A 72,089-nucleotide genomic window follows, 5' to 3' on the forward strand; every position below is an offset into this window, starting at 1 on the left:
CCTTTATATTTGATGTATTTTCTGCCTTAAAGTACTAGCTGAATTGGTTATAGCTGTAATCAAATCAGTTTTGGGTTAATTGCTAGTTAAACAAATTTCAGAATTAAGATTTTAATACAGTTGAATAGTTGTATTAAGCGACAGTAATATTAAGGGGCTTTCAGGGCTGGTTTAGGAATGAAACAGTTAGGTTTATATTTTAGTGTTAGTGCTTTATTAGTGGGGTATTAATTAATACACTAATGGGGAACAAAAGGGAATGGAGGCTGAAATTAAGGAAAAGTTTGCCTTAGTGGAATTTAAAGTGAAAAAACCAGATTTTTAGTGGCTTTATTCTGATTTGAATAAGAAAAGGGGTCGGGCACTAAGTTGGAAATGAGGGCAGATTTGTATAAAAGGGTGTTGGGGACTGATTTTAAAAGGAGGGGAGAGTGAGAATTGCAGGGAGAGAACTAAGAAGAAGAGTGAATGAAAGCTGAACTTTGAAGAAAAAGAAAACATTCATAGTTCAAGTTAAAAACTTGCTGGATTTTATCATCAAAATTCAGTAATTTTAGAGTTGAATAGGCTGAATTTTAAACACCTAAAAGTTCAGTAATTGGAGAAAGTTAAAAGAGAGGGTTGAGAGATAAAACAAAACTGAAAAGTGAGGTTTTTCTTCCACTGTTAAAAATCAGTGCCAGTTTGCTACTGTGTCATTGAAGCTTCAAGCTTCTTTTCTTTGAGTGTTTGAAAACCAGAAAATCTACTGTTCTACCGCATTGCTGAATACATTTTGTTTCTGCATGTGATTGCTGGTGGTATTTCTGGTTTTATTCCTGGGTTTCTGGTGTATCTGTGTTGTTGTTTGGTACTTCTAAAATTACAACTTGTGGTCCTGAATTTGCTGTTGGTTAAAATTGTTCCATTGGTTTTATACCTGGATTTATGTTGGTTCTAATCTGTTTCTGGGTTGTTGTTGCTGTTGCTGTATCTATTACTGCCCTGCTGATCTCTCACCCTCCTCTTCTTTTATTTCAATACCAGGTACACTTTCGAATCAATATTGATGTGGTTGTGAGATGTGAAATTGAAATGAAATGCTAGGGTGTTTCGATGAATTAGTGTTGTATCTATAGTTTAATAAGACACGTGACAAGTATTTATATAGTTTAGTTTTATAACTCAACTGGACTGTATGACGTAGTCTTGTATTTAACTGGAACTGTTTGGTTTTCAAACTATAGTTTGTATTTGTCAATTACAAATTCCATGTAGTTAAATATGTAATTTGTAGAATGAGCAAATAAATCAATGGATTAGTTGCCATATTTTATCGCTAGCTTTCTTTTGTATTTGAGACAGATTTTAAATTGGCAGCATTTGATCCCGTTAGGCAGCATATAGGCCAATATTCGAATCCATTTCCTAGCCGATAATTCCAATAGTTTAAATCAATGTTAGGAATGTTAGTTTAAATCAATTTGGAGAATGGTTAGTTTGTTTTGAATATCTTAATAATCTTGTATGCATTTTTTGTAATTTCAGCTTTAGTAGTTCATTTATAGAATAAAGGCATGAAACATTTCTCCATTTTTACGAGTTCGAGTGTAAATTACCATTATCATCTACTGTAATCCAATAACTACTTGTCAAGCATGTAATTAATTAAGACTTTTCTCGTTTATTTTAGAGTCAAACTTAATAGAAATGTAGTCACTTTAGGATTGCCCTTTTAAAAAAAAATATATAAAAGAGACGAGCCTCGCCAAACAAAACGCAAGCTGCGGGGCCCACAATAAAGGGCTAATAATTAATTAGACTTCGGATGGGCCGTTTTTAGCAAGATTTCACGGCCTTCTCAAAAAATAATAATGCGCTAGTCGCTTTAGGCGCGCCTTTAATAATTTACTTTCTTAAACACGGGTGTACATTGATGTGACCCAAATCCAAATCTCAACAGAGTCGAAATATGTCGATAACCACGGGTACATTGATGTGACGTGGTTCGAGATATATTTTCATGATGTTGCAATTCTCGATAAAAATAATAATAATGATAAAAGCATTAAAGAATTAAAATTTGCACGTAGGTTCATAACTATATAAAATTAGATAATTAAGCCGAACATGACAGTTGAGCGACCGTGCTGGAACCACGGAACTCGGGAATGCCTAACACCTTCTCCCGGGTTAACAGAATTCCTTATCCGGATTTCTGGTTCGCGGACTGTAATACAGAGTCATTCTTTTCCTCGATTCGGGATTAAATTGGTGACTTGGGACACCCTAAATCTCCCAAGTGGCGACTCTGAAATAAATAAACAAATCCCGTTTCGATTGTCCTTTAATTGAAAAAACTCCCTCCGCGCCCATTTTGCGGGTGGCGCGGGTGAAAAAGGAGGTGTGACAACAGGTAGTAAGTAAAATAGGTATGAAGGTCTAATTGGGACTGATGAGCCATACTTTGGTTCTTCAGATGCTGAAATCTTTGCATCAGATGTAGAAGGTGAAGATGGTGAAGAACATAAAAAGAAAATGGAGGAAAAAAAGAAAAAGAAGAGATTGATCTTTGATCCTACTTCCAAGAAAATCAATTGCTAGCATGCATTTCAAGGACATGGAACCTATTCACCACATTGCACATTGGTATCGTAAGTCCACTTACTTGAAGGCTTATTCAACCTTTATCCAGCCTGTGCCATGTATGAAACAATGGCCATCTTCAGGCCACCCCCCGATTGAACCTCCCCCTATTAGAAACATGCCTGGCGTACCAAAAAAAAATAGGAAAAGAGAAGAAACTGAACATCCAAAATCTAGGAAGCTTTCAAGGAGAGGTATAGAGATGACTTGTTCCCTTTGTGGTGTGTGTGGACACAACAAGAGGGGATGCCCCAGTAAAAAATCTGTTGCTGCTAGAAATGCTACTGCTGGAAATGCCACTACTGGAAATGCTACTGCTGGAAATGGTAGAGGAAGAGGAAGAGCAAGAGGAACTAGTACTACTACAGCATCTAGTTCACAATCAGCAAAAGGCAGAGGTGTTTCTGCAACAGGTAGAAGGGTTGGAAGAGGTAGAGGCAGTGGTTTTGGGTTGTTTCAAGCAAGGAATGAGTTCACTTCTTTTACTGTAAGCAAACTAACTAAAGGTATAATTAGTGTATCTTCTTTCTATTAAATGTAATGTTGTAACTAAGTATACTTTACTTTGGCAGAGTGGAGGACAAAATCCAAGGGTCATTAGCATCAGAACTAAGACTAAGAGATCTACAGCTTCAACAGAGGAATGTTCTTACCAACCAAGAAGTGCAGCTTGAGGTGGATGGGCAAAAAAGCCATAAGCCAAAGACAACTTCAAAGAAATGCAGCATCACAACACAATCTTAGTCAAGCTAGTTCATCATCTCAACCAACGAAGAAGTAGAAAAAGAAATGAAGACTTTGGTTGTTGCTTAAGCTTTATGTTTTGTTAAATATTGCTATGGATAATAATGTGTTATGTTTTGTAAAGTGTTGCTATGGACAACCAAGTAAAGTGCTATGTTTTGTAAAGTGTTGCTATGGTCAACCAAGTGCTATATTTTGTAAAGTGTTGCTAATCAGTTTTGGTGTCTACTAACGAGCACCTATTTTGTGGAATGAAGTATATTTAGGTCTTTTTTATACTGCTTTCCTTTGGTTACACAAAGTTTGCATTAGTCATGTTTGGTTACCAAAGCTAAATAAGAACATAACACAAGACAAGACTAACAATCTTCAATTACCTAAATAGGCATATAACACAAGAGCTTGAATACATCTCTAATAAAATAGGGAGTGACCCTCATAGACAACAACTTCAATGAGCTAAATACATGAAGACCCAATGCATGGGAATATCATTATACTATATAGCAGTGCTGAGAACTACCAAATACAATGGCCTTAATGAAAATTAATCCTAAAATCAGGAAAAAAAAAAATCTCCTCCAGTTCCTCTGTTTTCTGGATTCCTGCAAATGCCCTTCAAGCTGATTCTTCTTCTTAAGCAGACCCAAAATCACCGACTTCAAGTGTTCATGAGTCGGGGGGTCAAACCATGCGAAATACTTACAACCAGTTTTCTTATCTTTCTGCAAATCCATAAACAATTTGAGATGAAGCTTATAAAATCTTAAAATAACGATTATAACAATCTAAGGTTACCTTGTAATTTTTACAGCCGTAGAATCGACGACCAGGATTGTCTGTGCTCCATGAAATTACTAGTTCAACATCATCTCCACATCGACAAAATGGACCCGAATTCTCTATTCAATATGAACTCTAATACGAGAATTGACAGAAGAATAATAATGTATTGCACTTTAATTGAACAAATATAACCAGCTTCAAAATATTAGATGTGGAAGGGGAAGGTGGGGGTTGGATTTTTCTGAAATTGTTTGCCTCCTTTTAATATGAAGAAGATGAAAATGATTGCTCTTAATAAGAAGGAGATGAAGAATTGGGCGTTAGGGTTAAGAAAAATGGGCCCAATTCCAGTAATTAGCCGTTGTAAGTTGTCAGGTGAGGCAGAAAATAACTTTTCATGCGCCGCATTGGTCGTGTTTCACACGTCCCAGAGGCTGGTCAAAAGCAGTGTGTAACTGACACACATTTGAAAGGTTTGGTGTGTAAAGTTATACCCGTTGTCAACAGGTGTGTAACAGGGATTTGAGTGTAAGTTGGATAAGTAAACTATGTATTTCGCCAAATATATAATCTTGAAAATTAGGTTGATTCCTTATTAAGTGTGAGCTGATAATGTATAAATTTTTAAGTGAACTATTAAAAGGCAGCCTAGTGCACTAAATTTAGCTCCTATTATACGTGGGGCTATACGCAGTATCCGTGGAAGGACTAACCACAAGGGTGTATTTCATAGTACAAGTTTAGCTTAGTCAGCCCGTTGACTTCAAGGGACTAGACTCCGCTGGCTCTGATGCCAAACATAAAAATCTTTTCATAGAAAAATCAATTTATTAGACAAAAATTCTAAACTAAGCTAGGTTTGGATATAGATTTGGTTGAAACTTAAAAAAAAAAAAGAATCTTGTTTGAAAAATAATTTTTGAAAGTTGAAGTTATATTTGGACATGCATTTTACTTGGAAAAAATTAAAGTTTTATAAGTGAAAGAGAATTTTCATCCAAAAACTAGCCCAAGCCATTTTTGAAATTTGAAAAAAATAATCAAAAATTTTTTTCTTCAAAAACTAATTAAGTTCCATGAACAAATAATATTTTTTTTTTCGAAAAAAAAAAAGTTAAAATAAAATATCTATGTTCAAACTTCAAACGGAGCTTATTAAAGGAACACAAAGGGGACTTGTGCTTTTGAAAATTAATTGCTGCTCCCAGAGAAACTCTTATTTCCTGTTTGTGATTAATAAATGTTAAAGTAACGAATTATTTACGCATATTCACTTTGTTTTTTGTTTTTAAATCATAGTAAAGTTTCTCCCAAGCTGCTATTGGTCTTAACCTTTTCTCATTCAAACTTGTGTAACTACAAGGCCATCTTACTTCTCTAAGTTTCCTCTCCTTTTAATCCTTGTGCTTGCTACAATAATCAAAATTTCTTTCTATAGTTACTGTTTTCAATCTCCACAAGAGAGGAAAACCCACGAGCAAAAGGTGAAATAGCTTATATCCCATGTATTACCCCGGGGCGAATGTAGCATTTTGCTACGGGTTCAACTAAACTTATAATTTTTTACACGAACTATGATTTTGTATGTAAAAACCTACTAAAATTTCAACAAATATTAAATTTGAACTCATAATTTTAACAGTACAATGAGTGCAATGCTTAAAATCTTAAAAGTTGAACCCATTAAATTTAAATCGTGGATCCGCCTAAGGTACTACAAATTATTTTCAATGAAAATATATCCCGATGAAATTTTAATGATTTTATTCATCAGTGGCACAATGCCATTCCCAATTATGCTGGAAAGGAAAACAAAATCCGTCCTACGATATTGCTCAAAAAATTGTTAACCTTAGCCGTAGTTGCATGTATTACAACAATTGAGCTACATAAGATTGCTCTAAGTTAACTTAGAAAGAGCTTCGTCTTGTACACGACTAAGTGAGCACTATAACCCATACTATGAACAAATGTCAGTATCCTATGTGCAATTGCTTCAGTTCTCTCGTTACCTTCAACTACAGTATGACTGCCAATGGGGGACCGAAGATCTCTCAGAATCAACAGAAAACAAAACTTGAAAACCGCTTCTGTGTTGTATCTTTCAGCAATCCGTAACCTGGCTCTTCTTAGCTCCTTTACACGAAGAGTAGAGCTACTTTACAAGGTAAAGCTAGACTTGCACAGCTCCCCCATGCTCCTCTGGCAATTAAACACTTCAACGACTGTCCCAGGATGTTTCAGAAACATTCATTTTGATGCTGCCGCCCCAGGTACGTTATCAAATCCTGTCCGGAAACGAAGGCCAGAACCAATATGTCTTGTGGAGGGGAATGGCCAGCAAAGGACATTTGGACCTAGAACCTGAATTGCCGAGGAAAACAAATTTGATAGAAGTTAAATATCAAGGCAATAAAGTACGTATACCTCAACTGATATTCTATAGCAAAACAAGAAAGATTGATATTAACGATAAAAAGGGAAAGTTGAAGGTTATCATGAGAGAAGAGAGAAGAACCGTGCGGAAAGAAACAAAGAAAGAGGAATGATCTCTTACTGATATCAAATTCTCATATGCACCAAGATCATACGGATGTGAATAGACATAACCTCCCTTTTCAGCAACACACATAGCTCTCACGCCTTCTTGGTACTGCAGAGTGTGAATAACCTTATTAATACATGTAAATATAACAGGCCACTGTTAAGAATTGACTAATCTATGTAGTTAACATACCTCAATTGTTGTCTTATTTTGCAAAATCAGGTAAAAATGCCAACCCAGAAAAAAGCTCAGTGCCAAACTTAGAGGGACTAGTATAAGCCCCGAAATGATCTATTAACAGGGATAAAACTTGATCAAATTGAGGAAACGAAGATCACTAAAGAAATAAAAATCATTCATGGGAAATTACATATACAACTCTGTAAGAGCCTTCACTTTCCTCGTCATCCTTTGGAGACTCTAAAGTTATGCTACCAACAAGCAAAACCTGAAGAAATGACAATAAGCTTGTTAAAGGTTGGGGGAGAAAACAAAGGTGTCTAGATCTTCAATTTATGCCTGATCAGCCATATGTACATAATAACAAGCAATGAATTAATAGATGTCAGCAACAACAGAAGATAGAATGTATGTAAGAAACAAAAGACAACCATAGCATCCCAAGATCATATACCGTATAAAGAGCGCCAAAATGCCAACTTACCAGGGAATATATGCAAGCAACAGCAGCATACATAACAAAGATGAAGAAGATCTTGTAGTTCGCGTGGCCCACACAATTATTCATCCACACGCAGTGATGATCCTTATATTCAACATGAAACACTTTTAACTCAATAGCCAGTACATCTCAAGAAAAGACATAAATGAAACATAGACTACGCATACCATTCGTAGTACACATCTATTACATATACGACAATGATGAGCACGTGGAGGCTTATGAAGGGAACACTTTTGGCAGTATCTCAAATCGCCACCCTGCAGATTAGTTCACAGAGAGAAATTACATCCACAAAGTTCGAAATCAAACTTGATATTATCAAGTAAAGAATATTACTTCAGAGCCACAAATGAGAGCTTCATTCCAACCTTTTGTTTTAAAGCAAAATTTTCAAGCAGAATATCAATCTCAGTTAACAAAATATGTAATTTAGCAATACTATTTTTGGTTATGCAAATAGTTTAATATTCTGATAACATTATTGTAGGGATCTTGTAAAAGATTAATTGATTACCAGATGTTAGAAATGTTGAATAACTATCAGGTCCTTAAAATTTCACTGAAAATGGAACAATTAACAAAACTATCATTTGTTAGAGCATCAATCAACTACTTTTCTTGCTAATCATGATTAAAATATGATTAGTTATTAGCATATCCAAAACACAAGCACTACTTGAAGTATGCACAGGCCACACCCATAGAGCATTGTTCGGTCTTAGACTAATAGACTATGCTCTGTGTTTTAAAATGCAGTCAGCCAGCTAGATATTCAGCATCGACAGAGATGGAACACAAACTTGCAATGGTTAATCCGAAATGGAAGAACTAGAATAGTCCTTGAAATTATCGGAAGTTCATTCTTTGCTAATATTTGGAGCAAAGAAGATATTGTTTGTAATTTTGTTCACGTCTCAGTGCATATAAAGAACTTTGAAAATCAACCAGAAAGGACAACAACACAAAACTACGGTCAATTGTGGGATGTTTAAAGTGTACGTCACATCTTTGCAATTAATAATCAACTACATACCACTTGGATAGATCAAGATTAGCCTCGTTAGGGGAATTCCCTTCGGCGAAACTATATCCACAAACTGATTTAGATACTGTATATTCTATTATAGTAGATATAGAATGTAAGTAAAACTAAGACTTCAATCTACACATCAGACAACATATATTTGTTTCAGTTTTCATACTTCACCAGAAAGATCCTACTTGCTTTTAGGTAGCCCCTGAATATGAGATGTTTTGAGGAGGATTAACTCAGTCAAGAAGATAAAATAGTATAGTTTTGCTAGTTCTTTGGTGTAACAAGAAACTGTATTAAGGCAGAATCTATCTTAGACTTCATCCAAAAAGATCTTTCCTACTAGTGTGTGCTGCTTCTCGTAGTAACCTCTAACTCTGTGTATTTGCCAGTTATATTTCCGTCCCAGGCTCAATAACTAAGCTCCTTAATACATGGGGAATTAATCTCCCCAACCTTAAATTTTGGCAACAAGCACAGCGAAGACCCAAACTAGCACACCAAAGATCTCTCCTTTACTTAGCATATGCTACAGAAATCATACGTTATCCACTATAGCAAGATTTTTGGACAATGCTAGTTTTTCCCCAAGTTTTCCAATTATTGAAAGGAGACTTCCATGCAGATAAGGCCTGTGCATTTTTAATATAGGTAAGGAAGGAAGTACCACATCAGATTTACGACTCAAAGAAGTAGTAGTCACTAAATCCAAAAAAGGCTCTAGTAGTCACTAGTCAGTAGTCTGGCATGTAAATTATCATCCTGTAGTCATTTTCATTTCATAAATCAGTAAAAATGACTTCAACACTAAACATTTCTTTAATAATTGAAAATACCACTACACAATAAGTATTAGTATGTTTTTTTTGGAATGGGCATCACTAAACTATAGTATCTTATAGCCAATACTAACTTTTTTTATTAAGTTCTTTACTTTGATGGTGTAAAAATATTTGCATAATCAGGTCATTAACATGTAATTGCAGGTAACATCATATAATAAGTATTGATTGGTAACCTAGAATAAATCATAACCTACTATAATCCGATAAATTAACACTGTCTGTATATATAACTTAGATCCTTACCAGAACTATCCTACTCTTTTTCCCTAATCCAACCAAACACTACAAAATAATTTCTTAAGGTTTCATTTTTCACTGAACAGAGATACAAATTGATGTTATTAATACAAGTATATATAGAATGAGATGAGAATTAAGAAAGTGGCAGGACTGGAAAATAAAAGCTAATAAGTCTAAACAGAAAATAAAAATAAAACTGAAAGAAATGAAAAAAACCTTGCGCTTGATCTCATGAACGATGTGCTCAGGGTCTTCAATGTCGGGTACAAATGAGCTGGGAACGTGACCCGGATCCGTGTAAATAGCAAGGGCATAATTGGAAATGCACATAGCAGCTACAACGGTGAAGAAGACGGCGTTAAGCATACCGGGGGAGGACCAAAGCCCAAACCACTGATCAATGAAGACGAACACCGTTGAGAAGTAGATGAATGCAATGGCGGCTATCACGACGATGACGTGGAAGGAGAATTTGCTGCCACGTTTCATTTCCCGACGTTAGAACGATCACCGCCGGGCGATAATTTAACGGCGGGTTGGATCTGGTTGATACAGTGGGAGCGAGGCTTGTTTGGTGTTTGGGTCGAACTTTCTTTAATTTGATGTCCGGTTGGTCCAACTTCTTAACACTTTCGTCCACCAAATACTATGCGAAATTGTGAAGTATTTTACTACTACCAACCAATTCCATAGTTTTTATTTTTTAAATAAATTCTTCAAACCCAAGTTTCATAAGCTATATTTTATCTATTTTTATTATTGTATAATATGTGCACTTTACGTGTAATCAATTACTAATTTATATTGCAATAATATTTTTCAATCTCCCCCCTCCCCCTAACACACATATATAAACATAATTTCAATGACATGTGGGAGTTATAAATTTTTTTGTTGAGCTTTGTTTTATTAGGCTTTTAGTTGAGTTTAACTTCAACATTTTTCTCTCACCAAACTATAATACTATGTACTTTACTATCGACCAATTTCGTAGTCAATTTTCATAAATTCTTCTAAACAAAGTCCATTGTCGTTTTATTTAAGAATAAACGTGTACTTCTATTTGATATAACTACTTAAATAAGTTTTATTCGTTAAAGTGTAAAAAATAATTATACATGCTAGATGAATTAATTAATTTAAGAAATTAAGTTTTATTCATTAATGATGAAGATGTTAAGTATAATTTGACTGATTTTGCTAAGTAGCTAGAGTTAGTTTTTAAGTGACATATTTATGTGAATAATTTTCTCTGGTTAAATTTTTCGGACAAAAATTATGATTAACGTCAAATAGGTTACTGCTAAAACTAAACTCACCTAAATGAACATGTCTTGAACATCTGATATCAGTTGTCGGGTTAAAACGACTCAAACGTACTCTCGACATAGTGTGATATTGTCCACTTAGGGCCAAACTCTCACGGTTTTTCCCAAAAAGCCTCACACCACCAAGAGTATCCAACTCATTATAAGTAACTTATATTTCTTTTTCACTTTTTACGTGGGGCTTTGTTCACACATACCTAATAATATTTAGGGCCATTTTGTCCATATATTTTTTTCCTTTTTTCGATACTTATCTTCAAAATATTGTTTAATTTTACATTTGACTGAATTTTTAAGATGAGTTTCAAATCTGAAAAAGTGATTACCTCTTTTTCAAGTAAACAATATTTTTCTCGTACAAAACTGTAATATTTTTTTAAATGAAATATATATTCAGATACAATTTCAATTTTCAAGTATCAATTTTTTCAACTTAACTTCCATAAAAAAATTTTGGGGTCAAATCTCACATCTTTTATGTCCAAAAGCTTACTAATTTCTGTGCTCCTAAGCTATTAATTAATTGTACCAATTGAGTCGGTGTCGTTTCGAATTCGTTGAGCTAGTTAGGTTGGTTGGAGGACGTCGTTTTTTGTTCAGTATTACGTCGTTGTTTTGTATTTGATTTTCAACGTCAATTATTTAATTTGTTTGTGCAATTCTGCTTGCTGGATTGTACGTACGCTCCACCCATCTGAATTTGAGGACTTGAGCAGGAGCCAGGAAATAACAAATTTTGCATTAATTTAATAAATTCATTTTCATTTCACTTTATCCGATCTCTCTCTCAGCTCTCGTGATATTGTGACACTTTTCACAGGAGATGATTTGTGAGCTAAGAAGAAGGCTTTTGTTATATATATATATATCTAATATATCTATATCTATGCTATATTATTATTATTATTTTATTTATTTATTTTTTATTATATAGAAAAGAGAAGTTAGTCGACCAAGGGTATATTTGTAATTTCAGCTGACCTAAATTAAATTTTTATTGCTCATAACACGTAACCTTTCTGACATTCTTCATCTAGAATCCTCCACAGCTAAGTCTTCCAACTTCCTCACCCCTTTACTTTGTCTAATCGTCTTTCATTTTTACTTCTATTTGTTTTCTAATTATTTCACTGTGGTATTCTAATGGTAAACATCTTCTTACCCATAGTTGAAGACATAAGTGAATTGATGAGGTATCTGCCAATATTTTTATGGTTACTTGTAATTTTATTTCTTTTCAGTTCTTTCCACTCTTTATACTTAGACTGATGCAAAGGGATTTGTTCAAGCATTTTGGACTAACTTTTCTTATTAAGTAAGTAAAATAAGATCGAAGTTTGACTAAGTGGGCGTTTGGACATAAAGAATTGTAAAATTCAAAAAAAAAAAGTGAAAAATTCTTTAAAGTGAAAATAGTATTTGAAAATTAGTGGGTGTTTGGACATAAGAATTATAAAATTCCAAAAAAAAGTAAAAAAAAAAAATCAAGTGAAAATGATATTTGAAAATTAGTTGTGTTTGGAAAGAATATAATTTTGGATTGTTTTTGAATCTTTGTGAGTGATATGACTGAAAATTTTGGAAAATAATTTTTTGGAGTTTTTCAAATTTTCGAAAAATTTCAAAATTCATTTTCAAGTGAAAATTGAAAATTTTATGGCCAAACATTGATTTCTAAAAAAGTAAAAAAAATTCTTATATCCAAATGGGCTCTTAGAGTTGTGTTTGGACATAAATATAATTTTGGGTTGTTTTTGAAGTTTTGTGAGCGATCTAAGTGAAAATTTTGAAAAACAACTTTTTGGAGTTTTTCAAATTCTTAAAAAATTTCAAAATTCATGTTGAAGTGAAAATTGAAAATTTTATGGCAAACACTGATTTCGAAAAAAAGTGAAAACTTTTCTAAAAAAATTGAACTTTTTTTTATGTCCAAACGGGCTCTAAAGGTGGTGAAATCGATCACAGATTGTGCTCTTGACATCGGTAGTTTAATGAATTAAGAAGAAATAGATTTCGAATGCAACTGTGTTTCACAATAATGATAAAGTTGTGTGCTACTGCTTTCTAAATACTGTGTTTTTTGAAGTGCCTCTGTGTTTTTATTTCTTTTCTTTATTTATTATATTAATAAGATGAAGGTCGATTCTTTACTAATATTGAGGTGTAGCTCTTTTAAATTTTTTATTTCTTTTGAGTGAAGATTGCTGATTGAAAATTTTAGTATATAACCCCCTTTTAGATATTGTATATTGCCCGCCTGTTTTGCGCATTGATTTCTCACCTCTCTTATAGTCATGTTCTTTCCCGGACCAAATTTTATCTTTTCTGTTGTTTCTCTTTTAATTTTTCTTCCTAACCTCCTTTGAATGAGGTTTCAGGTTGATCCATTGATTCGAAATGACAACTTTTATTTTTTACTTCCTTTATTTTGTTATTAAAATATTTTCAGGAGTTGCATATATAATATGCTTAATTCGTTGTTGTAATTGATGTGAAGTATGTGATTTTAAGATCATATAGGTGATAAATTGATAATTAGTTTTTGAATTATTTTATAGTTTAATCGAGAATAATTAATAAGAAAGGGTATTTTCAACTTGCACATTTAATGTATTAACATACATTAACTCTTGTCGATTAAGGCAATATGAAGAAACTATGTAGAAGGTTGTCAGCTTATAAAACACTCACGATATGATATTTTTAAAACTAAATATAGTGGTTCGGTCACAGCACGAGTCGCATCAGGGATGCCTTTAAGGAAGGATTCTATTATGTCATGTCCGCATTCAAATTGCATATGCATAAAATTCTTTACTTGCTAGAAAAGAACCTGCTGCCTCAAGCAAATCTACATGAATAGAATTAACCTGTTAATTTCGAGCAACTATTTTATAATAAAACTTGTTTAATTTATTTCAGATGTAGTTGAAAGAACAAGTATTGACATACTTTACTTTTTCATTTTTTTTTGGCACGTAATATAATTCTAATTCGCAGTCTGAATCACAAAAAAGGGATAACTTACCAGTTAAAATATATAGAGTAGCTATGGACAGTTAAAGAGGAGAATGATAAGTGGGGAATTAGAAAATATGTTCTTAATATATTGAATAAGGATCTTAGATTCAAATAATATGTCAAACGTATGTGCTCAAAACATAAGACATATCAACTTGAAAATATCTTACTAAATAAGATATCTACTAGGATATTTTTCTGTCATTTTTTTCATTCAATTGAAATATATTTCCAAATATTTTAAGGAAAATACTGTAAAGGGCATAGAATTTGGCGAAGTGAATAGTTGACAGTTACAATGGTGACAATTATAAGAATGTAGTTGAAAGTTCATGCAGCGAAAGTGTTAATGAACAGGAAGAGGCAAACCCGAAAATAAAGAAGATAAAGAACACCAAATTTTAACGTGAAAAATTCTTCAAATCGAAGGTAAAAATCACGGGATCACAAAGATCCAAAAAGCTCCACTATAACAATAAGAGGGTTACAAAAGTACTCCAAATTGGCTACACAACAAGTGCCAAACACGGAGCAACAATAGCAATAAGAGCAACAACTAATCAATTGAAGAAAGAGTATAATCCACAAAACGAAGCTGCTATTCGAGGCTCGAAATCAGATGCTACCACCCACCAAATCTGATATCCACCGTTCAAATCCAAGACCAAGATGTAAAATCCATAATCATCCAGCTTACTGTGCCCATGTTGAAGAAGAAGCAGACGGAAAGCCTTGGTTTTATGATATCAAGGAATATTTGGCAAAAGGAGAGTACCCAGAGATTGCAAATCCTACTCCGAACGCACACTTCGGAGATTGTCCAACAACTTCTTTTACAGCGGAGGAATTCTGTATAGAAGGACTCTTGATTTGGGATTATTAAGATGTGTCAACGCAAAGGAAGCATCCAAGCTGCTAGAGGAAATTCATGATGGGACCTGCGGTCCACATATGAATGGTTTTATCTTAGCAAAGAAGATACTCTGGGATGGTTACTTTTGGATGACTATGGAAACAGACTGCATCCAGTATGTCCAAAAATGCCACCGCTGTTAGATACATGCAGACATGATAAAGGTACCTCCGAGTGAGCTCAACACAGCAAGCTCACCGTGGCCATTTCCTCGCCTGGGGGATGGATGTTATTGGACCAATTGAGTATGCTGCTTCCAACGGACACAAGTTTATCCTGGTAGCCATAGACTATTTCACCAAATGGGTCGAAGCAGCATCTTACAGAGCAGTGACTAAGAAAGTCGTGGCAGACTATGTCCGCGACCACATCATTTGTAGATTCGGGATTCCAGAGTCAATCATTACTGATTATGCCTCCAACCTCAACAACGACTTGATGAAATCTATGTGTGAAACTTCCAAGATCAAACAAAAGAATTCCACAACCTACAGGCCTCAGATGAATGGAGCTGTAGAAGCCGCCAACAAGAATATCAAGAAGATATTAAGGAAAATGATAGAGAAGCATAAGTAGTGGCACGAGAAGTTATCATTTGCTTTACTGGGGTATCGCACCACAGTCCACACATCTACCGGGGCAAACCCTATATGCTGGTTTATGGTACAGAGGCTTTCATTCCCGCTGAGGTAGAAATTCCTTTCCTAAGGATCATACAAGAAGCTGAGCTCGACGACACAGAGTGGGTAAAAAGTCGTTATGAGCAACTAGCCCTTATAGACAGAAAGAGAATGAATGTAGTTTGCCATGTTCAACTCTACCAGAACAGAATGTCCAGAGCCTTCAACAAGAGAGTCAAGCCAAGACAGTTCACACCGGGGCAGCTGGTGTTAAAGAAAATTTTTCTGCATCAAGATGAAGCCAAAGGAAAGTTCTCTCCCAACTGGCAGGGTCCACACAGGGTTCACCGGGTTTGGACAGGGGGAGCCCTCATACTTGCAAAAATTGATGGAGAAGTCTGGCCTAAGCCGATCAATTCAGATGCAGTCAAGCGTTACTATGTGTAATCTTTATGCTTTCCTTATATGATGTAAATTGAACTACGCCTGACCTGATTCCCATTTCAGAGGGGATATGTAGGCAGCCCTATGGGTTCAGTCACAATTCAATAAAAATTTCTTTTTCCCCTGCAATTGGAAACTGGGGCAGAATTTTGAGGAGGACCCTCAAAATTCCGAAGTAATTTCAGTCGACCGTCTCAAGAAACAGCCAGAAGTATCAACCCATTAACTGTGGCAGAATTTTGAGGAGGACCCTCAAAATTCCGTAGCAAGAGGGGTTGCAATGTTTTGAACCACGCCACAGTCGTTGGTTCGTCTAAAAGTTGTTTCTTAACTATATACTTATGTCATATTTTAGCCATTAGGTGAAATCATTAGACATACTGTACGCCCACGGGACAAACATTATCCAAAATACGATTCTCAGAACTGTTGCACTTACCAACATTTGCTATCAGTACACACCAGTGATATCCCGTATGTCACAATGCTCTCAGTAATCACAATGTCGTAATCTGCTATTAGCTAAGAAATCTCTACTGTCAGTTGTTATCTTATATCTTGCATAAGGCTACCATTCTACCTTCCGAGGTTAAGCTCTACCTCTATCTGCATCTGCATTCTTGCATAAGGCTACCATTCTGCCTTCCGAGACTAAATGTTGTCTCCATCTGCATCCGCATTGCATAAGACTACTATTCTGCCTTCCAATCTACATAAGGCTACCATTATGCCTTCCGAGACTAAACACTATCTCGATCTGTATCCGCATTGCATAAGGCTACTATTCTGCCTTCCAACTTGCATTAGGCTACCATTCTACCTTCCGTGACTAAATGCTGTCTCCATTTGCATCTACATTGCATAAGGCTACCATTCTGCTTTCCGAGGTTATGCTTTACCTCCATCTTCATTTGCATCTTTGCATAAGGCTATCATTCTGACTTTCGAGGCTAAGCTCTGCCTCCATTTTTCTTCGAAACTAAGCGCTATCCCAAACACTATTTATGTCGCTTCTCTTACGGGCTAAGCTCTGCCTTTCAATTCGTAATACTAAGCTCTGTCTTGCCTGCATCATACTACTGCATCCTTTATGGGCTGAAATATCGCCAACTCATCCAAAGGCGTCATCGTTCGGAGGCACCATCTTCATAGCCCGAGAATACCATGTCATGGCCTGAGGATCTCTTTCAATCTCATGCATATCATTATTCAAAGGCGTCATGGTTCAGAGGCACCATCCTCATAGTCCTAGAACATCATTGCATGGCCTACGAATCCTTCATCATACGCTTCATGGCCTAGAACATCATTGTCTAAGGATGTCATCCTCATCATCCGAAGACAATACTCATGGTCCAACGAGAATTTGCATCATGTTTAAATTTATGCACAGTATACGCTTGTATTGCTTCTATTTGCAGGTAAGACGGTAAGAAACGGCTACCCCAGTAGGAGCGATCCCGCTCTAGTTCCCTCAGCCATATCAAACCTAACCATTCCCGTAAACTATCCACTCACCTAGCCCAAGATGTTGCGTCCGTTCTTGAAATTGCTTCATCGGTATACTCCGCCGGTGGATCCTGAACTACATACGGCCTGATTCCTGTAAAACCAGGGATATGTAGGCAACTCAAAAGCCAGGGTGCGACATAAACCGCTTCAAACCGTTTCGCTCGATCAAAATTGGCCATCATATCTTTACCCGACAACTCTTTCATCCTTCCCAAGTAAAGAAGGGCAGCTGTTGATACCCAATTTTTCCTTATATATTTTCAATATGCAAAATACCTTCAAAATAACATATATATGCATATATAAGCATGTCCAAGGTTTTTATTATTTTTTCCATAATTTTAAGGTTTTAAATTGATTTATTTTCTCCCTTTTTATCCATAAAATCCCCAATAATTATTTCCAAAATTATTGTTTTGATAATTCATCTATTGGATTTCTATATTTATTCCAAAATATGGCTAAGGTAAATTTTGTATATATTTTTACTTACATTTAGTATTTTTAAAGCTAAATTGCACATAATTGCAATATTAGACCTTTTTAAGATTTAATTACGTTTTATATGCACAAAATTTGATCCTGTATTTTTAAATTGCTAATTATGTATTATAAATTATTTTAGACTTTTAAAATTATTTTTTAGAAATTATCTACTATTTTAAATAAATTAAAAAGTGGAAAAACTGGCTATTTAAATAATAGCCCCATTTGTATTTCAATTATAACCAAATACACCCCTAGACCAATTAAAACCCCGACTCAATTAACCTAACCCACTTTTATAACCCACCCAGCTCGGAACCAATCTTGGCCGTTGATCTCAAGAGATCAACGGTCCAAAACAAACCTTTCTTTTTTATCTAACCTAACCCCCGAAACCCTAAGCCATTTTTCACCAAACAGCGGTCCAAAACAAACCTTCCTTTTATCTAACCTAACCCCCGAAACCCTAAGCCATTTTCACCGAACAGCCGCCCTGAAACCCCTTTCCTCTCCAATTCTTTCTGAGACCTAAACTGAACCCTAGCATCCTCCCACCTAAAACTAGCCCGAATCACTTCGATCCTCACTCGATCCATGGATTCACATGGCTGTTTGAGACGTATACTTGTCTCCTACGTCTCCTGGTTTCTTGTTTTTTGTGATTTCATGGAAGGATATCGAAGAGATCTAGACCAGATCTTGTTCAAAACTCTCTGAGAGCTTATCCATGGTCTTTCATCCATTTTTCGGCCATCCATGGCTGTTCGAGTAAGATCCATGACTTTTCCGGCTAAAACCGGTAATGTTCTAAGGTTTTCTCATCTTCTCTGGGTTCGCTGAAACCCTAACTCTTGAGAGTTTTCACTTTTCTTTAGATCTGTCTTAGATCTAGGTATATCCATGAGTTTTTAACCGATTTTTCCTCATCTTTGCTATCTTCCGAAACCCTAGTTTGCTACTGCTCGATTCTTCTCAGATCTTTATAGATTTGAGATGATTCAAGTATTATTAAGCATTTTCCTCTAAAAATCTCCTGTTTTAACTAACTATTTCGATTTTAGTCATTCTTTTCTAAAACTGGGGTTTCTCGGAGTTGTTTTATGCATGTTCTAACTGATTTCGTTATGATTAAACCCTTTCCCTTGTTTGTTTTGACCGATTTTGTACTCTTATTGTTTTTAACTTGAATCTGTTAAAAGTCCTTTTTTAAAAGATTTTATTTACTTTGTTTCTATAATTTTCCTTACTTTGCTTTTCTGAGTGTTAACATGCTTTCTTTACATCGCGTCTGTGTGTTAGCCTGCTTACGTGAGTCCTGTGATTACTCTGCTTCGAATATGTTTTCCTGAATCCCTAGCCTACTTATGTCGCTTTTGTATGACTATACTCACTTTGTTTGTTCATCTTTTGCTTCTTTTTGTGACTATGCTTCAAATATATTTTTCTTGCTACATCTGTGGACCTCCTCTATTAATATGATGAAAGTGTAGAGTCATGACTCCCTTTGATTAAGTCTGGTTTCCTTAATCGATGGCGATTGAAAATTTTCTTTCAAAAACCTTAAAAGCTTTGCCCCGTCTGTTAGGCTGACTTATTTCCTTACCCTATTTTTCTATGATACTTATTTTTTCTACTAAGTTGTGTCCTTAATTAGGGCTTTATGAATTTGGTCCTACTCTATGCTACTGAATCTCGACCCCTAATTTGATTAGTTGCTTACCTTAATTAATCCTCCTTGCCTTGTCTGCATTACTACTGATTGTCTCCTTAGTTTGAAAACTTTCTGAACCTAGCCTTAATTACATGTTCTATACTGGTAGTATTTTTGAAATCTTTCCTTATTTGCTATACTCCAGCCGTGTATGATTTCTTTCCTTATTTGTCACCTACCTTTTACCATTCACACCGACTCCCTTAATCAAATGGAGATTCGAACCAATTTTCTATGTTGAGTTCTATAATTACTAAAGAATTGATTCTTGCCTTATTTTAACCAGTTTTCAAACTACTATATAAATGATCACTTCTATAGTCTTAACATACAAACACAATTTAGAATACACACACACACACACACACACTCTCAAGTCTCTCTTCTCTCTCTGCTGCTTGTGCTAACTACTTATCTAGCCGGCTACAAGCGAAGGCTAGACTGTGGAACCCCTCTTGCTTTTTCTGCACTTTGCTTCCTTAACTGGTATGTTCCTAGTTCAACTTTGAAACTCAACTCTATGTGCTCCATGGTTGTTAGTCCATGTCTCCTTCTGCATTGACTTAATGGCTCATGTGTTTAATTGCCCTTCATATTTACTGCTTTATTCAGCATGCTTGAGTTTTGCCATCTCTTGTTCAAGTGTAATCGACATGTCTACTTAAGTTCTTGTTTATCTCCCTCAACTAGTATGCCATGTTAGTATCATAATCCTCTAATGTACTTGATTAGTACTAAGTGGCATGATCAATTATGTATAATAAACCCCTGTCCTGTCTCTATGTCTGATTGCCTATTATTATCCTAATTTCGAGCATGATTCCCTTGTTAACCATTTGAAGTAGTAGTTTGTAGGCCAGTCAGTTCCTACTTGTGCTTTGTGCTTGCTGATCTATATGCTTCTCTTCTCATCCATGTCTATGTATTTCTGATTTGAGCTCTCTATGTCCCCAACCCCTTACTTCCCTACTTGTGAATGTTGAAATGATACTACACTTTGAGTTTGTTATGTGTGTGCTGGCTTGTTCCAAGTTATTATTACTTCTATTCCCTTCTCCTTTTCAGAACCGTTCTGTTGTTTTTGCAAACTTATTTCAAACATGTTGTTTCAAAACTGTTTTCCAATTCAACCCTTTTTTTTGAAACCATGACAATCACTCCCACATATACTCTTAGACCACTAGGTTCTGCCCTTTTGTGTGAGCCTTGCCTTGGGACCCTTGAGCTCCCTATGAACTTGGACACATAAAAGCTGGCCTTTTCCACACTGCACTTACTCTGTCTTGGCTATGAAATCTGGGTGTGAGCACTGCCCGGGATCCCTTAAGGTCCTCAAGGAACTCTGACACACCTAGATGTGAGAAAGACTATGAAACAATCTTGGCACCTGAGGTAGTTTATTACATAACTCAGGGAGGAAGTCCAAATTAGGTGTTGACAAGTCTGGACCTATTTCAGACTCTGTATAGTATAATTTTTACTTTTCTCATGTAATGCATTCACATGGTCTGTAATAATTTGTAAACGAACGTTGGGGTTTGGATAGTGAAATGTGGGGGGGTAGCTATGCATGTTATAGATATCAAAAGGGGTAGAAGCCATGCTTTAGGTATATATTTCCTGTATGTGCAGTAGAAATTATGCTCTTAGGTCTCATGTATGCTATTTTAGCATCTCATTTTTGACATTCTTATCACTCAAAAATCCTACTTTAGGATAAAGGGGTCATTAAAACAAAGATTGCTACTCTTCCACACTTGAGGCATGCTTTATAATGTCGTAACCTTTTTCTGCATTTAGATATCCTGTCGTGCATTTAGAAACCTTGCTTTAGAAATTCTGCATATAAACCATCATGAGCTTTATACATGCATCTTAGATACCATGTTTTAGGATCTCATTCGCACTTGCATTCACACTTAGTGTAAACTACTGATTATAAAAGAGGTAAAAATAGCTTCACATTTGATTATCCTATTTACAATAAACTGGTAATAATCCGCATTTTATAACACCTAAAACAACATTCTCTTAGGAAAAAATGACTTCTAAACTTTTGATAGTTCTGATAAATGCATAAGCAATCCTTAGGTATCCAATCTCTTATAAAACTGGAAACTGCTCTTTGTGTGTACTGCTTAATGATTAACAAGATTAAAAACAGTAGGCAAGCTTGATTCAGACTTCTTTCTGAGTCGTATAATAGATCTAGCTATGCTATTATCACTTAGATACCATGTTTAAGATATGAATTCGTACATTAATTGTGTATGAGTCATGTTGTCTATGTGCATTACTTGTGGAGGTGTATCTGAGCTTTCTATCTGTTTCTGTGTTTTTCCCCCTAAATGCAGTCTTATGTGTTCTTATTTGACGCCTATTATTTTGCCTTTAAACCTGAGGGTCCACCTAGAACCTTTCGCTTTTTAGGATAGGAGTCCTAAATTCCTCCAGGACCGATAGGAAGGGACGGGTAACAACATGCAATAGGGGTCGAGACCAACCCTCACTTTAATTACCTTCACGGGGCAGGAATTGGTAGATATGGATATGATGACCGGTGCGTTAATACCACGTGTAGCCCCTCTTTGAGGAGTGTCATACCGGGTAATGCATTGATGTGATCCATATTACAAACAAACCTAGGACACCCCCTTTTACATTCATAAGCATGCTTAGATTGTAACTCTTTCAAACTTTCGCCTTTCACTAGTTGTTTTTCAAACACTTGTGTATTTAAACTTAAATCCCCTACTGTTTGAGTCATACTTGTTTATTTGCTAATTGTACAATTCACAAAAACTGTTTGGCCGGGAACCACACTAGTGGATCCAGAGGGGTGCCTAACACTTTCCCCTTAGGATGATTTCAAGCCCTTACCCTGTCTCTCGTTACCAAACGTAGTTATGAATGAACCCTATAGGTGCCCTAACACACCTTAAAATTGTTAGGTGGTGACTCTCCAAAATGCAACCCCCTTTCCAAAAGGAAAAAGTTGTCCCAACCAAATGTCATGAACCCGATTCTGTGAAGGAAAAAAGGGGCACGACAAGTCCAACTACAAAATCCATGGTGATCCGCTCCCACTTCCACTCTGGAATATCAATCTGCTGAAGCAAGCCTCTCGGTCTCTGATGCTCATATTTCACCTGCTGACAATTGAGATACCAAGATACAAATCCCACTATATCTTTCTTCATTCTCATCCACCAATAGTGGTGTCTCAAATCTTGGTACATCTTCGCAACACCCGAATGGATGGAATACCGCGAGCTATGGGCCTCATCAAGAATCAACTTCCGATACCCATCTATATTGGGCACACATATCTAGCCATACATCCTCAATACCCGATCATCACCAATCGTCACATCCCTAGAATCGCCGTGCTGAACTCTATCCTTGAGGGCAAGCAAATGAGGATCATCATACTGGCACTCTCGGATACGATCAAGCAAGGAAGACCAAGAAACCACACAAGCCAAGATTAGACTGGGATCCGAAATATCGAACCTCATAAACCGATTGGTCAAGGCCTGAACATCAACTGCAAGAGGCCTCTCCCCAACAGGAATATATGCCAAACTGCCCATACTTACTGCCTTCCTACTCAAGGCATCGACCACTACATTGGCCTTCCTCGGATGGTACAAGATAGTAATATCATAGTCCTTTAACAGCTCCAACCACCTCCACTGCCTCAAATTGAGGTCCTTCTTCTTGAACAAGTGATGGAGCCAATGGTTATCAGTAAATACCTCACAACACATACCATAAAGATAATGCCTCCAAATATTCAATGCGTGAACAATGGTAGCCAACTCCAAATCATGAACAAGGTAGTTCTTCTCATGGGGCTTCAATTGACTATAAGCATAAGCAATCACTCTACCCTCCTACATCAACACACAACCAATTCCAACTCTAAAAGTATCACAATATACCATATAACAACCTGAAGCTGATGGAAAAACTAACACTAGAGTTGTGGTTAAGGCAGTCTTGAGATTCTAAAAGCTCGCCTCACACTCATCCGACCACCTGAAAGGAGCACCCTTTTGAGACAACTTGGTCAAGGGTGATTCTATATATGAAAATACCTGAATGAACCGACAGTAATAACCCCCAAAACCAAGAAACCTGCGAATCTCTATGGTTGAGGATGATCTTGGCCAACTTTGAACCGCTCTATCTTTTTTGGATCAATCTGAATACCCTCACTAGACACCACATTCCCAAAGAATGCCACTGAACTGAGCCAAAAATCACACTTAGAGAACTTTGCATAAAGCTTCCCCTCCCTCATCCGATGCAATAAAACTCTCAAATGCTCAACGTGCTCACTACGCTAGTATATTATTCATCAAATGCATGAATGCTGCTGGGGCATTGGTCAGCCCAAAAGACATCACAAGGAACTCATAATGACCATATTAGGTCCAGAAAGTTGTCTTATGAATGTCCGAGTCTCTAATCTTCAACTAGTGATACCCTAACTGGAGATCAATCTTGGAGAACACTCTCGCTCCCTGAAGCTGATCAAATAAATCATCAATATAAGGCAAAATATACTTCTTCTTGATCGTTACTTTGTTCAACTGCCTGTAATCAATGCACATCCTCATAGTGCCATCCTTCTTCACAAATAGAATATGTGCACCCCACGGTGACACCCTAGGCCGAATAAACCCTTTATCAAGGAGTTCCTGAAGTTGCTTCTTCAATTCCTTCAACTCTGCCGATTCCATATGATACAGTGGATTAGAAATGGGATGAGTGCCCGACACCAAATTAATACCAAATTCAATATCCCCATCCGATGGCATGCCAGGCAGGTCTGCAGGAAACACATCCAGGAAGTCCTTCACTATTGGGACTGAATCAATACTAGGAGTATCTGCACCGACATCCCTCACAAAGGCCAAATAAGAAAGACAACCCTTCCCAACTATCCGCTGGGCCTTCAAGTATGAAATCACCCTACTGGAAACATAATCCGTCAAACCTCACCACTCAATTTGTTACAACCCATATTCACGTATGTTAGTTCATGCCAAAAGGTAGTCGACGTAAATCCATGAAGAGATTATCTTTAAGATGATAAGAAGTTAATCCTATTGGTCTTGTATGATACAAGGGTGTATAAGGATGGTTAACAAGTATTAGAAGTTAAACGAATCAAGCATGTTGTAAACCGTATTTTTGAGTAAACCTAGAGATGCTTAATATACTCAAGAGGTCATGTTTTAAGGTATTTGAATCATATAATATCCATATCATAAGTCTTGAAGTCAAACGAGTTATAAAATAAAAGTCGACAAAAGTTGTCGCAACTTAGGTTCATAATTTTACTTAAACATTAGGTCAAATATAACTAAGATTTTCTCCTAATTTACTTGGAATTACGGGGTGATGTACCCACTAAATTGAATATATATGAGTCTAGTTTCCAACACATTAAATCGTTTGTCGATACGATCTCAGAGTAGAGAGATACTCGCGTTTTCAGGAGACTGCGCCAAGCACCTCTCTATAGGGCCCACTTAGGCAGTTTAAGACATTTGGATATATATATATATATACTACAACCCGTTTTAAGTCATTTTTTTAGTATATTCAGACCTTAGAACCCTAAAAACATCCTTTCAAGTTTCTCTCATGATCCAAGACCCAAACAAAGGGCAAACAACACAAATCAAGTGTCGGGAATCCCGTGGTGCTAGTAAGTTTCTTGTTATTCTTGTTGTTGCTCATTTTTTTGTTGTTCCAGCTCACGTGGGAGGTTATTTAAAGGGGTTTATGTTCTATAAATACTCCATCAAGTTTTTAATATAAACCCTAGGTGATTTCACGTCTTCTAAAGTGATTCTAGTGCCGAAAAACCCTAATTGATTGCTAGTTTCGCTTCTTTGTTCTTGCGGCAGCATTGGAGGGATATTTCGTGCAGAGTTAATATCAAATTGGAGTTGTTCTTTCTGTTTAAAGGTAAGGAACCTATTACTCTATATTTATTTAAGATTATCCAAGTTGCGGCTAAGTTGTTGAAGTTAGAACTTGTGAAATATATATCGAAAGGCTTGGTAGTAGTATTGTTGGTTGGTGGATTGTTTTGGGAGGCTCAATATAATTATTATTGATGTTATTGGATGTTTGGTGATTGTTTTGACTTGTGGGAAGTCATATAAATAGGGGAGATGTTGTCTATTTCCTTGTAAAATAGGTTGTGTTCGATACATAATAGTTACGACTCCTAAACGATAACGATAATGTCATTTCTCTTATTGTAGACTAAGAAGTTGTGAAATTGCATAACTTGAGGTTGGGAAGTATATACAAGGTATGCGAGGCTATCCCTTTCCTTCTTTTGCACGACTCCGATTGTACATAATGTAATGAACGAGCTTCCAAAGATACTCCACTCTTAGAAGCTAGCAATACTTACATTGTTTCCCTTCTTATGGAATGATTGATATTGATTTTGCTTCTCTTATTCTTATGTTATCAATGTTGTTGATACTTCCTAATTCTTACAAGATTAATGATGAAGAGTTAGTCCTAAAACGAGTACGGAGGATACCGACCTTACGTCACTCCGAATGGTTTAGAAAGTGATTCTATGAGTCGAGCATGCATTATATATATGTATCTATTTTACTCTACTGAGCTACGCTATAGTCGGCCAGGTACGACACCTATTGTGCAACCACTGATTAGTTGGGTTTTATCGAGCTCCACATGACCGGGTACGATTCTACCGAGCCTTATGATGGTCGGGTACATTTTTACCTAGCCTATTACGGCCGGGTATGATATAATGATGATGATGTCCATAGATGCATATGTTTTAAAAGTTTATGTATACATATGTATGTATCATGCATTTCATGTCAGTAGCCCTCAGAGGTACCCAGATGTTATAGGTTGTATATTTTCTATCCCTATTAACATTATTGTTCATACTTATGCTTTCCTGCCTTTCATACTCAGTACTTTATTCGTACCGACGTCCTTTTTATTTGTGGACGCTACATGTCGTGCTCCAGGTCCTAATAGATAGGTAGACATAGTTCCCCCACCACAGTAGGCTACCCAGTTCAGCGGTTATTGGCGAGATCCCTTCTCCGGACTTGCCATGGTCTTAGTATACATTTTTGTTATAGACATTATGGGTATGTCGGGGCCCTGTTCCGGCAATATTGCAGCACTTATGTTCCTTTATATGCTCATAGATAGGTGTCGACTCATGTATAGTTTGGTATGCTCGGCTGATTTTTGTTGTATAGTCTTTCATGGTAGCGTGGTAGCTCGTACCTTATATGTAGTCTCTTGATTGTTTAGTCATCCCATGTTATGTATGTTCATGCTATCATCTTTCATTATTGGTTGTCCATGATTCATGTCTACTATTTATATTAATCTCGTCGACCATAAAAGATAATAAAGAAGGTTAGATAAAATGTATGTTGGTGCTCGACAAGTATGGTCGGGTGCTAGTCATAGCCCTCCTGTTTGGGTCATGACAAACTTGGTATTAGAGCAAGTCTGTCCTAGGAGTTATTTATGAGCCGTGTCTAGTAGAGTCTTGATTATGGATGTGTAGCGCGTCACATTTATAATCAGGAGGCTACATGACATCTAGGGTTACCTTCTTCCTGAATCTAGATCGTTCGTAGAGTTGAGTCATAAGTGTTCGTCTTTAATATTCACCTTGTTTTATTTCAAAGATGCCTTCGACTAAGAAGCAAGCGATTTGTATAAAGCTTGATACAACTGCGGGAAAGGGTACCAGTCAGGTGCCTCAAGCCAGAGCAGGCCAAAATGAGGCTCAAAGTGAGATGTCGTCTCATACCTAATCTACTTTGTCTCCTCCAGAGGATATTAGGAGGCACCCAACACCACCAGTTCTGCCGGCTGGCACTACAGACCAGGATAAGCGGAGTGCAATACGGTTGTTGACTAGCTTGGTAGCCGCTCAGGCTCAGACGACGAATACTGGTGTTGTTGATAAACCGGCTAGTATGAGAGTTCTTGATTTTATTAATCTAGACCCTTCGGTGTTTATCGGATTAGACCCTAAGGAGGACGCGCATAATTTTATTGATTAGGTTCATCATACACTGCAGGTTATGCATGCTAGTGATACAGAGGCAGTAGAGTTGGCTTCTTATTGGTTATGGGATTTAGCGGTTTTCTAGTATGATAGTTGGGAGAGATATAGGGGTCCGAACGCTACTCCAACTATGTGGAAGTAATTTTTTGAAGCCTTTCTTCGTCACTATTTGCTAGTTAAGATACGACGAGCTAGAGCTAATATGTTCTTCAACCTTCGACAAGGTAATATGAGTGTGCGCGAGTATAATATACAGTTTGATTCTTTAGCAAGTTATGCTCCACATACGGTGGCCGAGATGAGTGATAGGGTGCATCTATTCGTGAACGGGTTGGGACCACATCTGATAAATGAGTGCACGATAGCCTCCTTGGTAGAGGGCATGGATATTTCCTGTATTCAAGCTTATGCCCAGACCCTAGAGGATCGTAAGCGCTAGCAGAGGGCAGATAGGGAGAAGCATAGGGGCCAACATAAGAGGGCGATATTTGCAGGGTATTCTGATGACTTCAAAGGCAGCATCAGGCCCCAGTCTTTGAGGAGTTTAGCGCGACCTGTAGCTAGTGCTCCTCCACAGTTTTAGAGGCCTCGATATGATCGATTTACCTATTCTTGTCCAGGTCAGAGTTTGCGGGCATCAGGCTTGCAACATCATAGGGATACTAGTCAGATGAGACCCCCAACACCACATTGTGATCAGTGCGGCAAGGCCTATTTTGGACTGTGCCATCGAGGTTCTTATGCGTGCTATTCTTGCGGACATCCTGGTCATATGATGCGGGATTGTCCTAACAGAGGAGGTGGTGGTATGGCTCAGCCAACTGGATCTGTGTTTGGTTCTTCCTTATTAGTTCGACCTCCAGCACAGGGTTTTCAGCATTCGACATGTCATGGTAGAGGTAGAGGTGCAGTGCTAAGTTCGAGTGGTGCTCAAAATTGAGCGTATGCTCTAGTAGGTTGACAAGATCTCAAGTCATCTCCAGATGTTGTTACAGGTATATTGTCTATGTTTTCTTATGATGTATATGCTCGATTGGTCCGGAATCTACATTATCATATGTTACACCCTTTGTGGCCAATAAGTTTGGCGTTGAACCTGAATTGATAAGTAAACCCCTTGCAGTATCTACTCCGATAGGAGATTCTGTGATTACTAGAAGGGTATATAGAGGTTGCACTGTGATGATTTTTAGTCGTCAAACCTCAGCAAAATTATTTAAGTTAGAAATGGTTGATTTCGATGCGATAATGAGAATGGATTAGTTGCCCTCATGCTATGCAAATGTTGAATGTCGTATGAAGATGGTTAGGTTTCAGTTTCATAGTGAACCCATCAATGAATGGATGGGGAACATTGCTACACCGAAAGGTAGGTTTATTTCCTATCTTAAGGCAAGGAAAATGATCTCAAAAGGTTACATTTATCATCTTTTTCGCGTTAGGGATGCGGAGGAGAAACCACCTACTCTACAATCAATCCCATGGTCAATGAATTTCCAGATGTTTTCCCAGATGAACTCCCAGGCCTTCCTCCTGAAAGGGAGATTGAGTTTAGCATTGATGTGTTTCCTGACACTCAACCGATCTCTATCCCTCCATACAGAATGGCCCAGGTAGAGTTGCGAGAGTTGAAGGCGCAGTTGAAGGACTTGCTGGATAAGGGCTTCATAAGGCCTAGCACTTTACCTTGAGGTGTTCCGGTTTTGTTCATGTGGAAGAAAGACGGGTCCTTAAGGATGTGTATCGATTATCGAAAGTTGAATAAGTTTACTATAAAGAATAAGTATACACTTCTAAGGATTGACGACCTGTTTGACCAACTCCAGGGTGCCAAGTATTTCTCCAAGATTGACTTACATTCAGGGTATCATCAGGTGAGGGTTAAGGAGAAGGATATTCCAAAGACGGCCTTCCAGACAAGATATGGGCACTTTGAGTTCTTGGTGATGTCGTTCGGGCTAACAAATTCCCCAGCAGCTTTTATGGATCTCATGAATACTTTATTCAGGCCCTATCTTGATGTGTTCGTGATTGTATTCATTGATGACATTCTGGTGTATTCTCGTTTGGAGGCGGAACATGCCGGCCACTTGCGGATAGTATTACAGATGCTTCAGGATCGTAAGTTATATGCTAAGCTCTCCAAATGTGAATGTTGGATGAACTAAGTAGCATTCCTTGGCCATGTGATATCTGACAAGGTATTAGTGTCGACACTCAGAAGATCGATGCAGTAAAGAATTGACCGAGACCTATAACACCATCAGAAGTCCACAGCTTCCTGGGGTAGCAGGATATTATAGGCGATTAATAGAAGGATTTTCCTCTATATCAGCACCATTGACTAAGTTAACATAGAAAGCTACCAAGTTCTAGTGTTCTGACGCTTGTGAACGTAGTTTTCAGGAGCTGAAGAATCGATTGACATCCGCACCAGTGCTCACTATCCCTGAAAGAATAGAAGGTTATGTGGTATATTGTGATGCCTTAGGTATAGGTTTGGGGTGCGTATTGATGCAACGTGGGAAAGTGATTGCTTATGCATCAAAACAATTGAAGAAGCATGAAAAGAATTACCCGACCCATGATTTGGAATTGGCTGCAGTAATATATGTTTTAAAGATATGGCGACACTACTTATACGTCGTCCATGTTGACATCTACACAGATCACAAGAGTTTACAATACATCTTCAAGCACAAGGAGTTGAATTTGAGGCATCGTAGATGGCTTGAATTATTGAAAGATTACGATGCCAAGATATTGTACCATCCTAGTAAAGCCAATGTTGTGGTAGACACTCTCAGTCGTAAGTCAATGGGAAGGTTAGTACATATTGAGGCAGGTAGATAAGGGTTGACAAAAGAGCTTCATCAGCTAGGCAATATGAGAATGAGATTGTTAGACTCTGATGATAGAGGTGTTGCTGTACAGAATACATCAGAATCATCTTTGGTAGCCGAGGTAAAAGCACGGCAATATGAAGATCCTATGTTAGTACGATTGAGCGAGAGCATTCAGCAGTGTAAAATTACGGTTTTTGAGATCGGAGGAAATGGGGAATTTAGATACCAGGGCCGATTATGTGTGCCTAATGTGGCAAGGTTGCGAGAGAAGATTATGAATGAGATTCATCAATCCCGATATTCCATCCATCCCGACTCGACAAAGATGTATCATGATGTTAAAGAGTAGTATGTGTGGGATAACATGAAGAAGTTTATTGCAAAATTTGTAGCCAGTGTCCTAATTGTCAACAAGTAAAGATCGAACATCAGAAACCCAGTGGATTGCTTCATAATATAGAGATTCCGACCAGGAAATGGGAGGTGATTAATATGGACTTCATTATTGGATTACCTCGCTCTTATCATAAGTTTGACTCCATCAGGGTGATAATTGATCGACTTACAAAATGTGCCCATTTTCTGTCAGTTAAGACAACTTACACGACTGAAGATTATACGATGAAGAATTCAAATTCAGTAAACTATTCCGTATTTTTATTGTTTTATTTTACTTCTCAATCATTGTTTTAACATGTGTTCTTCACTATAAGTCGATTAGTAAATTCATGCAGGTTACCAATGCATTTATTTCACAGCTACTCGTTTGAGATTCTGGTGTGTTGATTGTGGCTTAATGCTTGCTTTTTATTTGTGCAAATGCATTACTTTTAATTTGATATGGATGCTAATTCATTTACCTTTAGTACTTTTGGACCAAGAGAAATTGAACATTAGCAAAACACTAAGGAATCACTCTCCTACAAGAGGGTAACACAATAACAGCTTTTTATGAAGGCTATTGTTCTAATAATATATCCTATGGCTCTAGAAATAAGGGAAGTATTAGTTTTTCTGCTTAAAAGAACTTTTTTCAGCAATGAAAGCAAAACTGCGCTGCTTCGCGAATAGGAAGAGACTCAGGGGCGGAGCCACCTTAGCTTAAGCGGTGTCATCCGACACTGCTTCGGCGGAAATTTTTTCTAAATATAGATTATTTGATTAGTAGCAAAAATAACATAACTAATAAATAAATTGAAATGACGCTGCTCTTCACACACGAAGGCTTAGCTCAGACAGTCAATTGCCTGAAATAAATACTAGTGAGACGTTGCGGGTTCGAACCAAGTGGCTACGTCTGTTTTGTTTTTGAACGTTTGAGCATTGTTGGCTGTTGGGTCTAGGGTCTAAGTGTCAAACAAAAGCAAAGAATTATTGATTTCAATGTCTTTTGGAATGTAATTATTTCATCAAATTTAAGACCCCAACAAAAAAATCACCGCAATTTGCAATTTTGGGGATTTTGGGTGTTGCTTGCAACTATTTCTATGGTAAGTTATCTTGCTATCCTTTTTTTTCTTTTTTTTGGCAATGAAATTGATATAAAAACAAATGAATAGTCTTTTAGTGATTATGTTTGGTTCTTACCTACAAAAAGAAGTACTGTTTTCAATTGGAATATTATAAGTCCATTCCAAAAGAGTAAATAAACACTCACTGAGGAGAGTTATAGTAATGTACTTTATTAATATGATTTGAACTGTATTTTTTTAGTATATGATAGCATTATATTGGATTTTTCATCTATTTCTTTAAATATCGACACCGCTTACGAGAAATACTGCGTACGCCCCTGGGAAGAGTGGCGTGTGGACTTCAATAGTCGGAGAATGAGAAGAAGCAAAGTGAAGACGTGAATTCCACCTTGAGGAGCCTGAGCTTAGGCTAACCACTAAGATCCTTTAGCACCAACGATCCAGAAAATCTTAGAAAATGACCTATAATTCTTTGCCTATTGAATTGGAAAGCTGATCATGTAGGTCTGCTTCTGTATCCTCCAAACAGTAGTAAGTCAATGATAATCTACTACTTACTACCACTTTCTGCAGCTAGAGATTATGAATGATTTGAAATTTATTTGTATGAGAATGATGTTTAAATGAAGGAAAAAGTCAAACTCTATGATAGTTTTAAACCTTTAACTGCATTAGATAGGTATAATGCCACTCTGTCAATGCTATATTTAAAGGGACTATATGGTAGTATAAGAAAAACAAGTTTACATCTCGAGAAACAGAAATGACTTTTAGAATGAATTAGAAAGCAGGACAAGTATCTCGGGATTTAGGCAGCGTTTAGCTTTTCTAAATAATTTGACGTAGAGAGTTGAAATGATAGAAATATAGTAATGAGACTAATGTAAGATGCATTGTGTAGTTTTTTTGGGGAGAAGTTCATTAACTAGTTTATTTGAATAAATTTTGTTTGAAACAAATTAACCATTATCAAGACATCAAAAATTTCAAGAACTCCTAACATCAATACTTAACACAATTGAGAATTAGACATGAATATGATTGCAAAAAATATTACGCTAAAAATTGACTTAAACAGGCATACTTGTGTTTTGTTTTTTTGGCGCATGTGTCCTGTGTCAACTATTATTGGTGTTAAAAGTAACTCCTTACAATATAGTTCCTTTTATTTCAAATAAGTAAATTAATGTAATTTTTTTACTTGATACTAGCTTAAACATGATTTGTGTACAATATTGGTCAATCATTACTATGAGGATATCCAAGGTTTCTGTGGTTGATAACTAAAATGTGAGTCATTAGTTAGGCCAACAGTTTTATCTTAAAACTGTGTTAAAAAAGTGGTAAATAAGAATTATGGCCAAAAGCAAGAACACAATTGGCCAAAGGCCTTGTACCTTTTTGATGTGAACTCTCCAATTCAGCTCATGCCTGTTTTGGTGCAATTCTCGTCATTTATAAAGTAAATTTTCATGCTGTTAAGAATAATCAAAACTGATGTAGTTATACATTAGAAGAGTGCTGTGAGAACTTATAAGTAACCCGAACGTCAATTCATTATGCAACCCTACAATTGGTTGTTTTGGGTCTAGGCGGGATTAGATTATCCCTTTTCTTTCCCTTTCCTCTCCTCACTATGTAATGTATTCACATAACAAGAACAATGCTAGCCAGCCTTAAAAGTTTTTTCTTTGTCTACAACATCTGTTTCTTCTCTCTTTATCTCTCTTTCTCTCTGATTCCAAATATTTTCTATCAAACTATCTTTTCTCTATCTGGTTATCGTATTTTTATGACATTTTCAATTAATATAATACTGAGCTAGATTGAACAATAAGATTGTTGATGACTGGATTGGCTCTTAATCAACCCGAGAGATTTTGGTGAAGTTGTCTGAATGCAATAATATTAAGTCAGAATTTTGAAATAAGATCTGTTGATCATTGGATTATATTTGAATCTCCGACTTGAGAGATCTTTGTGAAGTTGTCTGAACGTCGATCCTTTCTTGTGTTGGTCTTCGGTGCTGGCTTCAGTGTGAATATCTCAAGTTGGAAGAAGCCAACTTCATAAAAAAATGTTTCTCATGGAGTAGAGATAAAAGAGAAAAGAGATATTTGACTTGAGAATCCCAGGGATCCTGGGAGTCAACTCTTCTCTTCTTTTTCTTTCCGATAACGAGAAAACCCTAAGGGCTAATGCCGCAAGGTTTGAAACTCGGTGTATAGAACCACTTAAAAGCCAAGCTTTTGTCTGTGGTTGGGTTTTCAACACGCATCATGTGTTGCATTCTCACCACTAGACCAAAGCCTTGGGGAATCCTGGGAGTCAAATTGTAACGCTCAAATCAGTAGTGTTCTCATAGAATAAAACACAAGCGAAAACTGGAAAAGAACAGATAATAATGAGGACTAGTTTTCTCGAAAGTCGAAACATTATTTGTGTTTCTGATATTCTCCCACCCTTCTTTGTTACCGTTATTGGTTTTTTTTTCTGTTGATGAAGTGTTGTTATTGGGTTCTTTTTCTATTGAATGTGTTGGGGTTGTTTTTATATTCGGAAGCAACATAAATGCCGGTGTTTCTAATCGATCATTATGAACGGTTGATTATGGTGGACAATGATAGTGGTTTGTTGCTGTTGACCGTGAAGCCTTGCAAATACCCCCCCCCCAAACAGCCAAATGACTCAGTTCGACTCATAATGCTGTGAAGTCAGGGTTAGCATGCTTGCTGGGTAGTGATCATGGGAGAGTTCCTTGGGTGTTGACTAGTGTTGATCTGGTAGTTTGTTTGGACCCTCTTCTTCTAATAACATGAACTGAGCTGATTGTGTGTTCCACCAGTCTACACGAAGGATGCCATTTATGCCTAAGTCACTGACGTCCGAATCCTTTCAGATTTTTGACGCGTAACATCCCTAACCATGTGTTCTTACCAGAGAACACATGGTTAAGGATACTACGGTTCGAAATCATAAAGATTTTGGTTTAGGGTTTTGGCCAGAAATTCTTAGATCTGAGATTCGAGCCGTTTCGCAGAGATTTGAAGGAAAATAAACATGGATTATTGTTGAGGGAAGACCGGGGATTGTGTGGTGTGATTTTGGGCTAGTTTGGATAAACTTGCGATCTGACCGGAAACTTCAGTCGAAGATTCGATGAGCTCCGGCCTTATTCGAGGGGAACCAGTGGGTGCAATGGAAAGAGGAGAATGAGGAGGACGAGTGGTGTAATTTTGGGCTTGAACGGTGCAGGTGACGTTCACCGCCGGCGAGGGATTTGATGGCGGCGTGGATTAGGGTTCGTGAGGATAGGTGGAGTGAGGAAGATGAGGCAAATGGGGGAGGGGGGGGGGAGTTTTCGGACATATACCAAACATCCTAGTTAGATCCGGACCGTTGGATTGATGAGATCCAACGGTCGTGATTGAGGCTGGGGAAACTACGTCGTTTGAACTTACCAGTGACCGGACCGGGTTGGGGACTTGGGCTGGACTGGTTTGGAACGGGTTTAGGGCGTTTGGGCCTGAAAATTTCCAACAAATTGGCCCAAATTTTGGGTCTTTATTAAGACCAAATTTCCTACTCTTATTTTCTTTTTATTTTCTTTTCTTACTTTTACAATTTTTATAAATTTTCTAATAATTTTTTTTTAAAAAGATGTAAAACTAACATTAAATCCTAGTTATTTCAAAACAAAGACTAATTAATTTCTAAACTTGTTTGAAATCTATTTCATGACGAATTTCCAGTAAAAATCATAAAAAATGCAAAAATGCACTAATTTGTGATTTTCATGTTTTGTTCTAAACAAATTAAGCCTTAATTGATACCAAAACCTAAAACAAAAACCTAAAATGCAAAAATGCATATTTTTGTATTTTATAAGAATTAACATGCGCAAATAGAACGCAACAATTATTAGAAAATGACACCAAAATGCACAAAAATTGTAAAAAAATAAAGAAAAATTATTTTGTTTGGGATTTTGGGAATAATCATATTTTGGGCAAAAATCACGTGCTCACAGGACTCATACTCAGCTTTTGAATATAACAGGCTGAACCGCGACACTAAATCCTCCCCTTCTACCAAGAGGTTAACGCCTGAAGGGATCTGAAGAATATGGGCTGAGCCCCCCGTATAAACCACTTAATGAGTGGGGCCCTCCTCGAACATCCTAACATCATCAAGATCCAGGTCTGACTCAGATTCATACTCGTCAACCACCACACCTTTTTCCCTTTCTGCTACTGAAGGAGGAGCATGATCCACTGCGGAAGATGAGGGCATGTCTGAAGTCAAAACAGCAGCGCCAGAGGTCTGGTTCTCTACCACGACAAGGTGTTGATCATCAGTAATAGCAGGGATTTCCGATTGAGCCAAGGCGGCGGGTGGAGTTTCTGATCGCTGATTATGGGCGCCAACAATGTCAACAGTTGGCTCTGCCCCTACGGGAGGAGCCACAGTAACACCTTCTCCCGAGCTCATCGGGGGAGAGTTGTCCAGGCGAATCACTGTCGGGGGTGCCGTCTCAAACTCTACTCTCCGTCTCTTCGACGGCTCCTCTTTCTCTCTAGTCGACGATGACTCGTTCGTAGGACGGACGATATTGGTCGGGACCTCATTCTGAGAAGCGGCCCTCGCTGGAGTAGCCATGGCCACAGATTCAACCGAAGCAGCCGTTGACGAAGGTCGTACAGTGGATACAACGATAAGACGAGCAGATGCGATCGGCTAGCGAAAGGCTAGCTGAGGGGCCCTTGCTCTCCGCACCCTCCCGGACAACAATGAACGATGCATAAGAAGCTAAACAAAAAAAGAAGAGAGGAAAAATAGTAGATAAGGACGTCATCTCACCTTAAAGAGGCTTGCGTCCAAACCTCTCGTGAAAAGTCGACCAGGTGCGAATTCCCACTGTGTGGGGAAGAATGGTCTCCACCCATTCACGAATCCCGTCAACAGGCGGTGGGGGCAATCTCTCAGTTGCAGAAAAATAGAGTAGTTTAGCATCCGCAAAAAATGGTCGAACATTTCATTAATTAAAGACTCAAACTTATGGGCAAAGTTCCATCTCTCGGGGAATTCCGTCGGGTCCGCCACAATATGCTCGGTCCGCACATAAAAATAATTTTCATAGAAATGATGGTTGGTTTCGTCGTCCATCTTCACCACTAGACCTCTCGATCCCCGAGGACGTGCGTGAATCATCGTACCTCGAATTAGTTGTGGAGCAAAAATGCTAAGCATATGGCCCAAAGTGACCTCACGACCGGCAAGTTCCGCATACTTGAGCAGCATAAGAAACAACTTGTACAAATAAGGCGAAAGCTGAGCAGGGCACGCCTCGTAGTAACTGCAGAAATCTACCACCAACATGGGAAGAGGAAGTGTGTACCCTACAATGAAGGGGTAGGCATAGAACACACAATATCCGGGGCGGTGGAAGTGAATTATGTCGTCCCTCTCCGCCGGTCGCATCTCGACGAAATTGGGGATTTCCCAACGTTCCCTCAAATCTACAATTCCCCTTTCTCTCACAACGGAAGCGACGGGTTCCGGCTCCACTCCACAGCCGAAACTAAAGTCAGTCGCGTCCCTCCCGGGGTGAGGCAGAATCTCATCTACTGAGGGAACCTCCTCTTCCTCCACCGCATCCATTTCTCTGGTAATCTGAACAGAACTTTCTGGTACCGGATTAGCGGTAGGGAGATTATCACGAGAAGAATAGCCGGCCATTCTTAGCAGAAAACTCTCCAAGAGAAACGATACGAAGAAAAGATGAAAGGTTTCAGTGAGCAAGGAGGTAAGCAAGAATTCGAGGTATCAGAAAAAGCAATATCTGAAGAACACTCTCAAACGAATGATGAAGTGTATCAATCAAATGACAAGTTCCCCTATTTATAAGAGACATAAACTCCCCGAGCACGAAACCTAAGAGTCGCCATTTGAATATGATGGGGCACGAAACATTTCAGTTTCCTAGGAACGTGTGTCATAATGGTGGCATACACGAACCAACGCTTCATTGCCAACCGGCGTTTCGATTCCGAAACCATCGCAACGGTCCACAAGTACCAAAAGAACACCTCCACTCCACCAAAAAATCCACTGAATGCGACTAAGAAATGGAAAATTGGCGGTCAGATTCCTCTCGACTACGCTGCAAACATGATCCGTCCGTCGAGATCGACAAAGGACGACCCCAACGAACGGATGGACTAACTGTATTGGTCAAAATCTGATCGCCATGACCAGGTTGCCCACGACCCCTTTTTAGCAATCGGGTAGTGAAAGTCAATAGAGTCCGCTTCATTTCTCCTCCAAGATATCCGACACATCGAAAAGAGCAATACCTAGAGTCACGACCAGAACGCACCACCGACCCAAGCGCGCCAAGTCACAGTGAGGGTGAAGAGGTTTCGAATATATATATAGCCCAGGAAAGCTTTCAAGAGGGGGGGGGGGGCTTCTCCATGTTTTACCAAGGGAGAAAATGAAGCAAAAGCTCCATCCTTGTATCCTAGAGAAAAAGCAATTGTAATCCCTTTTTCTCAAAGACCGGGGAAGAAGGCGATATTGAATCTTAATGAGATCATTGGTATTTTCTTCATCCCTTATACATGTATTATTATGAAATCTCTCGATGTGGAATAAATTAAGTTTGACTATGATTTACCCCTTCATCTTTGATTGATTTGTTCCAAAAAATTCTAACATCTTTTGAGTCAAACAAGTACCTGTTAGATTTTGCAAATGAAAAAATTTGAAGACAGAGAAATACTGCAGAAAGACATATTTAGGACCATATAAAGTTGTGAAACACTAGCGTTCTTACGATATAAGATATTTAAATGCTAAAGAACAATAGAAAACTTATATTATGAGTAATTTGATTTTTCGAAGAACCAAATATACAACCAAAAACTCCAAAAATGAAAAAAAATTAAAGTTATCCGAAATCAAACAATAAACCAATTAATTGTTTCCATTCAATTTTGCTTTTCGATTTTATCTAGATCATACACACCCCTAATTTAAGTCCCATTTGTATAAGGCCATGAGATCAGCAGGATTGAACAGATTTATTGTTACAGAGGACCTTTAATTCGCTTGTGTTTTACACTATAAATACCAAAATTGAGTTTTTACGCCGTCTGGTAATTAAACTGGTCAAATCATGAATCCAAATCAGTGGATATTAGGCAGTACTAAGAAAACAAAACCATCAGCTTGTTTGAACTTAAATACAAAATTTATACAATACGTATTTTGTATATTTTGTATCTGATTTATACATAGTAAAAACAAATTCATACAACTAATTATATGTTATACAACTTATCTACAATTTTCATATATTATTTCTACTCAGTTATATACAATTACAATATCGTACACTTAAATACAAATTTTATACAATATGTCTTTTGTATATTTTGTATCTGATTTATACATGGAAAAAATAAATTTCATACAACTAATTATATATTATATAACTTATCTACAATTTTCTTACATTATTTCTACTCAGTTATATACAACTACAATATCATACAACTTAAATATAATTTTTATACAATATTGTTCAACTTTCATACAATAGTTAAATAATATATATATATATAAACAACAAAATATAATTTTTCTACAATGTTACTACAATTTCGTAAATATAATGTATGTCATGTCTTCTTCTTCTTCTTCGAGTTTCAATCTGAAATTCAGCCAAAATCAAGTCTAATCTTCACAAAAACCTCTCAAAATTGAGATATAAACTCCAAACCATATTTCCAAGTTGTTTGCAACAACACTCAATCCAAACAAATAATGATTTTTCAAAACCCAAATTCGAATTCAAAGCTTCAAAGCTTTTTAATGGCTGTCAATGGTGGAATTGCTGCTCTCTTTTCCTTTGCTTTACATTACTGAAATTAGGGATTAAGAGATAGATAGAGAGAGACGTAAAGAGAATTCCTAATTCTTTGCAATAACACCTAATTTAAACAAATCATTTTTTTTGGGTGAATTATATAATAAGATGAAAAGTTCAAGTTATGTTATTTTTAAATTAGAAAGGTGTCATTCATATCGGAATAACTAATTAAAGAAAAAAAAACTAAGGTTGTATCTATAATTTTTTATGTTTGTTTGCTTGTGCTTAAACTAGAAAACAGTAAAAAAGAAAAACAAACAAAAATAGTATTAAATAACTGTCTCCTTATACTAGAGGTCAGAAGACCTTTCTCGGAATTCTAAAGTTCACAACTGTTATGAGACAAAAGAAAAAAGGAGCTAAAAACAATGGAGAATTATAAAATATTTTTTTTTCTTACGACGACTAAATTTGAAAGTGAAGAAAGATTTAGAGTGATACGTGGGGGAGGGTGATACGTGGGGAGGGGACGTGGAGAGAGAAATGTGGGGTGTGGAAGTCTGGAAGATACGTTAGAGTAATTTTAGGACACTAATTATTATCATTAATTTCCTTAAAATGTACATAAATGATAATTAAGTATATAAAATGTAATTATAATAAAACATAAGTAGGGAGGGTAATATAATTTCATATAGTGTATAGGAAATAAAAATTCCATATATTGCCTTTCATGTTGGGCCCGGGCTTTGCACGGGTATACCTATCTAGTATTACTATTATTTAGAAGCCGCACTTATTGTGTACGAACATTGGGAGGAACATTGGGATTTCAAAAAATTTAAGAGTAAATAGGTAATTACTTCTCACCTTCTCAAGGGACACGTGTGCTACTATTAATTTGACCAAACCACGTGTATTGCATTTACATTCAACTATATTCTATAGTAGTACTTCACAACTCACAATTTATCTCTCATTTAGAAGACCATCTCTGTTTGCGAGTATCTCAGCTTTCTTCTACTCTTTTTCTGTTCTTCAATCTTTTAAATTGTGAAATTTTTGTGGTTGCTTATGGTGTTAACTCTTTTGTCCTTGTGATTTTTGGTAGATTCTACTTCATTCTCCTTCTTTCTTTGTTGCACCCATTTCTTGGTGATGTGATTTTGATAGATCCGATTTGATTTTCTTCATATCTTAGATTTTTCGCTCTCTGCAATATTCCTCTTGCTTAGCTACTTCAAGAGATTTGAGTTTTCTCCTATTTTTTTTATTTTTCTTTTAATTTCATGGATTTTGTCTATTTCTAATTTTATCACTTGCTTGATACTAATCTTCTAGCCTCTGTTGTGTTTGTTTTTACATTCTTTTGAATAGTTTCTTGCTATATCTACATAAATGTCAAAAGTTCTATCTAATTTTCATATGCATGCTTGGAAATAAATACTTAGGTGCGTGTTTTTTGTTTCTAATTTTGGTTGTGTAACTGTAACGACCCGATCGATCGTTTTGAACTTTTACACTTTGATCGCCAGTTCCCCGGCATGACTTGCCCCGTGTAACGTATTATGACTGATGTAGATCGTTGGTTTTGGTTTTCAGGAAAAATCGGAATGAATTTGAAGGAACAGTCTCAGTTAAAAGCTTTGAATTTGAAAGGTTTGACTAAGAGTTGACTTATTTGTATATGAGCTCGGATCGGAAATTTTATGATTTGTATAGTTTCGTTGGGTGATTTATGACTTAGGAGCGCGATCGAAATGCATTTTGGAAGTCCGTGGAAGGATTTGGCTTGAATTGGCAAAGTTAAAATTTTGGCGAATTCCGGTTGATAGGTGAGATTTTGATCCGAGGGTCGGAATGGAATTCCGAGAGTTGCTGTAGCTTCGTTATGTCATTTTTTATGTGTGTGCAAAATTTCAGGTCATTTGGACGTCGTTTGGTCGACTTTTTTATCGAATTCGGATTTCAGAAGTTTTGGAATTCTTAGGCTTGAATCCGAGGGTGATTTGATGTTTTGATGTTGTTTTGAGCGTTCCGAAGGTTGGAACAAGTTTGAATTATGTTATGGGGTGTGTTGGCATGTTTGGTCGGGGTCCCATGAGTCTCAGATAAGTTTTGGAAGAGTTTTTGGAAGATTTTGCCGTTTTAAGCATAAGCATGTAATGATCCAAAGATCCATTTTTAGTTCTAGAGATTGAAATTTGATTTCGAGACTTTCGAAATTTTGATAATGAATTATAGGACTGATCTGGAAAGTTTGGTCTAATTTAATCAAGTTGCGATTGGGTTTTTGACACGAAACATGAGTTAATTGTTTAACGAGCGAAATGGGTATTGAACTGAGCAAATGAGCTCCGAATTGAGTTTTGACTGAAGGAATATGTTCGTATTATTATTTGTGACTCATAGGAACAAAAATCATCGAATTCCGAGTTCGTATGATGGAGTTAGAGCCTTTTTAATGAAAAGAAAAGCTGTTGCAATTTTTTGGGCAGTTTCTGCATTTTTCGCACGTGTGAACAGTGACCGCACCTGTGTGAACAGTACCGTGAACAGTACCCCCTGAACAGTACTGTACAGAATGTTAAGTTCTGGAAAATGGGACGAATCCCATTTTCCATTTTTACCAAATTGAAGCTCGGGGAGAGGCGATTTTCGGGAGATTTTCAGAGAAAACAATGGGGTAAGTGTTCTTAACTTAATTTTGGTTAGATTACCCGAATCTATTACTAGTTTTGGCATTTAATTGGTGATTTTAGTTGGGAAAATCTTGAAAGCCCTCTTGGTTTAATTTGAAGATTTGAGGGTCGAGTTGATGTCGGATTTTAGTAAAAGTGGTATGGTTGGACTCGTGGTTGGATGAGGTTTCATATTCCGTAATTTTTGTCGGGTTCCGAGATGTGGGCCCCACGGGCGAATTTTGAGTGCAATTTCGGATTTTTAATGGAAAATGTAGAATTTCATATGGAACTAATTCCTATAATTTTTATTAACAGAATCGAATTATTGTGTCTAGATTCGAGGCATTCGGAGGTCGATTTGAGAGACAAAGGCATCGCGAGTTAGAGGATTAGCCGGTTCGAGGTAAGTAATGATCGTAAATACTGTCCTGAGGGTTTGAATCCCGGATTATACCTCGTTGTGTTACTTTGAGGTGACTTGCACGCTGGATGACAAGCGTGGGGTAGAGCACCGCTGGGGATTGTGACCTGGTCCATCCCGAACGAATATTTTAATGCGTATTTGATAGTTAATTGTTTGGCATTATTATATTTTTGGGTTGTATGCCATGTTTGGGGCCTTGTGCCGATTTGTTGAGACCCTTAGGGGCATTTTTACTATCTTTCCTCACTCTATTTGTTTGAAAGCATATTTTCAGTCATATTTTACCTGTTTATTGCTCAAATCTGGCTTTATCACTATATTCTTAACATGTGGAAATTGTTTTGGGCTAAGTTCCCTGTTTTACTGAGATTGACCGAGGGTCTGATTGTAAGATTGATGACTGAGTTAGACTGAGAGTCTGATGGTGAGGTTAATGACTGAGAGAGGCCGAGGGCCTAGTTATGAGGATTATATATCTATGGATCGGGCTGCACGCCGCAGTAATGTATATATATATATATATGTGTATGGATCGGGCTGCACGCCGCAGCGATACTTATATGGATCGGGCTGCGCGCCGCAACAATATAGCGTTTGGGCTGTAGGAGCCCCTTCGGAGTCTGCACACCCCTAGTGAGCGCAGTCGACTATTTATATGGATCGGGTTGTGCGCTACAGCGATGCATGGATCGGGCTGCACGCCGCAACGGTTACTTTGATTTCAGTTATTGTGAGAGATATACGGATCGGGCTGCACGCCGCAACGGTTACTATATGGTACCAATTGAGCGTGAATACTGAGTGCGAGTACTGATTGGTAAGAGTTGAGTCACGAGTGACAGAGAGGCTATCCCGAGGGGCGATAGATATATACATGCATATGAGGGGTATTTTGCCTGAGAGGCCTGTTTATGGACTTATTGATTTCACTCCTCTTAAAATGAGTTTCTATCGAATATGTTGATTTATTGATTGTTTTCACCCATCTTTATATTGAGCCTTTGTCAGAAAGTTGCACAAATGTTTTAAAATAATTTTTATTTAAACTGGGGTTTAGGAGATGTTCAAAAATTAATCACTGATTTGACATTGGTTATTTCCACTAAGATTTTCAAGTTATGAAGTGTTTGTGATTACTATTTTGCCCGAGAGGCTGTTTTTCGAACTATGCTTTGCCCGAGGGGCCGATTATGACTTTAATCTCTATTATTATTTTAAATGGTATTGAACCCCTACTGAAACTGTTGGAAGGTATTTCAAAGATGATTTTTACTAAAAGTTGGATTTTAAAAGGGAAGATTGACCTGTATTATAATTGGAAAGCCTGTTGTGTTTATTGAACCCAGCGTAAATGTGGATCCATTGTTTCCTACTGCTCAGCCTTTATTTACTCTTATTACTTACGGGGTTGGAGTACTCACATTACTCCCTGCACCTCGTGTGCAGATTCAGGTATATTGGAACCCGGTAGCGGGTGTTGATAGCTCAGCTGCGGAGTCATCAGAGTTAGCAATGTGTCTGCATAACGTTCGCAGCACCGCTTCATTCCCCTCATTGTTGTTACTGTATTTTGTACATTTTTAGACTTTTGTTGTATTCAGACCTTGATAGTTGCTCATGACTAGTGACACCCCGATGTCGGGCTGGTATTTTATTACGCACTGTTATTCCAGGATTTTATTATATAACATTGTTTAATTTAAAGATTTAAAAATGACTCTTAATGCTTAAAGGGTTAAGGTGAGTGTTGTGTCGGCTGGTCTTGTCTTCACGAGAGGCTCCATCACGACCAGGCCGGTTTGGGGTCGTGACAAGTTGGTATCAGAGCCTAGGTTACATAGGTCTCACGAGTCATAAGCAGGTTTAGTAGAGTCTTGTGGATCGGTACAGAGACGTCTGTATTTATCCTCGAGAGGTTGCAGAACCTTTAGGAAAACTTCACATTCTTGAATTCTTATCGTGCGTCCTTTGCTTCAGCTTGAAATGTAACTCTTTGAATTCCTTCCACGCGTTCGTATGCGCGCATGATCGCTCAGTATCAGATGTGCCTGATGGTTTGTGATTTCCCGATCGAGGGGCGAGGTGTGATATCTGTAAGTTGATGTTGGGCCAGTCTGAAGGACTTGAGGCCGGATCTTTGCCTATGGCTTGAGCACCGAAGTGCTGATTGTGTGAGCAAGTGTTTTGAACTTATATGTTCGGTATTGTCCCTATTAGTGGAAGTGACGGTTGAGTAACTATGTGATGAGTATGTTAGTACTGCGAGATGTATTCATATGATTTGGAAACGACAAGAAGGGTCTGCTGGAGGATAGAAGAACTATTAGGTGCTTGAATTCCATCTTGATTCTAAGTATAGCCCCGAGTTATAGGCGTGTGAAGAATCTTTTCATGTTTCCCAGTTGTGAGTGAATTAAAAAAAAGATTCATGTTGCGGTATGAGTTCAGACTCAAGAAGACTAAGTGACTGCGTACAGCTTATGATGGTGGAAGGTATACATAAATGTTAGTTAAGGCGGAGCAGGTGGGTTATCTCCTGCAAAGTGTTTTAGAGTTGTGTGATCTTTATGTTGTCCATTAGAAGATCCCATTTACAAGTGAAATATATATATGTGAATTTAATTTGGGTCGCTTAAGAGAGTGGGTTTAATTGTTATGAGAGTAAATACGAGATTTATAGAAGATATGAAGTACCAGATGGTCTGTATTCCACGAGCTTATGAAGGATTGAGTTAATCTCACTATGGTATTATGGCAGCAATAAAGCGTATGTGTTATGAGTTATGGTGCGTGTTTGACCTATGGCTTTGAGCCAAGTGGGGGAGTCCGCTATTGAATAGTTGATTGCACGGTTATATGCTCTAATGGTCCCAGTTCGAGGCGCATTTGTGAATCAGTTATGGCTCGAGTAAAGGAAATTTCAATAAAAGCTATGTTATGCTTTATGGGTGTACGAGAATCGGGGAATGACTTGAGTTGTGGTTGGTAAGGAATGCCCGGTGCATAGGGCAAGAAGTTTCTTGGTTATATTGGAATGAGGTCACATTCTGCAATGTCGGAGTGCTAATGAAGCACAGGTTGTTTGGTTTGTTTAATCAATCTAACTACGGTTTGAGTAGTGTGGATGACTCTAGAGAATGGTCCTATTATGTTCAAAACTCTACATGCAATAACTGGAGGCTTCTAAGTTGTACTTATGGATAGAAACTGAGTTTTCAGTGAAAGATGGCAAGACTTGTGGTATTTTCTATATTAATTATGGGATTCTATATATCAGTATTGGGAAGGTGAAGGTAATGGCTTTGGGGAACACTTAAAGAGTATTCAGCGGCTTAGGAGCCTTAGACGGTGTAGCTTTATGCTTGGGTTTCGTGTGATAAGCCTAGGTTGAGGAAATTGTGGTGCTACAGCAAGAAGGAATATCAAGTTGAAGATGAATCAGAAGGAATTTAGATAGATGGGGTATCTTGTTAGTAGACCAAATCGGTATGGTAAGGATATGATGAATTCCTTGTGTGTGTTTGAGGTAATGAGTTCCTACAGCTATTTTGAAACAATGCTCTTGGGCTTTGATGGCTTGCTTAGCTTGGTCTAGTTAGAAGGATTCAGTCCTGGCAGTTGAATTTGTGCAAATGGAATTGGGAGAGTTCTTATTGATTTCTACCGTGGTTGGAGAGGTGCAATTTCTCCGAGTGTGAGAAACATAGGATATGTAATGATTTTTCTTCTAGATAGGATCAATGGAAGTTCTTGGCTAGATGAGTTACAGTTCAATTCTGAAAGGAAGTTTATAAAACTCTTAGGCAGCGAGTAGCCTCAGATGATTAAGGAAATGGTACTGGTAATTGGAAAAGATTTGACGAGAGTCTATGTTTTAGTAAAAGGGCAATGTTATTAAGTTGATAGCACTTCGGTAGTATTGCGGCACCTTCTTTTTAGATCGACTGGTGATATTCGGGTTTGCTTGGTGGCACAGGGAAATTTTAAAGTATCTATAATGGAATGATTGGGTATTAGAGGTTGTGAGATGATATGATCTGTTGGTTATAGGCACCTATGGTGCGGTTCTATCGGAGTTTCATAATGGAAGTCGAGCGGGAAGAGTAATTTGGTGTTGCTCGGTGAACGGCATATCGGTCATGTCCTATCGGGTGTGCGTGGTGTATGTTATTTGCTTCACCGTGAGTATAATGAATTGCTTTGGTTCCAGATATCAAATTGTGTGTGGTTGTCGATTTCGAGTATAGTGACTTAAGGTGGTTCCATGTGGAGCAGTGTTTAAATAAGGTCGCGCATTGCAGTGAATATATGTGGAGGTATGACCTTGCAGGTTAGATTCGTGTGTTCTGTTCCTATGATGTGAGACGGGTTCTCAGTCTTGTGTTGTGGTGGTACTAGTGAACTTGAGGTTCAACTCTTTCATTTGAGTTATTTTCATGATTTGAGTATGTTCGAATTGTTGCGTATTGATGCGTGTATTATGCAAGTTGTGGCTTAGGTTTGTATGGATGTGTCATGTCACCAGAGTAATGTGTTGGAGAGGAGATCGTTGGGGATCATTAATAAATACAAACGGATTCGATTTCAGCATGTTTGATGGGTAAATATCGAGGTTCGATTCAGAAATTTGCTATGGTCCTTGCCAAAGAAGAAGTAACCTTATGGATGACTGATCTGAGAGATGGTTATGATTTATTGCGTGTTTCATTTATTATTGGCAGTATATGGAAGTGTTGGAATGAGACTTTAGTTGGTAAGAGGTTTCTACCGGTATTCGGGTGTTGTGTGCAGCTGTTGTGAATGGAAGTTATCGCTACATGTGTTTGAGTTACGTGGTATATCGGATAACTGCACTTGAGGTTGCAGGCATGGGTTACTACAGCTAGTTCGGGTCTATTCAAAGTATAGGTGTGAGGTTCTGATCGTATTGAGGATTTTAGAAGCAGAAATGTGGTTCTATGGTTTATGGACTAGGATGGATTGTGAAATTTCAGTTATATTGTGTTATCGAACCTATATGAGGTAGGGTAACGTGGGATCACCCCCGGGTATATGCATGGTAAAGTTATTCAGCAATTGGTTGGCTTTTGGAACAACTCTGGGCACGTTCGAGGACGAACATGTGTTTAAGTGGGGGAGGATGTGACCCGACCGGTCGTTTTGAACTTTTGCACTTTGATCGCCAGTTCCCGGGCATGACTTGACCCGTGTAACGTATTATGACTGATGTAGATCGTTGGTTTTGGTTTTCAGGAAAAATCGGAATGAATTTGAAGGAACAGTCTCAGTTAAAAGCTTTGAATTTGAAAGGTTTGACTAAGAGTTGACTTATTTGTATATGAGCTCGGATCGGAAATTTTATGATTTGTATAGTTTCGTTGGGTGATTTATGACTTAGGAGCGCGATCGAAATGCATTTTAGAAGTCCGTGGAAGGATTTGGCTTGAATTGGTAAAGTTAATATTTTGGCGAATTCCGGTTGATAGGTGAGATTTTGATCCGAGGGTCGGAATGGAATTCCGAGAGTTTCTATAGCTTCGTTATGTCATTTTTGATGTGTGTGCAAAATTTCAGGTCATTTGGATGTCGTTTGGTCGACTTTTTGATTGAATTCGGATTTCGGAAGTTTTGGAATTCTTAGGCTTGAATCTGAGGGTGATTTGATGTTTTGATGTTGTTTTGAGCGTTCTGAAGGTTGGCACAAGCTTGAATTATGTTATGGGGTGTTTTGGCATGTTTGGTCGGGGTCCCATGAGTCTCGGATAAGTTTTGGAAGAGTTTTTGGAAGATTTTGCCGTTTTGAGCATAAGCATGTAATGATCCAAAGATCCATTTTTAGTTCTAGAGATCGAAATTTAATTTCGAGGCTTCTGGAATTTTGATAATGAATTATAGGACTGATCTGGAAAGTTTGGTCTAATTTAATCAAGTTGCGATTGGGTTTTTGACATGAAACATGAGTTAATTGTTTAACGAGCGAAATGGGTATTAAACTGAGCAAATGAGCTCTGAATTGAGTTTCGACTGAAAGACTATGTTCGTATTATTATTTGTGACTCATAGGAACAAGAATCATCGAATTCCGAGTTTGTATAATGGAGTTAGAGCCTTTTTTGTGAAAAGAAAAGCTGCTGCAATTTTCTGGGCAGTTTCTGCATTTTTCGCACGTGTGAACAGTGACCGCACCTGCGTGAACAGTACCATGTATAGTACCCCTTAAACAGTACCGTGTATAGTACCCTCGTGTACAATACCCCGTGAACAGTACCCCGTGAACAGTACCCTCATGAACAGTCGTGAACAGTACCGGACAGAATGTTAAGTTCTGGAAAATGGGACGAATCCCATTTTCCATTTTTACCAAATTGGAGCTAGGGGAGAGGCGATTTTCGGGAGATTTTTAGAGAAAACAACGGGGTAAGTATTCTTAACTTAATTTTGGTTAGATTACCCGAATCTATTACTAGTTTTGGCATATAATTAGTGATTTTAGTTGGGAAAATCTTGAAAACCCTCTTGGTTTAATTTGAAGATTTGAGGGTCGAGTTGATGTCGGATTTTAGTAAAATTGGTATAATTTTTATTGACGGAATCTCATATGTAATTAATTCCTATAATTTTTATTAACAGAATCGAATTATTGTGGCTAGATTTGAGGTATTCGGAGGTCGATTTGAGAGACAAAGGCATCACGAGCTAGAGGCTTAGCCGGTACGAGGTAAGTAATGATTGTAAATACTGTCCTGAGGGTTTGAAACCCAGATTATACGTCGTTGTGTTACTTTGAGGTGACTTGCACGCTGGATGACGAGCGTGGGGTAGAGCACCGCTGGGGATTGTGACCTAGTCCATCCCGAACGAATATTTTAATGCGTATTTGATAGTTAATTGTTTGACATTATTATATTTTTGGGTTGTATGCCATGTTTGGGGCCTTGTGCCGACTTGTTGAGACCCTTAGGGGCATTTTTACTATCTTTCCTCACTCTATTTGTTTGAAAGCATATTTTCAGTCATATTTTACCTGTTTATTGCTCAAATCTGGCTTTATCACTATATTCTTAACATGTGAAAATTGTTTTGGGCTGAGTTCCCTGTTTTACTGAGATAGACCGAGGGTCTAATTATGAGATTGATGACTGAGTTAGACTGAGAGTCTGATGGTGAGGTTAATCACTGAGAGAGGCCGAGGGCCTAGTTATGAGGATTATATATCTATGGATCGGGCTGCACGCCGCAACAATACTTATATGGATCGGGCTGCGCGCCGCAGCAATATAGCGCTTGGGCTGTAGGAGCCCCTTCGGAGTCTGCACACCCCCAATGAGCGCAGTCGACTATTTATATGGATCGGGTTGTGCGCTACATCGATGAATGGATCGGGCTGCACGCCGTAGCAGTTACTTTGATTTCAGTTATTGTGAGAGATATATGAATCGGGCTGCACGCTGCAGCGGTTACTATATGATACCAATTGAGCGTGAATGCTGAGTGCGAGTACTGATTGGTAAGAGTTGAGTCACGAGTGACAGAGAGGCTATCCCGAGGGGCGATAGATATATGCATGCATATGAGTGGTGTTTTGCCTGAGAGGCCTGTTTATGGACTTATTAATTTCACTCCTCTTAAAATGAGTTTCTATCGAATATGTTGATTTATTGACTGTTTTCACCCATCTTTATATTGAGCCTCTGTCAGAAAGTTGCACAAATGTTTTAAAACAATTTTTATTTAAACTGGGGTTTATGAGATGTTCAGAAATTAATCACTGATTTGACATTGGTTATTTCCACTAAGATTTTCAAGTTATGAAGTGTTTGTGATTACTGTTTTGCCCGAGGGGCTATTTTTCGAACTATGCTTTGCCCGAGGGGCCAATTATGACTTTAATCTCTATTATTATTTTAAATGGTATTGAACCCCTACTGAAACTGTTGGAAGGTATTTCAAAGATGATTTTTACTAAAAGCTGGATTTTAAAAGGGAAGATTGACCTGTATTATAATTTGAAAGTCTGTTGTGTTTACTGAACCCAGCGTAAATGTGGATTCATTGTTTCCTACTGCTCAGCCTTTATTTACTCTTATTACTTACTGGGTTGGAGTACTCACATTACTCCCTGCACCTCGTGTGTAGATTCAGGTATATTGGAACCCGGTAGCGGGTGTTGATAGCTCAGCCGCGGAGTCATCAGAGTTAGCAATGTGGCTGCATAACGTTCGCAGCACCACTTTCTTCCCCTCATTGTTGTTACTGTATTTAGTACATTTTTAGACTTTTGTTGTATTCAGACCTTGATAGTTGCTCATGATTAGTGACACCCCGATGTCAGGTTGGTATTTTATTTCGCACTGTTATTCCAGGATTTTATTATGAAATATTGTTTAATTTAAAGACTTAAAAATGACTCTTAATGCTTAAAGGGTTAAGGTGAGTGTTGTGTCGGCTGGCCTTGTCTTCACGAGAGGCACCATCACGACCAGGCCGGTTTGGGGTCGTGACAGTAACGGTGATTTTGTGTGCAAATTTTATTATTTGAAGTTGCCTATTTAAGGTGAATTCAAAAAGTTTATTTTTCTGATTTTCTTTAGATTTGATTTCTTGGTTCTTAAAAAAGTGGATCTAAAGTAGTGAGATGCTTCTGCTCTCCAGTTTTTGTTCTCTCTCTTGTGAGTTTTGTGTAATATGTGATTCCTATAAATGCCTCTCACCATTACCATACAGTTGTAGAGTGATGCACATATGGTGTTGATAAGGAAATCTTTTGCGAGGCATTATTTGGTTCTTAAACTCTTCATTATTTCAACGTATTTCATGCATTGCAACAGACATGGGGTGGTCTTCTGTTTTGAAACCATGACAAGCTTGAACCAATGACCTGATCGAGAAAAAAATCATTGGCGGATTTGAGAGGAGTTGACTCGATGAGCAGGAAAACTACTATCAATTGATAGGAATCATCATGCATCATCAATAAACCATGGTAAACATCAAAATATGCATATCTCATGATGCACTATGCTATTCTGGAAAAGGTCTATTATTGAGCTCAATTCATGATTAATACACATAGGAGTTCATTCTTCTGAATGTGGCAATGATGCTGGTCATGGCTATTTAACTGATGCACAAAGCGTTACAATTTTTTTTTGAAGTTATTGTAGCTGCATAGAGTGAATATGATATCAAAGTCATTTGTTTCAGGGGTTGGGCACTTGGGCATGTCACACAACAAAATGATGAAGGAATTTGCATTGGAGGTTTGAGAAGAATGCAAGTCGATATTATTTTTACTTTCTTTTTTCCTGGTATTTGTTTCTTCTTTTCATTTTTGTTTTGGTACTGCTTAATGTTGTGTGGAGTATTTTGCAATTATGAACAAACTATTCCTTTCTTCAAAGTTATGTGAAATATGTCTTGAATCATCAGATCCACACTCCAAAGAAGAAAGTGAAGAAGGAAAAAGAAAATTTGCTAACTTGCTAAACCATATATAATGACGCATTGTAAACTTCTGTTATGTTCTTTTCTATGTGTCTATGTGATCTTTGGTGACATTTAGGGAAAACATGATTACTATAAGAGCACAAACCAACTCATATGTTGTTGGTTAGTCTTATTGAGCAAGAAATTCATTTATACCTATTTGTACTCTCAAGTTGTACTCCACATTCTTTAGTATAATCATGTTTATTAGATGTGGTTATATTTTTCACCATACATTTGTGTTTATATATCTATCAGTTTCTTGCTTGGAATTAAAGTTTAGTTGATGTTATAGTATAAAAGTATAAGGAGATTTAAGAAATCATGCTCAATATATAGAGTAGTAAATAGTTAGAACAATATTATGGTTCAACTTTCTGTACTACATAATTAAGTGATTGGCTTAACGAGTTTTGTCAAAGGCGAAAAGCTCTAAAAAGCGTTCCATGCGTATTGGGGCTTTAAGCGTAAAACGCAATTGAATAGTGGGTTTTAGTAACAAAAAAGTGGAATAAAGGAAAAAAATAAAAATATATATGTAATTTAGGGAAAAAGTAAGTGTTTTCCTTAATAACTAATACACTTATTTGCCAATTATATTTGTTGTTTAGTACCGGTCCATTCAAAATAGAATTCATGGGCAATGAGTGTTCACACCTTAGTGCTTTGCATACACTAAAGCACAACTTAAGCGAGGGAAAGCACCCTCCGTGAGCTTTTTTGAGCTTCAGGGCTTAAGCGTGCCCCTTTGACAACACCGGGCTTAACCACAACATCTTGGTAGTAAATTGAATTTAGAGTTTATTTGTACCGCAGAGTTATGCGATTTCATGTGTTTTATCTACCTTTTGGATAATTAGTGTTAGAATATTATTATTAATCTTTATATTATGTGATGTATGAATTTATGTTCATGTTGTGGTATCGTGTCAATTGTCAATAGCTTCTCCTAAAATGCGAAGTCTACCTTTTGATCTATATAATGAATGGCCTCCATCTTCTGTTGGAAGGTAATATCCCTATTTCTAGGCAATAACTCTTATTTCATTGCTAAAATATGCATTTTTGGTAGTTAAGTGTTGATGATAATAGTGAAGATATATTAATGAGATGACTCATTAATACCTGTGGAACCTGATTGTATTTGATGGTCATAATTGAATACTCATGCAAAGTTCATGCTACTTCTTAACAGACAAGCAGTTGATCAGATGTGCTTAATCCACCGATTTATTGTTTGAGAAATTTGAGAAGCCTAAAATATCAGGTATAGTTCTACTGAGACAGTTCTACTTATCGTTTTATCATTGTGGGTGGTTGGCATGGACATACTTGATGATGTTCTGTTCCCTTGCATGTAACAGGTTGGTAATTTGAAGGCAACCGATTCTTTATATTTTCTCCCTTGATTGAAACTGTTTAAAAGGTAATTAAATTTTTTTACAATATTATTCCTTGCTGAGGAGAAGTTCATATAGTACTTTTCACAACAAAGATACTTACTTTGAACAAAAAATAGTTCGTATAATAGTACTTTTCGCAATAAAGACTGTTCTTTTGAAAAAAAATTTCTTAGTTTCACTACAAAATACAAAACATTTTTTTCCATAGTTCAAAACCTTAAGGTTTAAAAATATATTAAAGATTTGATTATATAACATTCTTCACGTGAAGTATAACATAACTTTGTATCTTAAAATCTATGTTTACTTTATCAGGAGAAAGAAAATATAAAATCATTGAGTGTGCTCTACATTTTGATCAAGGTGCAATTACCTAGTGTTTTGGATAGCGTGCGGCAACAAATAGCGACGAGGGCCCGCTCTACTGAGGCGAGAGGCACGCAGCGAAACACTCGCCTTTTTTATGTGAAGCGACAATTTACACAAAAAAATAAAATATTATATATGTAACTAAAAACTCAATAACAATGATATATTAATAATATATCAATTCACAATATGCAATTAATTCTACTCTATAACTGAAAAAGGAGGAAATTTCAGGTTTAAAGTTTTGAAGAAGTTCTCTGCCTCTGCCTCTACAAAAACAGGGTGCAGTACTGTTGCTCAATAAAAAACAGAGCAACAAAAAAAGAAGAAGAAGAGAAGACCAGAAGAAGAAAGAAAAAAAAAACAGAGAATAAAAACACTCTCTGTCCTTTTTTTGCTGCACTGTTGCTCGACAACAAACAGAGCAAAAAATTAGAAAGATGAAGAGAAGATCAGAAGAAAAGAAAAATGAAAAAAAAACAGAGCAATAGACAACTCTGTTCTGCACTGTTGCTCGGCAAAAAACATAGCAAAAAATAGAAAGAAGAAGAGAAGAAGAAGGAAAAAGAAGAAAGAAAGAGAGGAGAAAGAAGAAGAGAAGCTTACCTGGGCTGGGTGGACTTGTGTGCTATGTTGTTTGAAGGTTGAAGAAGAAAGAAACGTGAAATCACTGCAAGCCCTAATATTTTAAGCCCTAATCTGCGCCTTTTTCGTTCTTTTTTTTTTCTTCAAAAAGCGACGCCACAGCTTGCCTCTCGCTACACAAGCAAAGGCGCTCGCCTTTTACAATTGCAATGCAACAGAGGCAAAATAACGCAGGCTGCTCGCATCGCCTCGCCTCACGCTATTAGCGCTGAGGCGAGCGCTATTTATAACACTGCAATTACCATAGCCCTTTGTTAGTTTTTTTGTCAATAAAAAGATTTCATGTCTTTTATTCATTACTCTATCCCTTTATACATCGTATCTGTTAGAACACTGAAGTATTTACATGAATGTACTCCTTTTTTATATGATATCCTGGATACTCTTGGAAAATTAATGGAAGTGTGGTTACTAGATGTATAATAGTTGGATAAAAAAAAATACATAAACAATAACAATTGAATTTTCTTCATGAGAATTTATTAGCTAATTCTAATAATCTCAGGTACATTTAAGCTTATAATATGGTATTAATGTGATTAGGTTATTATTATTGAACCATGCACTTTACGCATCAATCCAGGTAAAAAATGATGCTCGCTTTGCACTTGAAATATGTTAGCAAGCTGTGACGCTCAGGATTATTATGATAAGAAGTTGCTATTTCTTCCCCAGATCTATCATCAGGTAACTGAGCCTCAAAATTTCAGATGTTAGTAGCAAGAAAAGAAGATACTTTCAAAGACTGATGACATATTAATGCGACAATAAATATGTGTCATAGATAAAGTGCTGTACATATTTTTCTAATTCTTATGAGGCATTTCTTAAACTTTGGATACATGATTCAACAATAAATGAACTCCATATTCAAGTTTCAAAAGAGTGCAAATGAGGATATTGCAACTTCTTTAAAATGAAATGGAAACACTTAGCAACAAGAGTAATGCCTTGTGAGATCCATCAATTTGTCATCCTTTTTTCACCCCCTTGACAACTATTTCCTATAATTCATGGCTATTTCTCTTATGCAAAAAGAATTTGAGACTTGTTCCTTACATATGATAAAGTTTTATGGTTTGTCACTTCTAGTCTGTTGGGACAAATGTTGTACCATGTTATTATTTATAAGTGATTCAGAGTTGTCAATATCCTTCTAGCGTTTTCCTGGTTATTGTCGTAAGATAATTTTTTTTCCTCTACCCATGCTTGATTCCTCTCTGTTTCCAAATACTTTTGGTCTCAACAAAAAAGGACCTCTTGCCGTGCACACTCCTAAAATCTTCTGCTGATGGCAAGTAAGTTGATTCTAGCAGTAATATGCCTTTGAAGATGGATGCATCAATCACTTATAAAATATTATCCGATATAGGGTTTTTTAAACTAAATTGTTTGTGCACTAAATAGACTGAAGCAAATTAGATTGATTAATTCTGTAAATCTTTAGATTAAGATGGACTCTAAAACTTTATTGCAAAAACTAGAAATAGAAGAATACTGAAAAGTTCAATGTGTTGGGGCACTTCCAACTCTTTGATGAAAGTAAATGCGCTTTAACTGCTTGGGAAAGTGCATTGCCGTGTGTTGCATGATGTTTTACAGTTCAATCCTTTTCGAGTTTGCCCTCTACATAGGGAGAATAGGAAAAAAATGATTCATGACTTCAATTTTGGTTGTCCTACTATTATTTATTTATTTGCTAAATCTGATTTAGTGATGCTATGGAAGAAGTCTAACATATTTTATGACTTGAAGTACTTTTCGTGAATGAACTTAACTATTTTGTTGTAGACATAACTCTTTACTGGATTGACTTAGTTTGTTTCCAGTTTTGGTAACAACCAACATATTACATATATGCAGAGGTTTCATGCCATTACAAAGTCGATTTTCGTGCAAGAGTTTCTGCAGTTATAGACAAGAGGGGTTGCTCTGATGGTAAGCAACCTCCACTTCCAACCAAGAGGTTGTGAGTTCGAGTCTCCCCAAGAGCAAGGTGGGAAGTTCTTGGAGGGAAGGATGCGGGGGGTCTATTTGGAAACAGCCTCTCTACCCCAGGGTAGGGGTAAGGTCTGCGTACACACTACCCTTCCTAGACCCCACTAAGTGGGATTATATTGGGTTATTGTTGTTGTAGTTTCTGCAGTTATATTAAGTAGATCTTTTAGAAAGAATCTAGGTTCTCTAAGCTATTATGTAAAACGTTCTCTATTAGTTTTTTTTTCTCAATTATTTTCTGCATCCGCACATTTTTGATTTTATTTTACAACTTCTATTTGTTTTCTTTGGAGAGTTTGGGTAATATGAATTTCATGCATAGACGATGTTATTTTAAATTGGTTTACCTCTTCAGATAAAATATTTGAATTAAAGCATAACTTAATCGTTTGCAGGTTGATTACATCAGATTTAGAATATTCTGAAGATGCAGTTGGAATCCAAGTGGAGTAAGTGTAACCAAAGCATGTCAAATGCCTTGATAGCTGTTGCTTCAACATTTGCTGACCGATTAGCACAACTGTAGAAGACTAATCTTTACTAGCGATCTTAGAACCTTAAAGTGTCTACACTCAGAAGTTACATCGCCCGATCACTCTTAAAGATCTACTTATTGCTAGCATTCCAGTGTACAGAGATTGAAGAGTTGCAGAATAAAATTATTGAATTATTTCAAGCTCTCTTTTTTGAAGAGAGAGGATAATTAACATATCATTTGTAGCAGACATATAATGTACCACACGTAAATGTCAATATCACATTAATTTAAATATTTCTGTAGATGCAGTGCCATTATTTCGCTAGACTGGACTTCAAAATTTTCAAACAAGCCACTCTGAGTTGCATATCCGAGGTATCAAGTATCAATTTTTCACATGGCAGTCATATTTTCATTGCTCCGCTTGAGCTGTTAATACTGAGTTGAAAGTTTAATGTATAAATAAAATATCAATATTGAACTGAGATATCGGGCATAGCCCGTGCTATGCACGGGCACGACCCGTCTAGTATTATATATATATTTTTTTTACTATATAGAAGAGCGAGAGAAGCATGAGAGGGTCGTCATGCTTGCTTGCTTTTCAAGGGCAATTTAGTCATTTTATGAATAGTCTATTATGTCCTTAAGATTGTTAACTCAGTCGTCTCAGAATAGGATTATATAGTAATTTCGACCAGCCAACCTGACATCACCGATTTTCTATGAAATAAATGGGACCCAATTAAATTCATTAAATCACACAGCTTTTTGAAAACTATTACTGTATCAATTCCCTGACCATGTGGGCACCACGGTACTTTCCATTTCAATTGCTAAGCTGTCAACTTTTTGCTTTTCTAATGTTAAGGTTGTTCGAGGATTTGTTAAATCCAAATATTCAATAAGGAAATGCACATATTAATTATCTTAAACATAAAGTTTAGAAATGTAAATATTATGTATAAACTCCAATACATATATTTTAAAACAGGATCAGAAGTGCTAAAAGTTTTTCCAGATATAGGACATTTCAACACATAGATTTTTAAAATCTTTGACAAAATATTTTGCATAGGACGTAAAAATATGTTCCTAGCAATAAGTTTTTAATATATTTGCATTTCTTTTAATTGTTTTTATATTTTTAATGAACATTTTTCCAAAAAAAGAACTTCCGAAAGAAAAAGGAAACAAGATCTTGAATAGTTGATACATTAACACACTTAACATTAAAATAATATATAGTAAAGCACATGAGTACTAATTTGTGATTTATTTACTTAAATCAAGTTGGAATTTCCTTTCGTGTGCTCCATTTATCTCATTTAATTCGAATTCGAATTAATTAAAAGAGAGGTTCAGTCAATGCAAATGAGTAATTGTCATGTTTGACACTTTTCAGATCTTTGGTAGACTCTTTAGGAATTTTGAACAGAGAAATTTATTTGTCCCAAATTTTGGGAAAGTTTTATATAGCATATATACCAGAAAGTCTCATTTTCTATTAAAAAGTAATACCTCTTTAAACGATCATATTATCCTGACTCGCTATGCTGGGGTATTTTTGTGACGACCCGGCAAGTCGTCTCATGAGTTACCGATTTGTTTTTCTCTATTTCTGCTTCTTTATGCTTTGTTTATCCATGTTATATGGTATCGGGTTGGTCGGATCGAATCCGAAATGATTTTGGTAAGGTTTGAGACACTTAGTCTCTTTTGAGGAAGCTTGAGTTGGAAAAATCAACCAGATGTTGACTTATGTGTTAGAGGGATCGAATGTGAGTTTCGATAGTTCGGTTAGCTTCGGAGGTAATTTGGGACTTAGGAGCGTGATCAGAATGAGTTTTGGAGGTTCGGAGTAGATTTAGGCTTGAATTGGCGAAGTTGATATTTTGGTGATTTTCGGTTGGTAGGAAGATTTTGATATAGGGGTCAAAATGGAATTCCGAGAGTTGCAGTAGTTCTGTTGTGTCATTTGGGATGCGTGTACAAAATTTCAGGTCATTCAGACGTGGTTTGATTTGGTTTTTGATCAAAAGTGGAATTCGGAAGATTTTAGAAACTTAGGCTTGAATCCGATGTGTTTTGGTTGATTCGATGTTGTTTGAGGTGTTTTAAAGATTATTACAAGTTTTAATAAGGTTTTGGGATATATTGGTGCCTTTGGTTCAGGTCTCGGGGGCCTCGGGTGAGTTTCAGATGGTCAATCGGACCATTTCATGAAGTTTGGAGTTGCAGATTTGTAGGTTCAGCTGTTACAGAGATTTCCTCTTTGCGATCGCGTAGAGGCTTTTGAGGGGCAGTCCAGTTTGGTCTTCATGATCGCGAAGGAGGAGTTGCGATCGCATAAGGTGGGGAAGTTGTTGATCGCGAACGCGGGGAGTTGGTCGCGTTCACATAGAGTTGAGTGGACCAGGGGTCTTGGAGGGAAGTTGTTCATTGTGAACGCGTTAGCCAGTCCGCGATCGCATAGTGTTGGGAGCTTGATCATCGCGTTCGCATAGGGTAAATTTTGGGAGCTGAGGATTTGTGCTTCACGATCGCGAAGGATGTCCCGCGATCGCGATGGAGGAAATTAGGCTTGGGCAGAAAGTTTAAAAGGTCGTCTTGTCCACGAATATGAGGTTAATTTCTCCCATTGTTGATAGTTTTTGGAGCTTTTTGAAGGGGATTGAAGAGGGATTCAAGAGGAATCACTTGGAGCTAAGATTCTTGGACTTAAAACTCGATTCTAATGTGAATTCCACCTAGTATTATTTAGAAATGGGAGTTGACAAGGACGAACATGGGAGTTGAGAAGGACGAACAATGGCAAACCTGTAATTTCAATATTTATTTGGGGCAGATTAGTAACTACAATTACACCTATCCCTTATATACGTTTTCTTCGTTCATATCAATGGATTCTAGAATCCACTCCACAGCTCTATACTCCAGAGCTCATACAGACATCACTTTGTTTCCATTGCTTCTCTGCTTCTGGGTTTCTTAACTGGTCATCATTTTCATATTTCTCTGCTTTGGTTCGATTTTGTCTTGTGTGGTTGTATTTCTGAGTTGTGGTAAGGTTTTTCCTTTTTTTCTTTATTATTTATCGCACTTGCCCTATTCCCTGCTTGTCAACTAGAATAGAACTATATTAAAGAAAAGTTTTTTTCTTGTGTGTGCTTGGAGTATATGCATTTATATACCTCTTTGGCTCTTCTTTCTTTGCTTGGCTTTCTTCAATTCAACCAGACCATATTTTTCTTAATTAATGCTTGCCGGTTTTATTGTTTTTCATGTTTCATACTTCTGTTACTTTTGGGTTTCTAATTTTCTTTATGTATGCCTTTCCCAGTTTGATTTTTGGTGGTTCCGGCAGCCTAGGCATTTCTGGGTGATTGTGATTGGCTCTTTTTCAGGTACATAATTATGATGGTTTTCTCCTTCTTCTTCCTTGGTTGTTTTCCATTTTCCTCTTTTCCCTCTTTTTAGTTCGTTTTCTGTTAAGACTACTTTGTAATTCTCGAGTGTTCCATATAATTAAATTCTTTTACTTTATATTTTAATTAAGGATTTTGAGATTTTAACCTAAAATTTATAATTGGGGGGTTTATAGAATTCAATCGATCTCCAAATGCACATAGTGATTTTGGAGTTCAAAGGGAAACAATGGGCGAAGACTATAATAAAGATGTTTGATAGTGCTATGAGCGGCTCATACAGATATTAGAGAGTTAAGTAATTGAATTTGAGAAAGCTATAAGAATTTCTGTGGAAGCTTTTGTCTTTCGTATCGATGGTGATGATATTTCATTTATTGGGATTTCAATATTAGTTGTTGCTAATTCTCCTCTTTTTCTTTTTGTTGACTGCTATCAGGTTACATTTTGTTTGAACGGTAAGTGGTGATCAAATCTTACACTTTTTCATTTTCGACATTCTTAGTATATCACAATTGTGACGCCGAGCTTCATTGAAAATATTTGTCTCATTTGTTGTATCTCAATGGTTTTCTCTGTTGCTATAGTTCTTCTATGTGCTTTTATTTTTGGGTGCATGTTGGTTCTCTGCCTTTTTTCTAGACAATTCCACTTATGAATTTTTTCTTCACAGTTTATAATAATGATCTGGCTGTGGTATGAGTTTTCAATTAAGTAGACAATTGATTGTTCCTTCTAACTTGGCATGCATGTCCCTTCTACTTGATTTTCCTAGAGTTAAATGGTTGAATTCTTTGTTACCTGGGAGAGAGAAAGTGAAATAAGTTTATGTTGAGAAGAGTTGTTTTGTAGTTTCTGAGTATTGAGAATAGTTTTTTTATAAGGTAAATTGTATTAATTAAAAGGGAGAAAAAACTCCCGTATACAAGAAGTATACCAAAAAGTAGAGAACAGTATTGAGAGTAGTTTTACGAAGTAACTGGTTTACTCTTGAACTTAAAAGAAAATGCAGAAATTCATTTGATCTCAAATATTTCAAATGCACTAGATACCTTGCTGAAATGCTGAATGATTATGCTACTAAGTTATGTTTGAAGGACAGTAAAGTTAAAAAAGGAAGTAAAGCTCTAATGGTGAAATGATAGGACTGGGATAGAATTTGTTGCTGGTGTAGAATTTGGAAAGTTGGAAAGATTTGTTGCTGGTGTAGAATTTGCTGCTACTGCGCTCTGCATGCCTACGGACACTGAGTGATATTTTTTTAAATATTTTTGTTGTTGTTGCTTCCTGATTTTGTTTTGAAAGTATAGTAAGTTGAAATTCATTAGGTTAGATCTGTATATGTACAATTAAATTACTGAGGGAAGTGAGTTGAGCTTCTAAGCGAGATGGGTAAGTGGACGATGTTCATTGATCTAAGGAACAACCAATGTTTGGAAGATGCTGCTACGTGCAATACACGTACTAGAATGCAATGTCTGCACCTGTTAGCTTTCTGGACTAACTTACAAGATGTATGCAACTTAGACTACGCTTTGTGTTATGAGTTCATTATACCATTCAGGAATTCTAGGACTCATTGTTGTTTCCCCATCTTTTGTAACCTTTTTGATCCAAAATATGTGCATACCAGCACCTATTTGATGTTAATTAATAGTTCTTGATTTCTTATTAAAAAAAAATAAGTTTTTGAGTTTACTATTGTAGTGTTGGGCCCGTATACCCGTTTTTGTGTCACATTTTAACTTGTGTCTGCTTTGCAAAAAAAATTGCAAGCGTACCCGCTTTTTCGCATAACTTCAGCATACGGGGCTGAAGTAGCAAAGACAATCACGCAAAACTTCAGCATCATTTTAGTAGACGGCCCTGAAGTAGCAAGTGTGCTGAAGTTTTTGTTTTTGTAACTGACGAACTTCATGTTACATCCTGCAATATTACGTCAATATTATGTCCCGCAGTATTATATTACGACAATGTTATGTTATGTGGTAATAAGTTACGACGGTGTTGCACCCTACAATATTTTACATTGAATTTGTTGTAAGATAATTGACATCAATCCAAGGAAAAGATTATTTGGGAATTATAAGGATTATACTATTTTACAAGTGATTAGTAAATTCATGAAGGTGAAACGGGGAGCAAGTCTAAGAAAACAAATTTTGTCAAAGTTTGGTATTTTGGAATAAAATACGGCCCGAGTTAAAATACCCGATATTTATGAACTAGTACCATACAAGGTACTACATGGCCATGCTACTAAGGTGTACAAGGTATGTTAAAAGAGAGTAATCTTTTAAGTAAGTGGGAATAATTTTCAAATTTTGCTGGTAATTGATTAACTACCGGGTAACGAGACATTATCTAATTAATTAGTATTAAGTGGATAAATATCCTTTTTGGGCTGCCGTTTGGCACTAATGTAAGCCAAAGTGGAAACAAAATCTTGATGAGTCATTAGGCATGAGATTCCCTATCTACACGTACAAATCTTGAAAATTGAAAAGCAAGACAAAATCATTTTCTTTGGTCTCTTTATCAATTTGCTTTTGACTTTAGATGCCAAGAATAATTAAAAAGCAGAAGCATTTCCATTTTCAAACAAAAGCTTCAATTGAAGCAATTTTCGTCCAAATTTTTAGAAAAATCAGGCCAATTTCGTTCCACAAGTTTGAAAACGCAGAAGCCTAAATCTAATTTTTGGGTCTAAGTTCACTCCACAAAGGTTTCCAACGGGATAAATATACGGAATTGTTCCTACTCCAAGTATGTTAAGGCTATGTCCTTTCTTCATTCTGGCATGATCTGTACGATACAAACTAAACGAGCAACATAGTCCATTTCCATCCGTACTGCATTTTTAATAAAGGTTATCTACTTGCACATATGAAGACATTGGCTTTGAAATTTATTCTGTTCGTTTTCTCTTGGAGTTCCACTATGTCTTATGGCCTTTGGTACATGATTTGTTGTAAGAGATTTCCATTGCATCTATTATGCTTGTCTCATGGACATAGTTTAATAGCAATTTGTGTGGTCCAATCTATTTAGGATCACAACTTAGCCATGACAATGATCAGATACTAAGGTATCTAATATATTTTTGAAGATTTAGGTCATTAACTTATGCTTCATCGTCTATTATCTCCTACTACTATTCATTTCCTTATTTTGCACAACTCCGATTGTACATAACGTAATGAACGAGCTCCCAAAGATACTCTACTCTTAGAAGCTAACAGTACTTACATTGTTTCCCTTCTTATGGAGCGATTAATGTTGATGTTGCTTCTCTTATCCTTATGTTATCAATGTTGTTGGTACTTCTGATTCTTATAAGATTCTTGATCAAGAGTTATTCATAATAATGTGTACGGAAAATATCGACCTTACGTCACTCCGGAAGGTTTAGAATATATATGTATATATTTTACTCTACCGAGCCGCGCTATAATCGGCCGGGTACGGCACCTATTGTGCAACCACTGATCAGTTGGATTTACCAAGCTCCACGTGGCCGGGTATGATTCTACCGAGCCTTTTGATGGCCGGGTACGTTTTTACCGAGTCCTCTTTGAGGCCGGGTACGATATGATGATGATGACGCCCATAGAGGCGAATGTTTTAAAAAAAAGTTTATGTATATATATGTATTATGCATTTCATATCAGTAGCCCCCAGAGGCACTCAAATGTTACATGTTGTATCTCATCTGTCTCTTTTTACATTACTGTTCTTGTTTATGCTTCTATGCCTCACATACTTGGTACATTATTCGTACTGACGTCCCTTTTGCCTGGGGACGCTGCGTTTCATGCCCGCAGGTCCTGATAGACAGATCGAGAGCCCTCCAAGTACTCTATCAACTCAACGGAAGATGTTGGTGCGCTCCATTTGCTTCGGAGTTGCTCGTCTGGTTAGTATTATTTAGACGTGTATTGTTTAGTGTGGCGGGATTCTGTCCCGACCCTTATGGCATTTATGTATTCTTAGAGGCTTGTAGACATATGTCGTGTACGTGAAAGATTGTATGGCCTTGTCGGCCTATGTCTTGAGTTTATAAATGATTATGTTGGCCTATTAGGATTGTATTTCACGTGTATATGATGATGTGATAAGAAAGATACGTTACGTTGGTGCTTGGTTGAGTAAGGTATCGGGTGCCCGTCGCGGCCCATCGATTTGGGTCGTGACACTTCAGCTCTAGCTGAAGTTTTTGTTTTGTAACTGGCGAATTTCAGCTCTAGAGCTGAAGTTTTTGTTTTGTAATTGACGAAAGCTGAAGTTTTTGTTTTGTAACTGACGAATTTCAGCTCTAGAGCTGAAATTTTTGTTTGTAACTGGCGAACTTCAGCTCTAGTCTAGAGCTGAAATTTTTGTTTGTAACTGACGAACTTCAGAAAACCCTTGAGTATGTACTGCTGCACTCTCTACATCTACCGTGACGGCGACGAGCAGAAGAAGTTTGCTCGTTTTCCATAACTTAAACTAATAGTCAAAAACCTTGTTGAGGGTTTGTTGGAATCGACTAAATAAAGTCATATTGATATTGTATGACAAACTTTTGGCCACCAAAAAATGAAGTTTGCGTGAAGTAATTTAGATTAGCCACTATAATAAGCAATCCTTTATATATATCAGTGCTTGTTTTATTCATACGTGTAAAAGAGTTGCTGCAGCTGCTGAGATAAACAAAGTAATATGGAGGAAAAGAAATACGTAGTTGAGGTTGAGAAAGCTAAAGAAGGAAGAGATGGTTACATGAATGTTAAGTTCATGTAACCATCTCTTAAAAAGTGGTTACATGAGAAGGAGGAGGAGAAATGAGGCTGGAGTTATTTAAAAAGTGGGTACAAGTTAAAACTTTTTAAAAAAATAGGTATAGGTTAAATAAGGACGATCAAATAGCGTGCCCCGTGCAATTTTTACGGCAATGAACGACTAGTATATATATATATATACTTGAATTTAGAGGGTAAAATTCGATATTATAATTAGGCACTCTTGAAATAGTACAAAAAAGAAATTCTTTTACACTATCAATGTAGTTTAACCCATGATAATAAGTTAATTAATATTTTTATTAACTTTTCAATTAACATTTATTAAGAGATTATAATAAATAAAGTTATAGACTAGATAAGTAAAAAAAGGGTAGCCCGGTGCACTAAGCTCGTCTGGGGAAGAGCCGGATCACAAGGATCTATCGTACGCAGCCTTACCTTGCATTTCTGCAAGTGACTGTTTTCACGGCTCGAACTCGTGCCTTCCTGATCACATAGCAACAACTTTACCAGTTATGCCAATGCTCCCATTCATAGACTAGATAAGTAAAAATGAAAAAGAGATGTTTTGATTTCATTGAAATTAAAAGCTTTTTTTTTTTCACATTCATATGATTTACTATTTATCTATAATTAAATTTATAAATTATTTTATTGTATAAAATGTTTTTTATATTATTAGTGCATAAAAATTAAACTCACGATGCATCGTAACTCGTTCAGTTTGCTATTCGTGGTTGTCGAGTGATGACCTCATAAAACCAAGCAAGAGGAGCAAGCAGTGGAAAGGAACAAATTGCTTGAAGTAAAGATTCACTGATTATTTCTTTTATTTTTGCAAAACTTATGGCAAAGGACTCCTCACTTTGAATTTCGTTACAAGCCAAGGGGGAATAATCAGAAATTCAAACAATATAAGATACTCTTAGCAATAATAATAAATTATGTAATGTAAGAAAAACACAAAAAATTGAAGAAACAAATTGGATTAACACTTAGGAAGATCAGCAGGTGGAGGAGGAAGCTTCTGTTTGCGGCCTTTTCCATCCTTTACAATCCAAGCCATTTTCAATCCCCAGCTCGTGTGAACTTCAAGGTGACAATGCATGAACCACGTTCCTATATATAAAACATTCAAATTTCACATAAAAGAGTTAATCAATTTTTTCTTGCTCTTATTTTAAAATTTTCATGTGTAGAGGACCAAAATTCTAGTTGGTTCGTGAAAAATGAGTTTAGCTTTTATATATAGAGGATACAACATAATTTTTATAAAATCAAACCACCTAAAAGAAAACTAAAACAGCTATGGATAATAGCGAAAACTAGTTATCAAAAAAATAAGGCAGATAATTCCTACATAAAATTTTATTGATAGTGTAACCATTTTTTTTTATACTGCAAATGGAAAGAGTTTTTTATTCAATTGGTGAAATTAATTAACTTGCAATAATATGTTAGTTATTATTTTTATCAGATTATTAATTATTCCTTATTAAAAAATTTACTTGCAACAGCCTTATAATTAACCTAATTATGTAAGTATATTGCATCATCTTTAAAGTCGATTTAAATATAAAAATTACCTGGATTGTCTGCAAGGAAGCGAATGGCGACCCAGCCACCAGCTGGCACACCAACAGTGTTCCTTTCAGCAGGGTCAACAAGGTTGAAGTTTGCTGGATCTTGACTAGGATTATAGTTTCCAAATCCTTGACCAACCACAAAAAAGTTGAACCCATGAAGATGAAGAGGATGGCTTTCAGCACCAAGAATACTAGTGTCTTGTAAAACCAATTCCACTCTAGTATTATAAGGAAGCACTACAACTTTTGTGCCACTTGTCACAAATATATTGGTTGGTGGGTTGCCTGTGTAATTAAATTTGAATGGTGGATTGGCTGGAAAATCAGTAGTATAAACACCCTTTGATTGGTTGAAAAAGTGAGCTTGAAGTAATGCTATATTTGGCTGAATAAAGGAGACATTATTAATAGAGGCTGCAAATTTTGTATTATTTGGTCCTTGACATGTTTGGTTCTGGGGGCATGGATGTAATCCTAGTCCAACAGTGAAGAAAAATCGACTATCAACTTTTTTTGGTACATTAGCTGGGAATTGTGCATTTGCTAGACTTTTGATTTTCTTGCTAAAATTGGCAACAAAATTTGTGTCATTGAAAATAGGGAGTGTAGGTCTTAATACAGGAAATTTGTTACTTTTTTTGGTGGATGGTTGATTTTCATATTCCAAGATTGCGGTGGTTGTTGTATTGTCGAAGGTGGCGGGGCCGGAGGAGTACGGCCGCGCTGCCATGAGAAAGGTGGCGTTAGGGTGGTGAGGCATGGTTTTTAGTAGGAGATTTGTGGTTTGTCCTGGAGTTATTAAGATTGTATTTGTCTCAAATGGTTTTATATAACCTGCATCAACTTCTACAACAGTAAGGGTGTGGTTAGCTATACTGAAGAAGAGCTCATCATCGAGTGCAGCATTGATTAATCTCAGTAGATATGTTTTCCCAGGTTTCACTTTTAATCTGAATGTATCTGCAATATGAAAATCTGTGTTACTTTTTCATGAAATTAAAAATTGGACCAAGTAAAGTGATGATCATGCAAAGGGATTAAATTAGAGTTAATACCCTAAAACCCGCCTAAGCTATACAAGTTTTGGTTAGTTGCCTACTTAAACTATCACCTATCCCCGGAAACCCCCTGAACTATATTTCCTTCATAATATAACCCCCTCGTCGCATTCTTACTAGTGCGTATAATACACACTCCAAAATTATTTTTAAAATCTGCCATGTGGCAATTTACGTATATAATTATGATTACAACTTTTTAATATAATTAAACATATTTTGAAAATGAAGGGAACCTTGGAGCAATGATAAAGTTGCATAATGACTAATGCTTGCATTAATGTAGGCTATTTACATTCCTCAGACCTGTGTGCATACAGAATGCCTTGTGCATGTGCTCTTTTTAAATAAATTTTGAAAATATATATAATATTATGGTCAAAGAAATCCTCGAATATTAACAATGTTCAGAGGCGGAGCTAGCCTATGAGGTGTGGGTTCAGTCGAATTCAATCACTTTTGCCTAAACAGTATTGAATTTGTACTACAAAATTCATTAAATATGTATAAATATTTAAATACGAACTCAGTAACTAAGATGAGTTATAAATTCTGTGACAAATTTAGAACGCATAAGCTTCAAATCTTGGTTCCGCCTCTGAAAATGTCATATAAATTAATTAAAGTAAAACAAGACGGAGTGGTATTTTGATTTACTTTTAGTGGAGCAATTGTAGAAAAGTCCAGGAAGACCGTTGATAGTATGAGCATCCGAAATATTTGGAGCTCCTCCAGTTTGTAGGGCTTGATTGATATTTGTCTCTGTATCTTCATTCCACCATTCACCTATAATCCAAACACAAGGACACGTAAAATTTTATTATCCTGACAATAATCTAATCATGAAACGAGTGAATCTTTTTTATGTTGTCCCGACTCTTTAAAAATGTTGTGCGTGTTAATTCCACCAAAACTAGTGTAGTTTTTGATGATCTGACACGGATACGACAACCGTACTTTTGGAGAGTACGAACAACACAAATATGATACAAAATCAAGTTGTGTACCAAAAATGATAGGAAATTCTTTGAAGGGTTGAGGAAAAGGATAAGCGACGCCTTTCTTGGGAAGGATAACAATAGCTCCATAGACTGTAACTCTCAGCCATGAGATGTGAGCGTGCCAAAACAATGTTCCCCTTTGCCCAGTGAGAGTGAAATTGTATACATAGCTTTGGCCAGTTTGAATAGGGCATTGTGTAATATAAGCTGGTCCATCTGCCCATGCGCTTCTTAGTTGTCTCACTCCATGCCTGTCATACATTTCACGTATTACTATAAGATAATTACACAAACTTGTATAACATATCAAACAACGTAAACTGATAGTATAAAAAAGGCAGCTCGTTGCACAAGGCATCCCGCATTCATGCAGGCAGAGGCGGACCCAGGATTTGAATAGTCGGGGGTGCACTTGTCGATTCAACCAAAAATTGCTTTGTATATGGGGTGTCTAGTACTAATATATCACTATTTTTTAAATATATATATATGTATACATAGAGTTTTTGCCGAACTTTACGGGTGCCAGCGACCCCTCTGGGTATAGCATAAGTCCGCCTCTGCATGCAGGTCCGAGGAAGGGCCGCACCCCAAAGGGTGTGATGTAGACAGCGTGCAAACTACTTCAACGGCTCGAAGCCGTGACTTATAGGTCACGCTGATAGTCTAATAACTGAAATTAACTTGTCATGAATATTAATTGCTAGGAGTTAATTAGATACCAGTGAATAGAGATATTGTACTGAACATGGTTAACAACTTTGATGAGAAGTCTGTCTCCTTCTCTTGCAGTAATTGTAGGTCCTGGAAGTTGGCCATTGACTGTCACAATGCTCTTTGTTTGACATAATCTTGTAACATTTTTCATTTGAATCTGTAGTAACATATAAAGTTTAAACTAAAACTAAAGAAAAAACAAAACAACAAAATATAAAGGTGAAAAGTGATGGTGCACTACTGCGTACATTAAACTTGTACTGTCTGGTCATTTTGCCTGCATGCTTTGCAAGTGCTAGCTTATGATCAGCTAATGCCCAGAAAGTTACAATAAGTAAAAACAGAGAATTCTTTAGGAAAAATGACACCATCTTCAAATATTTAATTTTGATTTTATTTTTCTTGGTGAGAATTTGATTTGTTGAAATTAATCTGAAGTCTTTTGAAGGGTGATGAAGAATATGCAAAGAGAAATGGAAAGAAGGTTTATATATAATGTAAGGGTTTGGTCAATAAGGTGACTAATAATAGGAGGTAATTATCACACATACTGACTTGCTTAATATAATTAGGCTGTTGGTCTAACCATACTTTTGAGTAATTTTAAAGTCTGATTATTTTCTTAATCATATTGATAACGTTAAAACATCCAGTAAACTTTCTAAATTTCCATATATACTGCTCATATGTGCGGGTTTTCTTATTTTCGTTTTATGAAACTCTAGAAATATCTAAGGTTCGTTACATTCTTTCTTTTTTGGTTTGTATTAATTTAGCGTGAATGAAAATTCAATTTAGCTAAAAATTGTTCGAACGTTTAATTCTAGTTATATGTTAGGAAAAAGAAAATAAACTTCAACAATCCACTTGGGACCCTTTTGTCAATTGCAATTATTCAAATAAAAGAGAATTCAATTTACTAGATTACTAGTGGATGCATGTGACCCCCATATACTGACTGTTTTAGTTTTGAGAAATGAAATTATATGACAAAGAAAAATGCCGAAATGTACTAAAAGAAGTCTTGCATGCATGGTTTGGAGATTGGCCAAGAAGCAAGAAAACTCTCAAAAAGGTTAATTCGAATATAGAAAAACTTGAATGATCAGTTTGTTAATTATTATTAGAGCGATTAAACAAGTCTATTTCAATGTCATAAGTGGCAAGTGAAAATCTCTACGTAGTTTGAGTGAAAATTAATATACTCTAAGTAATCCAAAGTAACGAAAGGGATTGACTATCATGATTAGCCAGAAATGGAAAAATTTGCATGAAAAGAAAAAAAGAATGGGCAAATTTTGTGGCTAAGAGGAAAAGAGGAACGTTAACCAGTAGCATTCAGTCTCTAGGTCTCCAACCATAATTACTTATTAATCAAGGCATCCCTTAATGGCTTTAACCTAATAACAAAGTTTAACCTCATGTTATGTTAGTGCATGTGCTCTTGCGTATATTGTTACCATCGACATTACTCCAGAAATTATCACATGATCAAAGCATAAAATTTTAATAAGTATAATTAGCCGGAATTCTTGAAAGTTGTGAAAGTTATACCGAAATGAAATAGTGTCAAACAAAGTTGAGCATCCAAAAATGAAAAAATGTATCATATGTTGAAAAATCGAATAGAAAATAACATAAAGAAACTAGAAAAAGCAAAGACGACCCACATAACACATTTACATCTTGTTGTAGCTTCAAACTCGTATTAGCAAATTTGAAGTGTTCCATCATGAGCTTTGTCAATCAGCAGAATATAATGCTAGCCTTCACTTTAAGATTGGGGGGAACTACTATAACAAATTCAACTTTTGATAATCTAAGTGAATGGGCTGGGTCTAAGCCAAGGTGCCCAATAATACCAAGGTTTGGGCTAGTTTACCACCCCATCTCAGCCCAGCCAAATTGAAGGGATTGTTACACAAATAGCCCGCCCAGATTTAATGTTTACTTTTTCTAACCCGTATACATAAATTATACACAGTTATACATATATTATAGTATATGAATTTTATATACATATCTGCTGGTGAAAAACGTAGCATGTATAAGAATTGGGATATGAGCTCTTAATTTTATTAATAATTCGTTTTTTTAAAAAAAATTTATAGTTCCATCATCATGATGGAGGAGTTAAGCCATGACTCCAACCCCCCCTCTCTCTATATATATACACGGAGGAG

General features: G+C 36.8%; 2 protein-coding genes and 2 long non-coding RNA genes across 41 annotated transcripts; 2 read left to right on the forward strand and 2 right to left on the reverse strand.

Moving 5' to 3' along the window:
- Positions 1–5,986: 5,986 nt before the first annotated feature.
- On the reverse strand, positions 5,987–10,136 carry LOC107802012 (putative protein S-acyltransferase 16). The gene is made up of 7 exons (XM_016625446.2): positions 9,720–10,136; positions 7,550–7,642; positions 7,365–7,466; positions 7,071–7,148; positions 6,893–6,991; positions 6,713–6,808; positions 5,987–6,519 (listed from the first exon to the last, which is right to left on the reverse strand). Exons 1-7 carry the CDS (start codon positions 9,990–9,992, stop codon positions 6,406–6,408), a joined length of 855 nt encoding a protein of 284 aa, XP_016480932.1. The 5' UTR covers positions 9,993–10,136; the 3' UTR covers positions 5,987–6,405.
- Positions 10,137–40,663: 30,527 nt separating this feature from the next.
- LOC107783996 (uncharacterized) lies at positions 40,664–57,620 on the forward strand. Of its 37 annotated transcripts, none has more exons than XR_012709818.1 (9): positions 40,828–41,296; positions 41,448–42,531; positions 42,865–42,932; positions 49,584–49,671; positions 51,090–51,936; positions 52,158–52,261; positions 53,635–53,706; positions 53,804–53,865; positions 54,446–55,227. It is a non-coding gene; the product is annotated as an uncharacterized LOC107783996 (long non-coding RNA). The 37 variants fall into 37 exon arrangements; XR_012709803.1 differs by lacking the exon at positions 54,446–55,227 and adding exons at positions 44,400–49,370; positions 54,158–54,399 and having other exon boundaries at positions 40,856–42,531; XR_012709806.1 differs by lacking the exon at positions 54,446–55,227 and adding exons at positions 44,400–49,370; positions 54,158–54,399 and having other exon boundaries at positions 40,856–42,531; positions 49,604–49,671.
- A 2,602-nt stretch (positions 57,621–60,222) lies between these two features.
- LOC107783997 (uncharacterized) lies at positions 60,223–64,908 on the forward strand. Of its 2 annotated transcripts, none has more exons than XR_012709821.1 (3): positions 60,223–60,397; positions 60,676–63,629; positions 64,585–64,908. It is a non-coding gene; the product is annotated as an uncharacterized LOC107783997 (long non-coding RNA). The 2 variants fall into 2 exon arrangements; XR_001647601.2 differs by having other exon boundaries at positions 60,676–63,526.
- A 1,470-nt stretch (positions 64,909–66,378) lies between these two features.
- LOC107783995 (laccase-4-like) lies at positions 66,379–70,057 on the reverse strand. The gene is made up of 5 exons (XM_016605037.2): positions 69,912–70,057; positions 69,196–69,440; positions 68,846–68,974; positions 67,131–68,090; positions 66,379–66,663 (listed from the first exon to the last, which is right to left on the reverse strand). Exons 1-5 carry the CDS (start codon positions 70,055–70,057, stop codon positions 66,533–66,535), a joined length of 1,611 nt encoding a protein of 536 aa, XP_016460523.1. The 3' UTR covers positions 66,379–66,532.
- Positions 70,058–72,089: the final 2,032 nt, after the last annotated feature.

This window comes from Nicotiana tabacum, chromosome 5, assembly GCF_000715075.1.
Source record: "Nicotiana tabacum cultivar K326 chromosome 5, ASM71507v2, whole genome shotgun sequence".
Taxonomy (NCBI): Eukaryota; Viridiplantae; Streptophyta; class Magnoliopsida; order Solanales; family Solanaceae; genus Nicotiana; species Nicotiana tabacum.

Coding starts and splice junctions, on each gene's coding strand:
- LOC107802012 (XM_016625446.2), bottom strand. CDS start 9,992: ATGAAACGTGGCAGCAAATTCTCCTTCCACGTCATCGTCGTGATAGCC. Junction 6,992..7,070: donor GCTCTTACAGAGTTGTATAT/GTAATTTCCCAT, acceptor CCCTGTTAATAG/ATCATTTCGGGGCTTATACT. Junction 6,809..6,892: donor AAAATAAGACAACAATTGAG/GTATGTTAACTA, acceptor CACACTCTGCAG/TACCAAGAAGGCGTGAGAGC.
- LOC107783995 (XM_016605037.2), bottom strand. CDS start 70,057: ATGAAAAATGTTACAAGATTATGTCAAACAAAGAGCATTGTGACAGTC. Junction 68,091..68,845: donor CTACAATTGCTCCACTAAAA/GTAAATCAAAAT, acceptor TTCATATTGCAG/ATACATTCAGATTAAAAGTG. Junction 66,664..67,130: donor CTTCCTTGCAGACAATCCAG/GTAATTTTTATA, acceptor TTTTATATATAG/GAACGTGGTTCATGCATTGT.